The sequence below is a fragment of the Hypanus sabinus genome, chromosome 27 (assembly GCF_030144855.1).
Source record: "Hypanus sabinus isolate sHypSab1 chromosome 27, sHypSab1.hap1, whole genome shotgun sequence".
NCBI classification, from domain to species: Eukaryota; Metazoa; Chordata; class Chondrichthyes; order Myliobatiformes; family Dasyatidae; genus Hypanus; species Hypanus sabinus.
The window spans coordinates 16,458,706-16,530,794 of NC_082732.1; the positions used below are offsets into that span (position 1 = coordinate 16,458,706).

At 40.1% G+C, this 72,089-nt stretch overlaps 1 protein-coding gene across 3 annotated transcripts; it reads left to right on the forward strand.

Annotated features, from left to right (window-relative positions):
- Positions 1–1,963: 1,963 nt before the first annotated feature.
- cdc42 (cell division cycle 42) lies at positions 1,964–32,809 on the forward strand. 3 transcript variants are annotated; one of them, XM_059951800.1, is made up of 6 exons: positions 1,964–2,073; positions 23,237–23,396; positions 24,701–24,773; positions 25,663–25,772; positions 27,738–27,935; positions 31,809–32,809. In XM_059951800.1, the coding sequence occupies exons 2-6, from the start codon at positions 23,292–23,294 to the stop codon at positions 31,899–31,901; spliced, it is 579 nt and encodes a 192-aa protein (XP_059807783.1). In that variant the 5' UTR covers positions 1,964–2,073; positions 23,237–23,291; the 3' UTR covers positions 31,902–32,809. The 3 variants fall into 3 exon arrangements, with proteins under 3 accessions (XP_059807783.1, XP_059807784.1, XP_059807782.1); XM_059951801.1 differs by lacking the exons at positions 1,964–2,073; positions 31,809–32,809 and adding exons at positions 2,080–2,214; positions 30,109–30,455; XM_059951799.1 differs by lacking the exon at positions 1,964–2,073 and adding an exon at positions 2,081–2,214.
- Positions 32,810–72,089: the final 39,280 nt, after the last annotated feature.

Consider the following 72,089-nt stretch of genomic DNA (forward strand, 5'->3'; position numbering starts at 1 on the left):
CCTTGTTATTCGTATTTTGCGTGATTTAGTTTTGTCATTTACAGTAATTCTCACATCTTTCACTTTACTGCAGCTGCAAAACAACAAATTTCACGACATACGCAAGTGATAATAAACCTGAACTCTGATTTTGGAATGTCTCACAGGAGACATGGCAGTGTTATATAAATACATAGTTCTTTACATTAAACCAATTGCTCAGTTGACGATTGGACGTGGGCAACATCCCTTGCTTGTTCTCTTTGTTGTCTGTCTTTGGATCAATGTCAGCTGTCCTCAGCTATCAGCAAAGCAAATTTAACACTTAGGCTAATGTAAACATTTGTTTTAATACCCATGAACACATACCTCTCTCCATTTCTTTGGATAGTTGTTGGTCAATTGTGCATGGGAACATGAATAGTGACGAAGTTGCAAAGAAGCTCCAAGATAGTATGGACAGGCCAGGTAAGTTGGCAACAACACAACTCATAGAATATAGTGTGGAAAATGTTAAGATTCAAGATTTTTCATGCCATTTCTAGTACACATGTGTAAAGGAGAACAAATTAATTGTTACCCCAGATCCAATACTGCACAAAAAACACAGCAATATAAAAAACAATAAATATAAATTCATTGGTATTTATGTACCTAGACTGATGGTATGTCATAAAGTGACACTAGGCACAGAAACGCCTGTACATATGGTGACTCTTGTTGGGAAATGATAAAGTGGTGCTGGTGGGGGTTATGGGGGGGGGTTAGTGGGTGGAAGTGTTAATCAGACTTACTGCTTAGGGAACGTAACGGTTTTGAGCCTGGTGGTGCTGCTGTGTTTGCAATGTGGCCTCCTCCCTGTTGGGTCCATGATCAGGGTGGGTAGGATCCTTCATGCTACTGCTGACCTTTTTCTGGCACCTTTCTGTATTCATGTCCTTGATGGCAGGTAGGCTGGTGCAGGTGGTGCATTGGGCATCACTGGCACCAGCCCATTGTAGAACCTTACAGGCCGCTGCAGTGCAGTATCCATATCAAAACTGTTTGCCACTTTATTGGAAGGAAATAGAATCATTTCCTTCAAATATTTTGTCAACGTTGAGATGCACAAAGGGATCTTGATGGGTAGAATATGCAGGTGTAACAAGTATTTTCAGAGATAAACAGTAATTTGTCTTTATTTTAAGAGGATATACATGCAAGGTTGAATCTGTCTTACAACATTTTGATAGGTGTTCAGTATCAATCTCTTTAAGAAAGAAATGATGCATTTGCTATTCAGGGAGTTTGGCAAAAGTATGCCAAGATTTTTCCTGAAGGCATTTCTACTCTAAGAGGTGGGATTGAGCAGGATGAGCCCGTATTTCGGTAGTGACTAGATTGAAAGAATAAAATGCTTGTACGACTCAACAGGATAGATGATAGCAAGATGGTAGCTAGGGTTTACAGTCTTGAGAAAAGGAGGAGGTGATTGAGGAATAAAGAGACGAGGAATTTCTTTAACAACGGGTAAATATTTGGAATTCTCTATCATAGAGTTTTGTGGGGGGGGGGTCAGATATTTATCACATTGAAAGCAGATCGGGATACATTTCCGTATATTTTAGGAATCAGGGATATATATACAGAATAGGAAAATGATGCTCTGGAAGATTAGTATGATGTTATTGAACAGTGGAGTAGGTGCTTTACTCCTGGTTTTGCATTTTCTTGTGATGTGTGAAAAACTCTCATCACTAAAAAAAAAGGGGGCGGTTAATGCCTAGAATATACGGATTGTGTGCATTACCTTGGGTGTCATGCATGGTAGGTAATGACAAGTGCTTCACACAGGCCATTTCAGGGTCGGTGCCTCAAGGATGACATCAATCCCCGAGGCATGTTGCAGACACAGGAAGCAGCAATCCCAATGTCCGGGCCAGTTACCTACTCTATCAACTTTAGAATCGCAGCGTGATGACGCACAGCGACGTTCCGGTTGCCTTGAAGAGGCAGCGCGATGAGGTCATCGCGGCGTGCCCCTGCAGGGGTTTAAAGCAGCGCAGGAAACCCCGTGCAGTTGCCAACGCCCGGTGCAGTCGGTGTCTTGTTGGGGTAAGTGACAGGCTGGGGGTACGGGACTAGCGGTGGTTCCTATCGCCGTTGTGGGCCCCTCGTCCCGCTGTCTGAACTGTGGTATCGGGGATGGTGAGCTGAAGGCTCGGCTTAGGGGCATGAGGCGAGCGATGGAAGCAGGTAGGCGGCAGCGGCGCGGCTGCCACCGCGGCTCCACACAACGCCTGGGCCCTCGCTTCCTGGCCCCGCTGTGGTTTCGGTACACGCCGGGAGACGTTGGGCGTGGGCCGGCCGAAGCTCAGCTTGCCTCTCCGGGCCTCCCCCCCCCCTCCCCATTCTCAGTGTATTGAAGGAGGGATGGAGGTCGGTGCCTGGAGGTTCGGCGGCTCCTCTGCCCGGTTCCTGTCTTGTCACCCGGCTTGGGGACATTGCCTCGTCTGTCTCTTTACGCCCCCCCTCCCCAAACATAACGCTCCCTCCCGAACGGAGCCCGGATACGGCAGAGAGTTGACTGGGTGGGGCGGTGCGCTCTTTCGGCCTTATTGCGGCAGCGGAGATTCGGCAAACTGCTTTATATTCAGTGCAAAGGGGGAGGGGTGTGTTTGCTGCATTTTATTTATTCGCATCTCGCTAAATGCCGCAGTTTGTAGGCGTCTTCCTCCTTAATTCCAGCTGACACTAGCAACATCTCTAGTTGTGGACAATTTAACTGCATTTAAAGCCGCTGTCATTTTATAAAAGGGTTTCCTGTTTTAAGGTTGTTCTCGCATTACAAGGAATCGAAGAGGAAGTTAGAGCGATGCAACTGGGTGCTATTTTGTCATTTTGGGTTAAAGGGTTTGCAAACTGGAGTGCAATCATATTTGGATAGGGTTTTGAGCAAATCAGCGTTTTTGAGATGAAAATGGCAGGTCTTTGAGATTGAAGCCTTAGTTTTGTAAAATGGGTAGGATAATCAGAATTTCCACCGACTTTTGCAAGGTATATAAAAATACTGATTCTATTGTTGCAAGATTTCAGCAGGCCATTTTTTTTCAAAGGCTGGCATTTAAACACGTTTTTGCTAAGTTGTGATTCTAATTTTTAGTATGAAAGTCATCTTGATCAATTTAATATGGCAGTTTTCAAAGTGGAATCTGTGTCCACTTCCAGTATTGATGTATGATGAACAGTATCTACTTGATGGATTGTGTTTTTTCATCCCCCTTGTTGAATTCCTGCAGTAGGAAATGTAATTCAATGGAGTTTAGTTTTCCCAATTTACTGATTAAGAATCTTTAAGGATTGTATGACATTGTCAGGAAGGAATAAATCTGTCAATATTTGTACATAATCAGTGCTATTGAACTATCTTCATTCCTGTCTTTTGACAATGATTTGCATCATACAGGGCCCATGTTTTTGTTTGCTTTTGTGACCTATATGGGACTCATCTTGGATTTGGTAATGAGTTGTAGATATGGGTTGTATTGCAGTCACAGGAAGTTAGTAGAATGCTTTGCAAGTTAGTCTTGTTTAAGGGTTTCTGAAACTTAATTGGCTTAGTTTTAATGTCTTTAGTTTTTAAATTTTCATATGGAAGATCCAATTGGCGTCAGAATATCTTGCTTCCATTACATGAATTTCTAGGTGCTTTCACTTTGGGAAGTTAAGTACAGGAGGGATTTTTTTGTTTTGCTGGTTGTATAAACATCGGTCAAGTTTGGAAATTTTAAAATCTAATGGTAACACTTAGAATTAGAATTCTATTGAATTAGAATTCAATATTTTATTGCTTATGACGCGAATGTGGTCAATAATCTTTGAAGGGCATAAATTTTAAACACTGATGTTGAGACTCTAAAGAGGTGGACTTGCTTTTTCAGTGATTTGCCAATGTATTTTAGCTATCACTTAAATCCTCCTTGAAGTTGATCATTTGGTGTACTATATTCGGTTCAGGTTGCCTCATTACAGAAAGAGTGTTGAGGCTTTGGAGAGGGTGGGTGAGGTTAACTAGAAAGCTGCCTTTATTAGGGAATATTAGCTGTACGAAATTGGACACATTTTCTCTGGAGTGTTTGAGGCTGAGGGAAAGCCTGACAGGAGTTGAGAATCTTTTTCTCAATGTCAGGTAGTAGAAGTCGTGGATTTGAGGGTGACCAAGGGGGAAGGTTTTTTGAGTGGTAGATGCCTGGAACATGCTGCCAGGATAGTGATGGAAGCAATCATGACAGTGGCATTTTTAAGAGGCATGAATGTGAAGGGAATAGACCATAGATCCTGCGCAGATAAGTGAAATTTGTTTGTTGTCATAGTGCTGAAAATACCTGCTGCTGTACTGTGCTAAATTCCTGTATGTCCTATGTAATAACTTAATTGTTTTCTAAGGCTGAATATTAGGGGGAGTTGTTTAATTGGTTTGAACCTGCGTAAGGTCTTTAACCCCTCAGATAGTTCACTTCCCAAGAACAAGTTTGTTCAGTTCATAACTTCCCTTTAAAGTTATTAAGTTGTGGTGTACACTAAAGTGCTTTATTCAGTGTGCCTATTTTGAAGGTGAAGGCTTTGGCTTGTGAATCTTCAGGGCCAATAGAAGATGAGAACATTTATAATTGTTCTAGCTGGGTGAACAGTGCAATGTGCCCAATTGGTTCCAATGCATTTCATAAAATATGAAAGAAAAATGCAACATTGTTGCTTGTCCTTTCAAGTCTCAACTTCCTGTGAGGAAACTTTGCACTTGATGCTGTGGTTAGTAACTTTCAGTGTGACTAGTTATAAAGTTGCGTCAACAACGTTTCTTGGATCACTGGTTTTGGACCATAATACAAGTTCTGCACCACTCCTATTGTTGCAGTGTGTAGTTAATTTTTCAAACTGGTTTTCAGTTACTAACAGCAATACTGCTTAAAATTATAGGTAAATTCTGTTACCTTTCGGTAATATTCAAAAAAAAATCTTGTTTTACAGCTACTGCACTCTTCAAAGCAATGATTATGGCCAAGTTTGCCATGCAATATAAACTTTTTTCCAAGAGAAGGAATTGTCATATTTGTGACACTTGCTGAATACAACAGCCTGGTGATCTTGGACCACAACGAATATGACTGAGTTCCTCCAGCATTTTCTGTACACTGTTCTACTTTACTGGCATTTTCAAAATCTCTTGTGTTTATGACTAATTTGACTTAATGTAAAATTGCCTTTACCATTACATTTGGAATTTAAATCCATAGACTTTTGTCTAGTTGCCTTATGTGCACTGAGGCTGCAAGTTTGTCTAGATACAACCTTTTTTTATTCGTACTTTACACGTGACCTCATCACAGACAGTTTTGATATTGAGGCCTACAGTGTTAAGCAGATGTGAGTTTCATGAAATCTTTTTGCTCCATAAATGTTTTTATTGACTGCAGTGACCTTTCTCCCGCTCGTCCATCAGCTATTTTGCATTTGAGTGCTGTTTTTTTTGTCTGCCTTAGCAAATTTTGGTGCAACACTTTCATGAATGGGAAATTATGAAGTTTACAAGAAATGTGCAAAATTGGAATGAGAAATAATAACAGCAGGAGGCCATTGGGCTCCCTAACTGCTGCACCTCTCCATTAATTATTCATCTCTTGGGTTACTCTTCTGGACTAATTTTGTATTTTTAACATTTAGTCCAATTACTGAGGTGTATTATATGATTGCATTTAAGGAAAAAATCTAAATAGGGTGCACACCTTGAGTAAGTTTCATCTGGGCAGTTTACCAGGTCTTGTTAAATGGTTCTTTTTAAGGCTTGTACTATGATTAATCAATTTGTATGATCTTGCTTTGAATATGTACATGTGTCTGAAGGATTAATGTTTAAAATTATCACAGGCAATTGTTTAGGTTGGAGAGAATAGGAGTAGAAATTTGAAAGGAATTGACCTGGTTTCTGATATTTGTGCCACTTTCTTTGCGCACTAGTGGGAAAGTGCTGATCTAGCTTGCCTCAGCAATTGTGTGTCATTACCCACCAAAATGGAAGCCCTATCCCAATTGAAGAATGTAATTTCTGACTGCTCTCTGGGTGATTGTAAGCTGAAGAATTGCACTTGCTGTTAATTCTCCATGAAAAGGTACTGCATGAAATGGTTTTTTTCAGCCCAAAACCATAGATTTTGCACTAATCATGGGGCAAAGTTTTTTTTTAAAAAAAGCATTTTCCAACCCCCCTCAGATTCTACCACTCTATACGCTAAAAGTGGAAGGGATTTTGAGTGGTCATTGGGCAAATGCAAAAGCTCCATGGACGCAGCACCCCAGGTTGGGATGGGAGGCAGTGGTTCAGCTAGCTTTACTACATCTTTTTTTTTAGCCCATTGGATCCACACATCCTCTGGGCCTTGATTAATGTTTGAGGGGTGAAATTATAAAAACAGTAAAATACTCTGGCCATTGCAATTACCTGGGAAATCTGTTGGATCTGGTCTAGCCTCTGGCATTTTATTCACTGTCCCATAGGCACAGTGCTTCAAGTGCATGAAAATGTGGAAGTTTCTGGATCTGCCATTCTTTACAAGCAGAGTTCCACTCTTTATCAACCTGCTGGCTTAAATGTTATTGTACTGCATTTAAAAAAAAAATTCTCTCCTGGTTTTTGATCTATGTGAGTGAAATAGGCTGTACTCATTTTATTGGCCAGTTTATATTATTCCTTCAGCTACTGTCTGCATTCCAAAGAAAACTGTTCTGACCTAATCTGAATTTGGCTAAAATTTCCAGGCAGTACGCCGTTGTCCTCTCTTTACAGTGAAATCACATCATTCCTATAATGTGACCAGAACTGGACATTATTACTCTTGCTGTAGATGTGCAAGTACCTGGTGAAAGCTTCTGCTCTTGATATCTGATAATGCAGTCTGTGACTTCCTGTCTCGCCCTTTTCAGGTGACTTGGATGTTTAAATCCCCTATCTGTTCCTTCATACTTGTATCGTCTTCTATCTGTTCTGCTTATGAACTATTCTAACTGCGAAGGAATGGAATTGTCAACTGAGGCTAAGTGGCTATTAAAATATGCACGTGTGAATTATTTGGCCAATTGTTCTGCACTGGGAGTGCATTTGCAGCTCTAGTTTTGTTATACCAAACCCATCATGTTGGGTGAGGAAGCAGCAACAGTAGTTCTGTAGAGGGTGGTTCTGGATTGTATGTGTGAATGAAATGGGAAGATGAAATGTTGTTCATTGGGGGAACAAGTGTCACCATCAAATTAGCAGTTAATTCTAGTGTTAATACAGAGGACTGGAGTAAAGTTCAATTTTTGTTTTTTTGTTCAGCAAGTGAACTTGTACCAGATACTGGCTGGCAAGATAATATTGAAGCAATAAGTGGTTCACAATAAACATTTTTGTCAAATAAATGGGACTACCAAATGTGAAACCTCAGTGACTAATTCAGGAGATGATGGAAAGTGTAACAGATATTAAGAACATTAGAATTGGCTAGAAGGCGTGAAAGTGAAATCTAAGAGGAAATCTAAGATTATTAGATGTGAGATTGTAGGTGTTGGAATCTTTATCAAAAAATTGGCTGCTGGATGAAATTAGATCAGGCAGCATCTGTACAGGAAATGGACATTCAAGGTTTTGTTGAGTACCTTCATTTGCATTGAAAGAATAGAGGTAATGACCAGTCTAAAGTTAAGAGATAGGCAATGGCTGGAAATTGGTAGGTGTATCCACGTGAGGAATGATGAATTAGAACATAGAGGAGGGAATAGGGGAAATGATAACATGCTGGCTGATTAAATTTAGTAAAAGGGGTGGGGTGGACAAATGGGAGCATTGGAGGAGGGGCAGGGAGAGAGTGGACACATGGAGTAAGTGGAAGGGGGATGAAACTTGGGGGTTGGGTGTGTAGAGGTTTGTTCTGTACCTGGAATCACAGGCTTTCAGAGGAGGGCTCTGACCTTGGGGGTAAGTTGCAATGCTTTTTTAAAAGAAGTCACTATTTCTGATTTAATAAAGGTTATACTGCAGAACTGTTATTGGATTGCATGGGTGGGTTTTTTAAGGTGGGTTGACGATCACTATAGTACACCAGTAGTGAAAGCCTATGGCTTTCATGTACTGAATCATAATTGACCAGAGTCCCGCCATCTGTTCTGTGAATTGATAACCTGTATCTTGTTGTTTACTGTGTTGATATACATGTTACAGTGAGGCATTATGCTGATGTTCTTAGTATCATTTAAAAAAAAATAATTCAAGCCCTTTTACTGTGATTTTGTACTGAGTGAATTGTTACATGGAGATTAAAGTAAATTGCTGAATTACTAGGTTTAGGTGAAACTACGTGCTTAATTTTTGCATGCTTTTGTCATTGACTACTTTACCAGACATGGTTCCTTTATGTAAACAATCAAATATTTAATCAGTTTTGAGTAGATTAGAGAAATTAAGTATGCAAGTAGGAAGTTTTGCACTAACAACAATGAGTAATTGTGTTGGAGCATTTGTTATTGTCAGACGCAATGCACTTTGGAGGAAATTGCACTTTTGATGCAACTTAATAGATTGCAGCTATACATACTACTCCAAGGAATGCCATGTTTGGCTGTTCTAGTAAGGACATGCATTGTTTGAACTGCAATTTTTTTTAACCAAAGCTTTTAATAATTTGATACCCGTTGTTGCTTGTGGACACAATACATAACCAAATGTAGTTGTAGCTACAAATGCTAAAAGTGCCAAGTTTAAAGTAAATTTATTATCAAGTACATACAACAACATGTAGCCCTGATATTCATTTTTTGCAGGCATATTAAGTAAACCCAATAATGACTGTGCCAACTGGGCAAAGAGCCAGTGTGTAAAAGACAATAAACTGCAAATGCAAAGAATGAAGAAGTAACAATATTAAATAAATAAACAATAAATATTGAACATGAGATTGAAATAAGTCCTTGAAAGCGAGTTGATAGGTTTTGGGAATATTTCAACAGTGGGCAAGTGAAGTTATCCCCATTAATTCAAGAGCCTGATGGTTGAGGGGTAGTAACTGTTTCTGAACCTGGTGGTCTGAGTCCTGAGGCTCCTACCACCTTCCTGATGGCAGCAGTGAGAAGAGAGTACGGCCAGGTTAGTGGGTGTCCCTGATAACGGATGTTGCTCTCTTACAAGAATGCTATGTGTAGATATGCTCAATGGTGGCAAGAGCTTTACCCGTGATAGACTGGGCGGTGTTCACTACTTTTTGTAAGATTTTTCTGTTAAAGGTGTTTCTGTACCAGGCTGTGATGCATCCAATAAATGTACTATCCTCCACACTTCCATAGAGCTTATATCAAGGTGGCATGTCGAATCCTCAGGAAGTTCAGGTGCTGCCATGCTTTCTTCATAATTCCTGGGCCCAGGACAGGTCCTCTGGAATGATAACATTGAGGATTTTAAAGTTGCGGACCCTCTTCGCCACTGATTTTTCCAATGAGAACTGACTCATGGACCTCCTGGTTTCCTAATGAAGTCAAAAATCAGTTCCTTCATCTTATTGAGTGAGATGTTGTTGTGGCACCAGTCAGCGAGATTTTCAATCTCCTATGCTAATTCATCACCACCTTTGATTTGGCCTATGACAGTGGTGTCATCCATGCACTTGAATATGGTATTGGAGTTCTGCTTAGTGTAGAGCCTGGGGTTAAGCACATGGCCTTCTGGTGCACCTGTGCTATTGGAGATTGTGAAGATGATGATGTGGCCAATCCAAGCTGATAGGGATTTGCAAGTGAGGTGGTATTGAGGTCAACCTCTTGAAGCTTGTTGTTTAGTCTTGAGAGGTTGATGGTTTTGAACGCCAAGCTGTAGTCAATAAAGAGCATCCTGATGTATGTGTGTTTGCTGTCCAGATGCTCCAGGGTTGAGTGAAGAGCCAGTGAAATGCCATTTGCTGTTGTGGAGATGGGCAAATTCTTTTTGTGGGTTCACCCTCCCCCACACAAAAGATATTCATACATTGGCTTCACTGAAAGCACAGGATCATTGGGGGCTGGGGGAGTTTGTGATGGTTCCTCTGTCCTTCAAAACAAGCAAGTTAAGTCTTGCACAGCCTTTCTCAACCTTTTTGCCCTGGAGGAACCTGTAAAATAATTTTCAGGTCTCGGGGAGCTCCAATGTGTTTAAAAAAAAGTGTGTGTGTGTGTATATATATTTTATCAACAGCTCACAGTATGTTAGTGTGATCAGTAAGTTCCAAAAACAATTGTCAATGCTCTTGAGCAGAGAATGAATTTTTAGCCAACCTTTCTTGGGATGGGGGTGGAAACAGGTAGTCAAGCTTAGCTTACCTAGAAAATTTTCCCTTTCATAAATTTTAGAGAACTTTAGCAAACATAATAATTTTCTGTTAAGTAACTGGCTTAAGCCAAAATGGGATTTAATTTTTCTGAAGGTAGGCTTGGTAGATTTGCTTTGAATAAAGATTGTAAATTGATATAATTAACACTATTTACAACATGAAGATTTTATTGACATTGGCTTATGTTTTTTTTTGGGACAAAGTTATATAAATAAGAATATAACAAGATACATTTTTATTCAAGACCTTGGGAGGGGAAAACATTTACTAATTTACATGATCAGGCTCAAATATAGGCCTAGCTTATAAAACCTGTGCTTTTTTCTTTGCTGCATAAGTTCTCAATTCTGGGTCGAACTTGAGATGAGCTCTCACAGATTTCACCTTCAACTGAAATGAGACTATTTCTGTCCTTGCTCTTATGCTTGTTAAACAAGAAAAAGCTTGCTCACACATGAAGTTTAAAACTGCAGCATTGCTTTCCTATGAATGGCAGGATATTCTCACAGAAATCCACGACTTGTCCATGGGTAGGTCAGTAAATCTCATCTTGAGTGCACGCTCAGACTGCAGCTCAAAGTTTTCTCTCTTCTCTCAAAGGGAAGGTCTCAGGCTGAGCAGAAAATTTGGAGACGGGGTCCCCCATCCATTCATACACTTGTGTTGAAAGAGGAAAAATGCTATTCAATTTTGTACTGTATTTCTTCCAGCTGGTTTTCAATAAGATACAAGACTTTTTGATATCCTCCTTCACTCTCAACCCAAGCAGCAGTGGAAACATTTCAGGATTTCCTACAACGTGATTTCCCCCCCTCCCCCAAAGATTCAGTTTCTTTTAAATCCAAGAATCTTGTCACTTGAAGTCAAAACATTTTCTCCAGGGCCTTGCAGAGACTTGTTCAACTGGTTCATATGATGAAAGGGGAAGTTATGGGAGGTAATTTGGGAGGGTTAGACAAGTTGGCCCAAGTTGGGAGAGTCCATTTAACGTTCGGAAAACACACTGAATGCTCCTCATCAGCCTACCATCCTCCCCTCTGTGCAGTACAGCGCTTATCAATCATCAATGTCCTCCCCATCTCGTGTCAAAAACTGAGAATGGACTCGCCAAAAAAACACGGTCTTACTGTGCACTGCCATGCTGAGTTGAGAGTCCTCTAATGAGTTTGCTAATGGGGCTGTTCAGTTACTGCCCACCACTGCAAGCAGTAGCATTTCGAGTAGTGTGAAGGTATATCACAACCTTTTGCAGAACCCAATTTAAGAAACCCTGGTCTAGCAGTACTCGCTACATTTTGTTATTACATTTTTACTATTCAGTAGTTCAGATCAGTTGCTACAGATGAGCATCTCTATGTGTGTATGAAATTAACACAGTAAGCAAAAATGGAAGTTCAAATATTGCAGAAAACCAAAGATATTTAAAATAGCATTTGGATATTAGTTTCTGTATAACAAGCTTGGGCAACTTTCTACTTTGTAGCATTAGTTGGATGCTTAAGGTAACAGTAGTTCTTGACTGCATCTTTATTCTTCTAGATACTTTATAAAAACACAGCTTCAAGTAGTCATGTTGGTTATAAATTGCGTTCAACTCGTCTCTGGATTTTATTTCCTGGAGCTACAGATAATTTGCATAGATCTATTATAAGCTGGAAAAATTCCTTTTGGATGAGCATTTAATAGATCAGTGGGTTGAAATTTGTGTACAGCATTAATTCCTGTTGCTGCATTAAATATACAAGGTCATTTTCCTGATGGTCTGCCGGTTTTCATGGAGTTGATTTAGTAAAATATACCAAGAATTAAGAAATACCCCAATGTTTATCCTGACACTCTATTGGAATGTATTAAAACTACCAGGTAATTAAAATTTGGGTTTAATATTTTTTATTGAATAAACTGCCTTATTCTTTCTAACCAAATGACCTTAAGCAACATCAAAATTGACTTTCTCCATTTGTGCATCTAAATTGAAGTGATCAAGTAGACTTCAAGTTTTCCATCTTATTTAATGACACTGGAATTAATAAGAAGCTTACAATCAAATAAGACTGCAAATTACAAACTTGGGTCCCAATGATCCCATTAGAATACTGTTCAATACTGTGTGCAAAATATTAATGCCTACTATTCACCTTTGTAATAGTTTGAAGTGCTGCACAGTCAATGGCGTAGTGCTCTTTGAAACCCCAGGTTCTATATAGTCATCCTTTTTAAATATTAAAAAGTCAAGCACAACTTGTTCTAAAATGCATATCATGGTTTTTATTATCTTTAAAGCATGATAATATTATTAGACAGAGCCAAAGTAGTTAAGTATCTGGTTTAATGTAAATAGTGTTTGATATCTGTATCCCTGGCCAAGTACACAAAACCAAAAGATAGATCTCTTGTCTCTGCTATGGTGCACTCTGGCAAATATTTGTTGAAGCTGGTGATGCTAGTTGACAAGCTTCGGTGCAAACTAGTTAGGTTGCAAGGAATTGGATATCCCACTGTAAACATCAACTGAAAAAGGCACAAACATGAAACATGCTTTGCATACCATTCCTGTAAACATCCCATCCTGCCCAAAAGTAAATGTACAAACAGCTGTCTTGTGCAAATACTATGGGAAAAGGAAGCAAAATTCACTCAACACTGCAGCATGGAGGCACAATAAGATTAAAATCATCAGTAACTGCATCAGATACCTTCAATTCAGTGACAAAAGTACACCACTGACATAAAGTTTCAAGCATAATACTAAGAGCTAGTGTTAGTTGATAGGCAATAACCTGAAGGCATCTTAAGAGATGGCAAGGTACGACTGCTACTAGCTTCATATTACAGTCCCACCCACAAACTAGTACCGGTAGCATCTGTAGAGTTTCAAGTTTTCTCTACAATCTCTGTAGGATAGCAGCAATGGTAAAGTGCACTAACTTAATGAAAACATCCACTGTTAAAATGGGTCACTGCATTTGTACACTAAGAAAATGTGGAGTAAGAGGTGCAAGTTAAACAAGCAGAAATATTATGCAGCACACAATGGTGGAAGAACTCAGCCAGTCAGGCAGCATTGATGGAAATGAATGAACAGTCACTGTTTCAAACCGATACCCTTCTTCAGGACTGGAAAAAGAGGGGGCATAGCACCTGAATAAAAAGTGGATGGAGGGAAAGACTGATCGCTGTATGATAGGTAAAGCCAGGTGGGTGAGAAAAGTAAAGGATAGGAGAGGAAGGTGGACCAGAGGAGAAAGGAAAGGAGGAGCATCTAGGGAAAGTGAGAAGAGGTAAGGGGACAGTGGGGGATAGAAGAGGGAATGAAATTTCTTTTAAAGCGCAAGAAGAAATTGATTTTCATGCCATTGGCTTACTACCCTGACAGAATACAAGGTGTTGTTCTTCCACCGAGGGTGGCCTCATCGTGGCTCAAGAGGAGGCAATGGACTGACAATTCAGAATGGGAATTAAAATGTTCGGCCACCAGTAAGATCCACTTTTGACAGATGGAGCAGAGATGCTCGATAAGCGGTACCCTAATTGATAATGGGCCTCACCAACAAAGAGGCTGCATCAGGAGCAGCAGACATAATTGATGACCGCAGAATTGCAGGTGAAATGTTGTCTCACCTGGAAGCACTGTTTGAGGCCCTGAATGGAAGTGAAGGAGGTGGTGAATGGATAGTTCTAGCACTTTAACCACTTGCAGGGTTAAGTACTGAGAGGAATATTAGTAGGGAAGGACAAATGGACAGGGAATCATGGAGGGAGTGATAGCTGCAGAAAGTGGATGGGAGTTGGGGAGGTAAAAGACATGTTTGGTGGTAGGATCCCATTGAATATGGTGGAAGTTGTGGAGAATAATGTGTTGTATGTGGACGCTTTTGGGGTGGAGGCAAGGACAAGAAGAACTCCTTTGCTGTTAAGGGGGTGGAAAGATGTGGTGAGAAATGTTATGTAGTACTTAAATATGATCAAACTTGAAGTACCAATTTTCAGTACAAATGTAATCAGTCTAGAATTTACCAGGTGGTTCATCACCAATAATATCAGATATTGGCTGATTTATGTTCAACCAAATTCTGTATAGTTGAAGCAGCATATTTCAGTAGTGAACTAATTACTCACAATTCAGCCCCAAGGCCTTTAACTACTGTTTTTCTTGAATGCAAACATTCTAGTCTAAGAACAAGTAGAAATGCTGAAGCTCTGCATATATCATAGCACATTAATGATACTGCAAGTTATCTCATAAGGCAGCTTAAATGCAGCTCGTGCTAGTTTTAATAGCTATTGCTCAAATCATTTATAATTTTCAGATTGGGTGTTTTCATACTAATAACCTTTATTGTTGACAAACAAAGAGCATATACAAGGAACAGCTTGCTTGTACAGTGGCATGCAAAAGTTTGGGTACCCCGGTCAAAATTTGTTACTGTGAACAGTTAAGTGAGTAGAAGATGAACTGATCTCCAAAAGTCAAAGTTAAAGATGAAACTTTCTTTTCAACATTTTACGCAAGATTAGTGTATTATTTTTGCTTTGTACAATTTTAGAGTGGGGAGCAAAAAGGAACGCCAGGCAAAAGTTTGGGCGCCCCGCGAGTTTTGAGCTCTCGGATAACTTTTACCTTAATTAGCTTGTTAGGGCTATGGCTTGTTCAGTCATCGTTAGGAAACAAAGGCCAGGTGATGTAAAGTTCAAAGCTTTATAAATACCCTGTCTCTTCAAACCTTGTCCCAGCAATCAGAGCCATGGGCTTCTCGAGCAGCTGCCTAGCGCTCTGAAAATTAAAATAAATGATGCCCACAAAGCAGGAGAAGGCTACAAGAAGATAGCAAAGTGTTTTCAGATAGCCGTTTCCTCAGTTCCTAATGTAAGTAAGAAATGGCAGTTAACAGGAACAGTGGAGGTCAAGTTGAGGTCTGGAAGACCAAGAAAACTTTCTGAGAGAACTGCTCGTAGGATTGCTAGAAAGGCAAATCAAAACCCCTGTTTGACTGCAAAAGACCTTCAGGAAGATTTAGCAGACACTGGAGTGGTTGTGCACTGTTCTACTGTGTAGCGACACTTGCACAAATATGACCTTCATGGAAGAGGCATCAGAAGAAAACCTTTCCTGTGTCCTCACCACAACATACAGTGTTAGAAGTTTGCAAAGGAACATCTAAACAAGCCTGATGCATTTTGGAAACAAGTCCTGTGGACTGATGAAGTTAAAATAGAACTTTTTGGCCGCAATGAGCAAAGGTATGTTTAGAGAATAAAGGGTGCAGAATTTCATGAAAAGAACATCTCTCTAACTGTTAAGCACAAGGGTGGATCGATCATGCTTTGGGCTTGTGTTGCAGCTAGTGGCATGGGGAACATCTCACTGGTAGAGGGAAGAATGAATTCAATTAAATACCAGCAAATTCTGGAAGCAAACATCACACCGTCTGTTTTTTTTTAAAAAGCTGAAGATGAAAAGAGGATGGCTTCTGCAACAGGATAATGATCCTAACACACCTCAAAATCCACAATGGACTACCTTAAGAGGCACAAGCTGAAGGTTTTGCCATGGCCCTCACAGTTCCCTGACCTAAACATCGAAAATCTGTGGATAGACCTCAAAAGAACAGTGCATGCAGGGCAGTCCAAGAATCTCACAGAACTAGAAGCCTTTTGCAAGGAAGAATGGGTGAAAATCTCCCAAGCAAGAATTGAAAGACACTCAGCTGGCTACAGAAAGTGTTTACAAGCTGTGATACTTGCCAAAGGGCAGTGTTACTAAGTACTGAACATGCAGGGTGCCCAAACTTTTGCTTTGGGCCCTTTTCCTTTTTTGTCATTTTGAAACCGTAAAAGAGGGAAATAAAAGTAATCTTGCTTAAAATATTAAAGAATTGTCATCTTTATGCCTTTTGGAAATCAGGTCATCTTTTACTCGTTTACCTATTCACGTTAACAGAAGTTTTGACCAGGGTGCCCAAACTTTTGCATACCACTGTATAAGGCCTTCACAAGTGCTGCAAAATACTTCACTGAAGTGTTTGGTTTGATTTGATTTGATCACTGCGAGACTGGCCAAAAACTTTGGAGTCCAAATAAACCCAAAGCAAAAGGGAGAGAAATTTACTGGACTTGGTTCACACAGCTGTTGTTCCAACAGTTTAAAGAGAACTACACAGACTGGACCGGTTTGGAGGAACATATTTGTTTATAAAGATGAAACAAGTAAAGAGAGACAGCCAGTGCAGGGGCCTTGGAAGTATTTTCAAATCCAAGAACTATTTTAGGTTAAAACTTAAGCAATTTGCAGACCATGGGAGTAGACTACATTTCTGCAGCTAAGGCCCTTAAAATTTCAGCTCTTTAAACCAAATCAGCTTCAAAATTTAATACAAGTATACCCAGATTGGATAGTTTATTCTCAATTTCCAAGGATGGCATGGTAGTGTAGCAGTTAACCCAATGCTTTACAAGGCCAGCAATCATCAATTGGGGTTTGATTCCTGCCTCTGTGCATAAGCATGTTCTCCTCATGAATGCATGGGTTTCCTCTGGGTGCTCTGATTTCCCTTCCAACAGGTGAATGACCGACTGATTAGTAGGTTAACTGGTCATTCTATATTGTCCTGTGATTAGGCTATGTTAATTAGGTGGGTTGCTGGATGGTGTAGTTTGTTGAGCCGGAAGGCTTTATTCTGCACTGTACCTGCAAATAAAAATTAAAAATGATACCAGGTTACAAAGAGATTAAAGATTAGTAATGTCACATGTACATCAAAGCAGTGAAATGTGTTACTTCGCATCAGTGACCAGTCAAAATCTGGCCCGTATCATCATGCTTCCAGCACCAACATAGGATGACCACAATTTACTAGGCCTAACCTATGCACCTTGGAATGCAAGAAGCCCATGTGGTCACAAGGTACAAACTCCTTGCAGACAACAGTAGGAATTGAACCCCAAACAGTGACCAGTGACATTAAAGCATTGCGTTAACTGCTATACTACGAAATTCAAAAGAAGCTATCTAACAAGACCTATTAAATTTTGAAGCTGGGTTGATGCAATGTAACTGTACAGTTTGATTTTTACAGACAATCTTCAAGTTGCCGATGATTTTAAAAAAAAACAACAACCTTCACTGAGTGCAGGAGGGGTCATGATCAATAAGCAGCATTCTACAATTCCAAAAAGCGTCAGGGCATATATTTCAGTTCTGCATTCACCAGATATTGCAACCCAATTTCTACAGCAATTAGGATTCAGTGTTTATTAAACAGTTTTCAGCACTCTGAAATCTGTAGCTGAAAATAAAAGCACTAGAGTCGCAAGCTTGAGACGAGTTTTCAGATGCTACAATGTGGAGTAGTGGAAAAAGCTACACTGGAGAAACTCGACAGGTCAGGCAGCATCTGTGGAAGAGTTGAGTTGAGGCCCTTCATTTTCTAGACAAAGTAGTGAGGAAATAGTCAATATAAAACGTGGTGGAATAAAAGCTGGCAATAAGTGGATTCGGATGAGGAGGGGGTTGATCAGTGAGCTATTCCTTTTTTTTGCTCCCTTAAAATGCATTAACACTGCTTTATTGATAATGAGCTTCAAATCAACATGCGTGCAGCCAGTTAACGAAGGAACACAAAATAGGAGCAAGGCACTCAGTCCTTTAAGCTGTCCCTGCTGTTAAATATCATGGCCAATCTTCTACAACTTTAAGAATTTTTAATTTTTGTTCCAAATATCCCAGTGATTTAGCTTCCACAACTTTCTACAGTAGAGTATTCTAGAGATTCACTCTCGGACGCACCACCACATTTAAACAATTTCTTCCCACTCCCTTCCTTGAGGAATTCTACAAGTGGAAGAGTGAACATTTACCCTGCTGTGCCTCCTCAGTATCTTGCATTTCAATATGAATAATCTCAATTTAATGTAGAATATCCTTCATTTTTTCCATTTTGGCTATCATGCCTTCAGATTTAAAGTGAATAGCTTCACTCCTCATTACTGATGTTGGAGAGGGTTCAGAGAAGATTCAAGAGATTGATTCCAGGAACGAAAGGGTTATTGTATGAGGAATGTCTGGCAGATCTTGGGCTGTATTCCCTGAAGTTAAGGAGAGTAAGGGGTGATCTCATAAAATCATTCAGAATGTTAAAATGCCTGAACAGATTAGATATGGCAAAGTTGTTTCCCATGGTGGGGGACTCTAGCACAAAAAAGCATGACTTCAGGATTGAAGGACATCCTTTTAGAACTGAGATGGGGAGAAATTACTTTAGTCAGACGGTGGTAAATCTGTGGAATTTGTTGCCACGAGTGGCTGTGGAGGCCAAGTCATTGGGTTTATTTAAGGCAGAGATAGGTTCTTGATTAGCCAGGGCATTAAAGGGTATAGGTGAAAACGGGAGTGGGGATGACTGGAGGAATTGGATCAGCCCATGGTTGAATGGCAGAGTAGACTCGATGGGCCAAATGGCTTACTTCTGCTCCTATATCTTATGGTCTTATTACACTCCTTTGCCCATTCAATATTCTGTTAGTCCTAATATCCTCATCACCAAATGCACTTTAATTTTTTTTTGAGTCACTCATTAATGCAATGATGATTACTAGTTCAAACTTGAGACTGCTATTGGTGAATTCAAGAACTAAAAGTTTAGAACCAAACAATGGTAAACTATTAGGGTAACCTGGGTTAGTGTGCCGGCTTTAGGTGAGATTGGCAGTGGGAAGCAGGCCTGCAGAAGGCAGGATGTAGTTTAAAAGTAGCCTCTTGAGAAAGAGTAGCTGGAGATTTGGCTTGGAGAAAAAAGGGAGGTGAGCTGAGGAACAAGAAAAACGGTGCCTATTTGGGGAATGTGAGCAGTTTGAAGGATGGGAGAAGGGTGAAGTGTGAATGTCCATGGTCAGACATGTAGACAGAATCTACTAAAGACTGTAAGAGATAACAGAATGGACAAAATGGCTTATCAAGTTTGCTCCATTTGAATATTGATTTGTTTCTCCCTCAACCCTGCTGTTCTGCCTTCTCCCCATAATCTTTCACGTCCTTACTAGACAAGAATTTATCAACCTCTCTCTGCTTTAAAAATACCCAATGGCTTATCCTCCACAATCATCTGTGGCAATGAATTCTACAGATTCATTATCCTCCAGTTAAAGAAATTCCTGTTTAAAAGATGCTCTTTGGTTCTGGACTCCCATTAATAGAGACACCATCTCCACATCTAGGCCTGTCAATATTCAGTAGATTTCAATGCTATTTTCCCCCTCCCCATTCTTCAGAAGTCCCAACAAGTACAGGCCTAAAATCATCAAACACTGCTCATACATCAGGATCATTTTTGTAAACTTCCAATGCCAGTGCATCCAACTTTGGATAATGAGGACTCATAACTGCTCACAGTACTCCAAAAATGTGGTCTGATCAAAGCCTTAAAGCCTCAGCATTACATCCTCTTTATAATTCAACAGCAAAGCCTGATCTTCAGTTAGGTACTGCAATATTGGTCTAACAATTTTCTGTCAAGTTCTACTCTGTTCGAAGAACTTGCACTTTTCACACCTAGAAACAGGCTATGCTCAGACTGACGAGAGAGTGTCTGCAACTTAAACTTTAGTTCTGGAGTTTGAGTTTGGACATATTGATGCTTGAAGTGGGTGGGGGAAGAGGGATGGTGGAAAGTTTATCTAGATAGTAAATGGTACTTCTCAAAATGAAACACTGCAGTGACCTGTTGAACAAGTGACAAGGGATGTAATGGAAAATGGTATTGTTTGATGCTAGTTAAAGATCAGCTTGAGTGCTGGTAGTATGCTTGCCTAATTACTTTCCTAGGCTGGTGAGAACATTTCCAAGGGTGCTAGAATAACACTCTCAAATTGAGAGGTAACAAGTTAACTCTACTGTTAACAGAATGAGAGAAAAAGTAGAACCAGAGACCAGTCAGCTTGTCATTTGGCATCCTCAAACACCAACTAATTTGGAGTTGAAGCATACCTTTATAAGTTCACATCAACTGTGCAATCCCAACTTTTGCTACCTTACTTATCAGTGTTTTTTTTTGAACAAGCTTTTGGGAAAGGACACTAGGGAAATGGCATTGAACAGAGCTCATATGAATTTGTTAAAAGATCTTTTATTTCAAAGCTGGTGGTTGAAGATGTAGCCTGCCAGTAAATGAATTGTTCTGTATTTGGGTTTCTGGAAGCTCTAGTTTTTCCCATACACAAATAAGATTGTAATTTGCAGCTAAGGAATTACTGTCAAGTTTAAAGCAGAGAAAATGTGCAAAGGTTATTTTTGGATCAAAGCCCTGTGTAGTTGTCTTAACATCGGCTTTTAGCATGCAAACCAAGATCGTAATCAACAGGCATCAGTGCAGACTACTGAATTTCAAGATCTTGATGACCAAATTCCAGTTAAAGTACCAAAATGGAACTTGGTTCTTTGTTAGAGCTTTGGATTTGGTGTAGCTAATCCTCATCTGTATGCTTCGCTAATGTAGGCTCTACGGGTCAGTTTGGATCCAATTTAAGTGCTCAACTGAAAAAATGAACATTGTTTCAACTGCATACTTCTATACAACTGCAAATGTACACAAAGACATGTATTTGCATTGTTTCAAACCATCTAAACAATTGGATATGAGCTCGAATTGGTCTAAAATTGCAGATGTATGTACACTACCAATCAAGTCTACACAGATTTCCATTTGACACTGCATATTCTACTTGCCATCTGACCTCTTTTAATCCTAAAAATTTCTTTATCATTGGTGCCAGGATTTCTCTCCAAATAAAAAGAATTTCAGTCTCACCCAAGTTGCAAGATGGATATCTATTTTCACTAAAATCCTAAGTCATCACTAGGATCCAAGACAGAATTACAAAAATAATTTTACTACTAGCCTCAACAGTACTCTATTGATAGACCTTCAGTCCCTGAGGCATGCACTCTTATTAATATCATGAAGGAGGAGGTGCAAGAGCTTAAAGACCCACACAGTTGATTCTGGAACACATTTACCAGATTTTAGAATGGTTTATGAACATTGGAAGGCCTGTTGAAAGTGGATAACTTCTACAAATGTACTGTGGTGAGCATTCTGACAGACTGCATCACTGTCTGGTATGGGGAGGAGAGGCTACTGTGCAAGATTGAAAGAAGCTTCAGAAAGTTGTAAAACTAGGGTATTCTTTAGTAGCTAAGATACCTTCAAAGAGTGGTGCCTCAGAAAGGCGACATCCATTATTATGGACCTCTGTTACCCAGGACATGCCCTCTTCTCATTGCTGCGATCAGGAAGGCTGAAGGCACATTCAGTGATTTTGGGAACAGCTTCTTCTCCTCTGTCATCTGATTTCCAAATGGATATTGAACCCATAAACACTCCCTCACTTCATTATTTCTATTTTTGCACTACTATTTAACTATTTAATATGTGTGTATATTTAAATTCTACATTTATCATGTATTGCTTGGTACAGTTGCTGCTAAATTAACACATTTCGTGATACAAGCTGATTCTGATTTAGAGAGAGTATTGGTAGTATAAGGCACAGCTTCGGAGCAGATGAAGATTCCTTTAGAACAGAAATGTGGAATTTCTTTAGCCAGAGGATGGTGAATCTGGGATTCATTGCTGCAAACAGCTATAGAATCTTTGGGTTTATTTAAAGTGGAGTTTGATAAATTCTTGATTAGTAAGAGTGTCCCAAGGGTTGTTGGGAGAAAGCAGGAGAATGAGGTTGAGAGAATTAAATCAGCCAGGATCAAATGGTGGGGCAAACTTGATAGCCAAACAGCCATTCCTGCTTATCTTGTAGTTGGTAGATCAGCCAACATTGTTTAGAATACTGGAAGAGAATGTTGGAATTTGATTCTGAAGAATGGATCTGTCTTGATGCCTGTTTGAGAGGGTTCCATAACTTAATATTAAGTGATGGACCTATTCATTGCTATCTTTCCTGCACGTGGTATTGATCATCAGCCACTGTGAATATAAAAGTTGTTGTTCAACTAATTGTGGCATGACATCTGTATTGTGCTTCATTTCATGTGCTTGATATTTCCTTGATCTTTAATATTTGCTGATTGGTTGCTTACCTAGAGTTAGCGATATTGCACATAATCTTTTAAAATTCATAAACATTCATATAATCCAATTGTTTCAATTTCTGCAGCACTTTAATTTGACCTGCTTACTATTGGTATGGCTGAGTAGTTTCAAATGGCATATAGCATTTTGGTGGGCCACATTGCTTCACTAGAAACAGTTTTAAACCATCCTGCAAGTTTTTTGGGGGGAAAAAAAAGCTACTAGCTTTTGTAATGGTGATCTGAATTGCTTTTGGTTTGCAACTTGAGTGAATCTTGTCCATGCTGTTGGAAGAAAATTCCCAATGAGGATATACTTAGAGAATTTTCATGCTTTTGGAAGTAGCCTTTTATATAAGCGGAGACTGTTTCCTAGTATTAAGAAAAGTAGTCTCATCAAAACATACAACCTTCTTTTAAACTTAAAAGGTTTTACATAAAAGATGTGGGAAGGCTTGTTTTCCCTGGCTAAGTAGTAAAAGACATCAGCATTCTTTCTGAAAAAAGGTAGATAGGTAGAGTTTCTTCAGAGAGTGGGGACCTTTGCAGTTCTCTACCCCAGAAGGCTTTGGTGCTTCAACTTTTGTAGTGATCCAAAATCAATTGTTCTTTGGATGTTAAAGGGATAAATGGTGAGAAGAGACAAGTAGAAGGCAGCCTTTATCTTGTTGAATGGCAGAGCTTGAATGAATACTTTCAGTCCTTATTTTGTGTAGTTAATGATATCTTGCCAATATTACTACCTTTCTAAAGAATTTAATTTCAGACTGCATGGATTTGTTAGCTTTAATATATTCTCTCTTTTTTCCAGATACAGCAATATTTTCAATATAATAAAAGTGGAGACTTGAAAGTGACCTACAGCTATGCAGACTATTAAATGTGTTGTAGTTGGTGATGGTGCTGTTGGTAAAACATGTCTCTTAATCTCTTACACAACAAACAAATTTCCATCAGAATATGTTCCTACGGTAAGTATAATTAAATTGTAACTGATACGGTGTTAATCATCAAAATTTAATGCACAACAATTGGAGTCATAAATGACAACTGCTTGCACACCCAATATCAGTAGCAGGTGTGGCCTTGTAATAGGTAAACATCCCACTTGTCTCTTGTGTGGTATTTGCACTGCAGTTTTGTCTTATGGCATGCTAGGTTGGGAATTCGTCTAATAGATCATTTAAAATATTTTTGTTTGAAGGAGAGTTGATCTTCAAGACTGGTATTTCTGTGAATGTTTTATAGCTGCTGGAGTCTAGATGCTAGGTTTCCCTCTAATTGTCTAAATCATGCAAGCAAACTTAGCTGTTTAGTATTGTTTCATCTTAACAGATAACTAAAATTGGCACAAATGTTTATTAATGGATCAAATGTAACTTTTGTGTGTTAATTAATATCTGTAAGGGTTATGGCTGAGACTTAATTAAACATGCCTAGTTTGTATCACAGGGCAAAATAGCCATTTAGATAAATGTTGATCTTGAATAAATTGTACTGTAGTAGTTTATCCTGTTCATCTCTACCCTCTCCCTTCACCTTTTTAGAGGATGATATTTCAAGTACCATATCCCTAGGTATATTGTAGTATTTGGCAGTCATTGCCTTCAATTGTCTCAGCAATTTTTTTTTATTTGAATGTGAAAGCATTACATTGTCCTAAGGCAGTTAGTGCTCCGAGTACTAGTAAGGTACATTTTTACAGCTGAAGGCAATTGCTTATTTAAATTTGCAGTCCTATTACTTTCTACTGCTTTCCCCAATAAGATGGGAGCAAAGTAGTTGGTCTCGGCCAGGTGAGCAGGAACAACTGCTTTTTGTTCCTTTACATGAGAATGTGAGATAACCTTTTAAATGAAAATACTAAAGATTGTTTCATAGATTTATAAAACTGGTAGTGCTGTTGAAACTGGTGTTTGTGAATCAAGAGCAAGTCATTAGGACCTAAGGTGAGCTGGCATGCTGATTTTATTAAATTGTGATTACTTTAAAGGAGTCAATCATTCTAGTAATCTTGGCATTGGGATTGTGACTACATAGAATAATGACTTGGCAATTTTACCCTGCCTGAATATGTAGTAAGAGATTTCAGCATAAGTTTTGCTTTGTCCTCCATTTGGGAGGTACAACATGAATTGATTACTATTACAGAGCATTGCTCTTTGAAAGCAGATAATTCTATCTTGTACAATTTGATATAAATTTGACTTGTGTAAATTTTATTTATGGAGGAGTTGAAAAACAGGTAAATTGTGAACCTTGAACTGTTTTGCAGGTATTTGATAACTATGCTGTGACGGTTATGATTGGAGGTGAACCATATACCTTAGGACTGTTTGACACTGCAGGTAAGTAAGGTGGCCTCCTTTTCTTTTTTAAAGAATGGGGTCAAATTGTGTAGTGTTTCTTTAATTTTGATGTCCTTTGCAAAAAATAGTTTTGCATCCTTGGTTCATAAGAATGAAATGTGAAATCGCTTAACTTTAGCTAAGGCACTCCATTGGTTTCAGTTGACCTTGGATGTTGTGTCCTAGCTGTCTACATGACATGCTAGCCAGGGCATTATGATATGGAGAGCAAGCTGTTGCACATGTTGCAGGCTTCTCTCCACAGAGCTGATGAATCCAATGGAATGGCAGAAACCAGCACAGTTTGGCACCAGTGGCATCACAGGAATTGTCAGTCAATGTTGAACTCAACGTAGGATTGCCTTGGGGACTCCAGCTCTAGATATTTCCTCTGGGCTTACTCCACAAAGCTTCCCCATGAGTGGGTATAGCTGCAAGGCAGTGGAAATTTGAAATCAGTTTTCTTTCTCCTAGATGAGCAGCCAACCGCAGGTGACGAGCCCCAATGCCAGAAGCGACTAGTTTTAAAGTTAAAGTTGTTCCCCATCAAAGAATTACAAATGTTGTTGCCAAAAGTTACTCGGGCATATCTATGCTTTTGAAGAAAGAAGCTTGTAATATTTTCAAGTAGTAAATAGACCATGTTTGATAATGAACAAACTATTGCTACCATTTATAGTAATGGGTGATCTGCATTCCAGTATCTCCATGGTATTGAACTGTCAGTTCCCCTGGAACCAGGAAGATTGGTGAAAATCATTTAATTTTGTTGAGCGGCTAGACTGCAGTTAAATGATATTTGCACAGACACTGGGATTTGCTAACTTGGTTGAATGCAATGTCTGGGCATTTTCTCAGGTTTTGACTGGCAATCTAAATTTGTCTCCAGGTCAGGAAGATTATGACCGATTACGACCACTGAGTTATCCACAGACCGATGTTTTCCTCGTGTGCTTTTCTGTTGTGTCACCATCATCATTTGAAAACGTTAAAGAAAAGGTTTGTATACTTCACTCTTGATTTAAGTTTTACTTGGTGCAGTTCCATGCTGAAACTCAGATTTTCAGAAACTTGTCCTGTGTAGTTGCAAGAAATTAATTGGTCTTCTGCATTAATTATCAAAATGTACTCTAATATGCATCTGTCACAATAATAGACAAATATAATCTTCCTAAATTTGTAATACAAATAATTGCAATTTTCATGTTTTTATTGAACACGTTTAATCATTCACAGTCCAGATCAGAAAAAGTATGTGATCCCTTGTATTTAATAATTGGTAGAACCCTCTTTAGCATCAATAACCAGCACCAAATGTTTCCTGGAGCTGCTGATCAGACTTCACGATGATGAGGTATTTTAGACCATTCCTCTACAAGTGTTTCAGTTCATCAATATGTCTGGGATCCCCTGCATGAGCAGCCACCTTCAGCTCATGCCAAAGCATCTCAAATGGGTTAAGGTCTGGACTCTGACTGGGTCATTGCAAAATATGAATTTTCTGTTTAAATCATTCTTTTGTTTCACTTGTGATTTGGACCATTGTCTTGTTGCATCATGCAATTTCTACTAAGCACCAGGTACCTTGCTACCCTGACACTCTCCTGTAAAATGTCGATACAATTTTGTTGATTTCATTGTTCCCTCAATGATTGCAAGCTGTACCGGTCCTGAGGCAGCAAAGCAGCCCCAAACCATGCTGCTCCTTCCACCATGCTTCACAGTTGAGATGAGATTTTGGTGTTGCTGTGCAGTGTCTTTTTGCCTCCAAACATTGTGGTTTGCATTTCTGCCACAAAGTTCAATTTTTGTTTCGCCTGTCCACACAACATTCTCAGATGTGAAATATCCAGATGGTCTTTTGCAACATTAAGACATGCAGCAACGTTGTGTTTGTTTTTTCTTAAGAGCAGTGGTTTCCTCGGTGCCCTTCCATGAACACTATTCTTGTTCAGTGTTTTTATAGTGGACTCAAGAATAGGGACTTTAGCAAGTTCTAGAGATTTCTGCATGTCTTTTGCTGTTAACCTTGGGTTCCTTTTCACCTCCTTCAGCATTGCATGTTGTGCTCTTGGTGTCTTTAGAAATGCTTTTGTAGGTTTTCCAGCTTCAGGCGTCTCTACAATTCTTCTAAGGTCCTCTGAAAGTTATTTTGATCGAGGAATGGCGCACATAAGTGGATCTATCTTGAAGAGCAGGCTCTGTCAGTGACCTGACTTTGTGTGTCTTTTTTTTTAATATAGGGCAGGGCACAACCCATACCTCCAAACTTATTTCATTGATTGAAACGCCTTACTCCAAATAGCTTTTGTAAAAGGCATTACTCCAGAGGTTCACTTTTTTGGATCTAGACTGTGATTGTTTAAATGGTGTACTTGGTATTGATGAGAAGTACAATTGTTTTAGTTTAGGCATACTATATTGGTGATTTAGATGAAGATCAGACCACATTTTATGAGTAATTAATGCAGAAAACCAGGCAATTGCAAAGGGATCACTAACTACTACTTGCAGTTCTGTTCTTGGCAAATCTGCATAACATCTAAACTTTAATCTTGTCATAATCTCCAGAACAGTGATATCTGCAACTTGGAGTGCCATGTCCTTTTGGGACTTCAATTGAATTTCAACTGTGGTACATGAACCTTTAAAGTACTAATAGTCTTGCAGACATGGAAAGTCTGGACATTTCATAACATTGAATGCTACTACTAGATTGTAGTTGGTCCTTTGTATGGGTGTGACGTGGTCTTGCAAAATGTGGGTGAATGGTGTGCTCTGGATTACTGGTACATGGATAGTTTTTTTTCATGAATTGTTAGATCTTGGGTTTGTACACGAGGTGATTACAGTTAACTAATTCTAAAATGTGTACTCTGCCTTTATCAAAATGAACTCTGCTAATAGGTGTGTTATCTGAGTCATGCTGAAAATTGTTCACTTTTCCCCTGATTGTCAATATAGTGGGTACCTGAGATAACTCATCATTGTCCAAAGACTCCATTCTTGCTGGTTGGGACTCAAATTGATCTAAGGGATGATTCCTCGACCATTGAAAAACTCGCAAAGAACAAACAGAAGCCCATCATCCTGGATAATGCTGAAAAGTTGGCCAAGGACCTGAAAGCAGTGAAATATGTGGAGTGTTCTGCCTTGACACAAGTAAGTCTTCCAAATTGTCCCTCTGCTCTATAATTGCTTAATCAATAAAACCTCCCAAAAGAAGCATGATTTTAATGTACCTTTTGGGTAAAATGCCCACATCTGTATCTTTGTATAACAGATATTACAAGGCTCAACATAAGCAAACTATGTGCTATAAAGTCTTCAAAGCATCCTAGTTTTCAATTAGCAGTTATTTGCTTGCTGTTATACCCTGCTAGCACTTACCCTTGCTTTGCACTATTGCATTACTAATGAATTAAGCCTAGTTGCTCTATACACTTTATTTTCTTCCCTCTCTTCCTTCTCCTCCGCCGCCCCCCCCCCCCCCCCCCCCAAACTTGATGTCTATCTTTTGGTAGAAGTTGTATGAACACACCATAAGCTGGACAGGCAGATACTTTTGGGTGTTGAACTTTTGTCAGTGCTCAGTGGCTGTCATCTAAAATTACAAACATTAAAGTTGAGTATTTCAATTGTCGATATCACCTGAATAGTTTAATATCTAAAAGGTTGTGGAATACAAAATAAGATACCTGACCTAGACTTCAGTGAAATATCTGAACAATTGGCAATTGAATTTGGCCAGATTAGCCGTCTGAATTAACAAGTTTTCATTTTAAAATACGATATCCAAATTTCATTTTGGTGGTTGTAAAACTTGTGTCTTGAGCTCAGAAAAGGGGGGGAGGGGTCTGGGTACAATCAGGTATTTTTTCCCCAGTTAGACTTTTCAGAATGAGATTTGGATGAAGTCTTTGTTCTTTTCCATCCTGTAGTGCCAAACCATTCCTTCTGGACCTTGGAACAATTCCACAACTGGCCTGTTTTTTGGATCTCTACTTTGAAATGTTTTTCTAGGCAAGAAATAATTGATAAATGAGCATGACAGTTTCAGAGTGGGAGGAAGCAGGGAAAATGATGCACATCTTGGCTTTTATTTGAGGTGGTAGGGAAAGGCATTAAAGTTCAGCTGCAGAAAGTGACCCTTTGAAATGTTGGAGAATTCTTCAGCCTGTTGGTTCTCTATTGTTTAACTTTTATGCCTTGACATGGTTGCTAACTTAAAGATTTATTTTTGGAGTATGCATGGGGTTAATGCAGCTTTCCTGGCCCTGGTAAACTGTTGCAAAGAGAATAGATGCTGATTTTTCTCGTGGATGTGGAGACTGCATCAGTTGATAAGTTTGAAGAGTTGGTTAAGTTTTAAGCATTCAATTGTACTAGCAACCTGAGGCAGTTGAGTGAGTAAATGTAGCATTAAGTATTCAAACCAGGACTTGTATTGTTCACTGGCAAGTGTTGCCATGTCCTCTACAATCATTTTTTTCACTCTTCCCTTCTTTTCTGTATTTCAGTGTGGGAGAATCTGGACCTGATTCATGTTTATGCTTTGTAGACTTCTGGAAAAGAACCTCTAACTAGTTTAGCAGATACAGTTTTTGTCAATTTTGGTACATCTGGAACAAAGAAAAGTTTGAGTCTACATTGTAGAATCACCTTAGTTAGAAGATCCTTTTTAAATATGATACATTGGCTAGAGTAGTAAATCTAAATTTCAAAATTCCCAAATGAAATGCTATGTAATTATTGAACTTAATTTTTTGAACAAGTACCAAAGGCAGGTTCAAACTTCCAGCAACTAGACAGCCATGTTTCTGATAGCATCCTGTCAGCATGTACACACAATTCTTTTTAAAAAAAAATTGAGCTTTCTGATGTTGGCCTTCAGTACTAAGCTTTGCAAATCAGTGGGTGGGCAAACAGGGTTGATGGGTAGATTAGATTTAAAATTATTAATAAAACATTTTGGGAATATGAAGTATTCCCAAAATAATCCAAAACTACAAATGAACATAAGTCAATAGGATGCAAAACTTTAATGTCTTGCCCTTATACCTGAGTCACATTTCAATGCTAAGTTAGTTGGGATCCATGTAGGAAGTTACTTTCTGTAAGACTCTTCAGCAGTCATCTTTGTCCATTGAGGTGCATTGCCATTGTTGGCATCAGTCCTGATCTGCTTGTTTGTTCAGTTGTGCATGTTGGATATTTTAATCCCAGGTTAAATGGATGTTGTTAAAACTGTCTTTCTAACCCAAATCTCTCCTCTAACTTCATGCTATTTTTCCACTCCCACCCTTCTCTTTTCTCCCCATACCTTGTCTTGTAGAGAGGTCTGAAGAATGTTTTTGATGAGGCTATCCTAGCTGCTCTCGAGCCACCGGAAACTCAAAGGAAGCGGAAATGCTGTATATTTTAAGTGTCCCTGTTTTTCTGTATCCAGTTCAATAGAGATGCTGTTCAAATGAATCCTTTTAAATGGTTTCCTTTTCTCCATATGGATAAGTAAAAGTTGCTGGATGCCATTTTTGGACCTTTCCAAAGTTTTTAACTCTGTAATTGTGATGTACATCTAGGTATTGTACAGTTGCACCTTTTTGTGGGTGTTAATTTGGTTGAAATAAAATTGACTCAAATGTGTTTTGGTTCACCATAATGGAGAGCTGTGTAAATGGAGCTGATGGCATTCTGTGTGGGTCCTTGTCTTTACTTGCTTTATCCTTTGCAAATATGGCAAAGTAACAAAGGGGCACTTTCTGTGTAACTGTCACTGACAAAATTATTTCAACTGAATAGTGCCACTTAATGGTGACTTTGCAGTATTGCCCCCGCCTCTGCTATAACTTCCGTGCCAGCGTTGTAATGTCAGATCTTTAGTCCCATGGCAGTAGTTAAAGAATTCAATCCATTAGTAACTTCAAATGCCACCTTTCTCTCTTCCCCTCCCCTCCCACTTTTGTTTCAACTGCATAGTTTTCTCCTCTGCACCACCTTTTGCATTGTCAGTATTTCATTGCAAAATATTCTGAATTATAAATTTCAATGCTGCAGATCTGATTTGCTCAATTTGTGAAGTTGGCAAAATAACTAGAGGCAGATCTTTGAGTAATATTGCAACAGGAGTGCAGTGGTGTGCTTAAATAGTAAAACCTAGCTGCTACTAAATTAGGGTAAATGAGCTCTCTTTAGCTGCTGTATAAATTGAATCAACATAGTACTGATGTCTTTAACGTTAGGTGCTCTATATCTACTTATTCCTACATTGTCAAAAATTGTGAATGTTGTCTGTTCTAGATACTACAAGGAATCCAAACCACTGTCAATACCAGCTTTTAGATCTATATTCATGAAAACTGACAGTTGCAAACCATTTTAGCTGTAGATCCTTTTGGCTAGGATCAAGGATGTTAGTGGTAGTTGTATTGTGTAGTAAGTTTTATAGAGTTGTGTACAATAAAATCAGCATGTTAGTGCCAACATCCCAGATGCAAGTTTTAAAATTGTATTACTGTTTCATATGTGCAAGGGAAATGCATGTCTAACTCTAGTGCTGCCATTTGGGAAGTTAATGATGGCGAAGACCCTTCTGGCTTAGTTGATTAAGCAATTTCTTGCCAAAAGTGATTCCATAAACTTCCAGGACTGTTCATAATTGTTTCTTAGTAATTGTGGATGAGGCCTTTTTCCCCTAAAGCTTTTGCTGTACTTTTGGAGGTGCTACTGTTCCAGTCTTCTAAAGAGAATAGAAGAGCAGTCAGGGTTACTGTATTATTAGTAAAGGGAATGAGGAAAGGGTTCCTTCAGTCCCAGTTCACCTGTTTTGATTTATACACACTTGAATCTTTAAATTTTGCTATTAAAGGAACATAAATATATTAACAAATGTCATCAGGATAAACGTTTTTATAATTCAGTTTGAACTGCATCTTGGTATTTGTATCAACAAGATTTGCCCAGCTGTTTGTTTGGTTCTTGTATTTGTTTTGAATCTGTAACCATAAGACCCCACCTTTCTCTCCCACTTTTCAGAAAGGACTAAAGAATGTATTTGACGAAGCAATATTGGCAGCCCTGGAGCCACCAGAACCTAAGAAGAAACGGCGTCCCTGTTCACTGTTATGAGCAGTGTCTGCAGGCTGACATTGAAGCATTTGTTTTTTTAAAAAAAAAATTAAATCATCCTGCAATAACACCCTGCACACAACCAGGAGGGCGATGATGGGAGGAATAGAATAGCCAATGGTAAATTTGTCCCCCCTTCTAATGTAACATTTAAGTAGACATAATGAATTTCCTGTTCAATTTATTTTCCACTGGATATTTGTCCATAACTAGATTTTAATCTGCTGTTAAAATTCTTTGCCACAGGCACAAAACTTGCACAGTATTGCTTCTGTTTAATGAACTAATGGCTTTTTGTAAGATATTGCCACACTCCCAAATGCTACATCCATCAACCTAGCATCTCTGGTTCACATTGTATCACAATCTAAATTTAGTCTTGTCACGTGGCTTTAAGAATTGCAATTGGATCCCTTAATGGGGACTGTTTTTGGCTAAATTCTGATATTTGCCACTTGCAATAAGTTCTGTTACTGTTTTCCATTAGTAATCTAATTTTTAAAAGGCCTAAACTACATCAATGACACTTCAAGGAAGGGTATGAAAATGTAACAGATGCTGATGTTGGCACACGAAATTCTGAGCACCAGCTGGGTATTGGATCTGAAGGTGATGTTGGTCAATGATTGGGCTGTTAAGATGCTCATTATGGGTTTCAAGATGCTGATGATGGTTTATTGCACTTGGGAGTGATGTAGGAGATACTTATACACGTGCAGACTGGATTCCTGTGGGGAATGCTAAGGATCTCGTAGAGTTCAGTGTTAAAATCTGACCAAAATTTTGATTTACCATTTTTGAATTGTGTTTCATTATCCTGGTAACTTTGGTTTATAATGAGCTTTTATTTCATGTTGAGTTCTTTGTATATGCTTTTTCAAAATATTAAACTTGTACCTTTAATTGTCTTTCTTTATTGATGAATTGAGATTGATTGCCAGTTTGGTTTTTCTCACCCTTTCCTAAAACCAATCCTGTATCAGATTTGAAATTTAATGATATCGGCTTTTTCCCTGTATCTGCTGCGGCACTGGCTATGTGTAAATGAAATTACCAGCAAGATTTCTTACAGATCATCTTGCTTTCCTTACGTTTTTTTGTGTGAAATCTTAATGATCTTAATCCAGACATCAATCCCTAAATCTGAATAAATTGTACATTCTGTTCATTTTCGGGTAGCTCACAACTTGTACTGTATTTAACAATGCTACCGAAAGTGGCTCAAAGTTACTTGCTATTATTAAAAGAATATACTGAATGAAATTTGGGCAACAATAAAATGTTATGCAAAACTCCAGTAATTACTGTAATTAGCCCACTTGGTAAAATCTATTTAAGTAGTGATTGCACACAGCAGTTTGTAACTTCAGGAAAATTTGGATATGTTCATTTAGGACATCATGTGCATTGGTCTCTTCTATTGTAGCAATAATCATGCAATCTTCAAAGCAAAACCAGTGTGCCATGATGTGTGTATTTCTAGGATGGACTGCCTGGAGGAAAAAAGGTTGCATTTTAAAGCAGGTAAATATTCTGAATTGGTGAACTGGGGTTGCAAGAGACCCAAGAATAATGGTCAGCAAGCTGCAAGATGTGTAAACTGCATATGGAAAGTTGGAAGGCCTTTAACATTTCCAAGTTGCCTTGTGATGTATTTATTTATAAACTGTCCATTTATTAGCACAATATTCCATATAATGGTGTGCAAGTGGCAACTTTAAACAGATGGGAGTCAGTCACCACTTTTTATCCCTTTGCATTTGTTTTACAATATCAATTGATAATGACATTGTATGTATCTTCATTAGATTGATAAATTGTGGTGCATTCACTTGGATTTTAGTGTGGTGGTTGTGCTTGCATACTACACTTCGATCATGGACTCTCGCAGTTGTCAGGACCACAATGTGTCATTTGAATCTGTAACACTTACAAAATAGAAAAATATTGAAAGGCATGGTAATTTCACTCAAGCCTAACCTGACAGTTTCTGTAACTCTTGAGTAGCTCTAGTGAAATAGTTTGGAAATTCTAGCTTTAAGGTATCTGTACGAAACAAAGTTGTCATGAAGCATAGTGATTAATTCTAGTCTTAAAATGTAGCATGTAAGTATGTATTTTTCCTACTCAACATTAAAATGGTACATTTTAATTTTCTTCTGTCTTATTACTATGTTTTTGGTATTTTGCATCCATTCATTCAGATTTAATCAGACTCTTCGGTAGGTGTGTGGAGGATATTGCCTTCACTTCTTCTGCTGAGAATGTATAAATGAATAAAGTTGCCCGTATTATTAGAGTGCTGTTGAAGATGCTTCAGTGTCAACCGAGTGCATCCATTTGTTTTTCTAGCCTCACATTTTCTCCTCCCTTCCATGTCAAAATGATAGCTCAAGAAAAAAAATTCTTTGGAACTGCTGGCTTGGTTGAGCCAGAATCTTTGAAGAGTCGGTCTTTGAAAAATGTCCGGGTTGAGACCAGTTATCTGGATTTGTCTATTTAATATCTACTCCCCATTCTATAATATGACGGGTGGTAGGGGAAATGCAGTCATGGTCAATGTTAATGAATATCTGGATGGCTGGTGTCTACAGCATCTCGGATGTAATGGTAGTGGACATTTAACAGAATGAAGCTGCTGAGGTTCGTGACCAGAATAATCAATTATGCATTTCCCTCAATAGATGTAACCTGACTGGAGTTCTTCCAGCACTACTTGTTGCTGCAGATTAGTTTCAACAGTCTGTCTGCAATTTTTCCAATGTTGGGTATATGGTAGTTTTTCTGTACTGGTAGATCTATAATGTAGCTATATTACTTGTACTAATTAGACTAGAGATGCAGTATGTCTTCGGCACTGACTAGAATGTTGTCTACTCCCATAGACTTAAACCTCGACTCTCTTGATGTTGTGGAGTTAATTGATTTGGCTGTGGACTAGAAATTTGGGGCAAAGCAGTTGGATCATTGTAACACGCACAACATGCTGGAGGAACTCTGCAGGTCAGGCAGCATCCGTGGAAATGAAGTCAGTGTTTTGGGCTGACCTGCTGAGTTCCTCCAGCATGTTGTGCGTGTTGCTTTGACCCCAGCATCTGCAGAGTATTTTGTGTTTGAGATGGATCATTATGTTATCCAGGCTGAACATGATTGTGAAGATTTAATCTATAGCATTTATTTGCTGGGACCCGCCATCATTCTCAATGGGGAAAGTTCATGGAACTGGTTCCTTTTAAAATGTTCTCCACTACTATTTGCATCCTAGATGCTAAAACTGCAGCCACCTCAATGTTCATTAGCCCTTGCAATGACTGAGTTCAAATATTTTTCTTGAGCCATATTTACATGGTGAGTAGATGTCAAATTGATGAATCCAATTACATTAGGAGCCCAAAATTAGACCAGAACACTGGTATTTTGGCAAGCAGGGCACCATTTACTATAGAATCTGCATTTGAGGTAGCTACATTTATCTCAACGTTTTCTACCTTTTTAAAGAAAAATAATCTCCATTATTTGCTTTGGCCTTGTTTAAATCCTCAACCAGCTGTTGGCTCTTTCTGGGTTGATCCTTCCTCCCCACCCCATAGTACACAGCAGCAGAGTTAGGATTGAATCAGTGTTTGAAGCTAAGGCAGCAGTTCTACTTGGTTCTTCAATAAATATTTCTAAATCTTGTTTCTAGTCCTTGGGAACTGGAACAGTAGAGTCCACTAGTGAAATAAAGAGTACCATTTAATTACTTTTCTCCAGTTTATCGGTGGATAAATATGAAGTTCTATTTCCTCTCCCATAGTATTTTGTATTATTGCAAACAACAAGACTTCAGGATTTCCTCCAGTGAATCATATGCAGTATTGTGCCTAAGTGACATGTAGATATTGATAGATTTAACAGGAGGGTCTTCCCCCTTCCTTTCCAGTCCTGAGGAAGGATCGTGGTCCAGAACATCAACTGTTTTTTCATTTCCATAGATGCTGCCTGATCTGCTGAGTTCCTCCAGCATTTTGTCTTTTGCAGGAGGGTGACAGATTTAGACGCAAGTATTGTGCACAACCCCAGAAGGTTAGTTGAAATCAATACCATACTGCTTAAATTGATGTACAAATAGTTTCTTGCATCTGATTTATAAATGTCCTTTCCAACATGTAATTGGGCACAACTTTCCCTCAATACTGTCTATTGGGTCTGGCCGTAGCTCTAGCCTGCCCACAAGCCCTTAGTTACCTGGGTTCAATAAAGCCACAAAGACAGCTGGAAATTGTTTCCTCTGCTCCAGTCACAACCTGGTATGTTTCCAAGGGTTTAGTGTAAAATGCCTGATTGCAGGCATACTTGTTGCTGAGAAGTTAAAGGATTGACAAAGGTTCCAAACTGCTTACAGTTTGGCTTTTCTTTCCCTGGTGCAATGGAGGAAGTGATAAGCTACCAACTCCATTGGCAGGAGCAGCTTGCATTTCTTCCATTTTTTTTGAACCCTGATATGTAGAATTTCTGTGCTCTTTAACCTTGTACCTTGCACCCTATTTCCATTTTTGGTATGATATCCTTGCCACATTTGGCACACCACGGGTGCCAAGCCCCAATCATCAGTTCTTTAGAACTTACCAATGTGGCTAGCCTGATTGCTGTGATGCAGCTCAGTTTTCAGATGTGTGCAAAATAAAAGCATCCTGTTCAAACCATAAGCAGCTTGCAGGCAAGACTGCACATGCAGATCTCGAATTACGCTTGGAACTTTAACAAGTGCAACAAAGTTGATGCAAAGTGCAGCCAACCCTAGCCACGTCTAAACAAGTGCTAGGTCCCCAACATCAGGATGAACCAACAAGCCTGAATCTGCAACTTAGTCATGCATTAAATGTTCACTCTTAGAAGTGCTCTTGAAGCTATTTCATGTCATTTTGGGGAAAAATAAACTGGACTTATTTTAACAAAATATTTAAAAATGTAGCCTAAGTAATGTAGTGTAAGGATACTTAAGCTATAATTAAAACTGAGCATTTGGGCATATGGAAAATGCTAGAACCTCAGATGGTAACTTCCATCTCCAGTTGGATCCCACCACCAGGCACATCTTCTCCCTCCACTTTCCACAGGGATGGCTCTCTAAGACTCCCTTGTCTGCTCATCAGTTACTGCCAATCCCCTTTCAGGCACTTAACCCTGTAACTGTGCTAAGTGTTAGATACACCTCCCTCTCTTCCTCATCACCAAGCAGTCCTTTCAGGAGGCAGCACTTTGCATGTGTATCTATCAATGTCACTAATTGCATCCAGTACTCTCAGTATGTTCTTCTCTGCATTGGTGAAACCCGGGGTGGATCGGGGATGGCTACGTGCGGCACTTTTGCTACAGCCACCTCAGTGGCCAGCCATTCTAATTCCATTTCCTATTCCCACACTGACATGTCTGTCCACTGCCTTCTCTACTGCCACGTTGAGGATTGGTATGCAGATTGAAAGACCAACACCTCACATTCCATCTTGGCTATCTCCAGGCTGACAGCATCACCATATAGTTCTGTAACTTGCAGTAACCAATCCCCTCTTTCCACCTCTTGTTTTCTCTTATCCCATGGGTACCTTTATACCCTTGCTCTTTCCCCTCTGCCACCACATGACCAGCCATAATCACCTTTCTCCTTTTGGTTCCCCACCTTTTCTTTATTCTATAGTCATCTTCTGCTATTGGATTTCCACTTCCTACATCCCTTTGCCTTTTCCTCTCAGCTTCTCACTTTTTTTTCCTCTTGACCTAGATTCTCTTACCATCTGCCAGCTTTGTTTCTCCCACCTTTATTCTGGCTCCTGCCCTTTAACTTTTAGTCCTGATGAAAGCTTGGCTCAAAATGTTAGCTGTTCATTTCACTCCAGAATGAATGTACCTTATCAGAATTATATAGGAACCAGACAACCAGTGGATAATCAAAGAGATGCAGGAGAGTAAAAGTGGTTCCTCAGAATAATTTCTATGGTGGGTTTGTCTTCAGAAGATTAAGCAAAATTGGCCACGATTTGAGAAGAATGCAGGATTCTGGTGAAGAATTCTTACATGGCTTGATAGATAGGGGTTGTGCTGTCTTTACGATGAGAACGTTACAGGGGTTAATAATTTCCTTGGATGGAACTCAACGTTAGTTCTCATCACAAAGTGTAGGATGTTTCTGGGGAGAAAATTCTTCATCCAAAAAGTTTTATCTTTGAAATAATCTACTCTCTGGAGATTTTAAACAATAGTTGCTAGTAGATTCAAACTTGAGCCTTTTGGTTTATTCAGTGGGATAGAGGGATGTGCAATTAATGCATATCAAGAATGTGGCACTGAAGTGAAAAATAGGCTATAACTTTACTGAGTGATAACAGGAAAGGCTGGTGATCTACCCTGATTACATTGAGTTAACCTTTGTGGGGTATTTTTCTGTATATGGTATCAGTATAATTCCAGAGCAAGTTGCTGTATTAGCAGAAGGCAAAATGATGTACACCTTGGCACTTGGTGGCGAATTCAGCCTGGGCCTCTGATTGCAGCAGGCATTTGTAGTATCTTTGGAGTAATGTAAACTTGTGTATTTTAAAAAAAAACATGACTGTTGGTGTTCAGTAAACAGATTTAAAAACTGCAGAACAGCTTAGGCAGTGGTTAGGAGTAGAAAACTGCATGAATAACTGACATTTTTTTTAATTGCATGTGGGATAAGGTAGCCTTTCTACCCCATTGAAAATGGGTCAGATTCTTTGAAGAAGAGCATGGTGTTCTGGCTGATATTTCTTCCCAGTCATCTTGTATGGAGACAAGTTGTTTCATTTGTAACATTGTAACAGTAATAATAATTTGGAATAGCTTCAGTAGTTGTAAAGACTTTCTGGGGACCTTGCACATAATGCTTGGTTTTGGTCTCAAAGCTCTTGCCTATCCATTACCAACTCCAACTAGTATCCCCATAGCTCTCAAAAAAAAATACTAATCGCTTAATATCACGAAAAGGTTGGGAAAACACTTCTACATTGAGACTGATTTTTATAAAAGGAAATTGCTTTTGCATTTAACATGACACAGCATCAAGTTCAAATTGTACATCTGAAAGCAAGTTTTCTAGGAAAATGGTGTTAAGCAATAGTTTTTTTCCCATGACAAAGATAATGGAGGTATTAGAAGCTAACATTTTAATATATATTGCTGGTTCTTTAACTGGCTGCTGGCGGGATCAGATTTCCTCTTTAGCTATCTAAGCTAGTTATTCTCTTCTGTGCTCCTATCAAACTTGGTTTTAACCTCTTTTGCTTCAGACAGCATGTCCCCAGTGTCTCTTGTTTAATCTTATAGCAAAAGTTTTGCTATCTAGTTTTCATTTAACCAAAGCACTCAAAATGGCAAAACTGCTTTATCCTTCACTTTACTGAAAATTTCCAAATCCATCTGTATACATATTCACTATTCTTCTCTTCCCCCCTCCCCCCCCCCCATCTGACATGGCTTCATGGGGGGGTGTGGATAAAAATGGAAGTGTGCTTCTACGTGACCAGAAATTGGAGCTAAAACCAGTGAAAGGTGAAAATAAGAATACCCTGATGAAGGAGTTCAAATTGTACCCTGCTTTAAAAGCTCATGGCTTTAATGGAGTTTTTGCTGTTGCCGCTGTGGATATGAGCAAGGCTCTCACAATTAGCTATCTTCTTCAAAACTGAAAGTAGCCCTTGAACAAGGTTTCGTGCAAGTGGTTTATTTGAAATGTTCATAAATTGCAACAATTTTTAGATCTGTGCTATTCAAAGGTGAAAATTTATCATTTCCATTTCATGAAGATAAATAATGGGACCAGGAAGTTATTGGATGATCAGGTCTCTTGTTTCCAGCTTTGGTGATGATATCCAAAAGAATTTTGTGGCATGGGGGGGTGGGGGAGGTGGAAGGAAACAAAAATCTTGATCAAGTTCTTTTCATGTTAGAGCATGGTTTGTTCCTCAAACAAATCGACCATCAATGGTATTGTCCTCCAGAGTTATGTTTGCAGGTCCGGATGAGGAAACCCCAATAAGGTTGTAAGAAAAGTGAGGATTATCTTGCTGACCTTGGAAATGCCAATGTAACAGGCACCAAGTACTGGTAAAATACAGAAGTACCTTCCAAGGGCATTGTATATCTACTACTAGTGGAATAATAAACTTGATACCCGGATGGACAGGGAAATGTTCTTGTATTGGTTTTATCATGTTCGTTGTGCCATTAATGGATGTTGGTGCTATTAGTAAGTATTTGAGGGAAGGAATAAGAATCAATTTCTTGTTCTCTATGTAAACACCCTTTAGCATTGGACATTGTATTTGAGAAGGTTTCCATAATTGCCTCCCAATTGATGTAACTTGGTTGAAGAAATTATCCAAATAAGAAAAAGGTCCAGGGAAGGAATCCATTGGGAAGTTGCTGAACTATGTAGGTCTATTTATTTATTTTTAAATGCTATCAAAGATCAATTTAACATGTCTCTGGAATTCTGTAGGAAGTTGAAATTTGAGGAGGACTTGAAGTCATATTGTCCATTATATTGGAGAATACTTTACTCCTGAAGAAAAGTTTAAAGGTTTCAAATGAAACCAATTAGTGAAAAGTATGATGTTTTCAAGCACACTGAAGCCCAAGCTAACTCATTGAAGTTGGAGGAAAAAATTGGAAAAATCTGAATACAAACTCTGATGCTGAAGTCACTTAAGGTGTTTTGGGAGGGTTGTTTATCAGTTAATGTTATTTCTGAGCAAGCCATGGCATCAATTGAAGATTGTGGAACACAATGTCAAATTTAACCAGCCAAGCATATCCCAGGCAAATGCTGGATTTTTTTTTCTTTTACTGTTACTTAATGTTTTTTTATATATACTATTTGTAATTTAGTTTTCATTATGTATTGTAATGTGCTGCTGCAAAACAACAAATTTCATGACTTGTGTTAGTTTTATTAAACCTAATTCATCACATTGAGAATTTTAATTCTGTTCCACTGTAAAAGCGTATCGTTTACAGCAAATTTATGAAAAGGCAGCTTAGTCAGACATGAGAAAACTTGCTGTATTTCTCCATTATGTATCATATTCCATGTCAACATCAACTGCTCACATTGTTCATGTCTAGAAGCAAGGTGCAAACATTATCAAGCACTGTAATGTAGTAATAAGTGGAAAATTTATATAACTCTAGCAATAAGTTAATTGAAAGTTGATTTTAAGTTTCTGCAGTACCGACACCCTACTTTACTGACATTGTAGCTCATTTAGTACTGTATAATACTGTATTTCCTGTCCCTTCTATAGCCTTGGGTATTCATGATTAACTGGCAATGATTAAAACTCTATGGAATTCACTTTTACTGTGGATGTAATCCCTCATTCATTTTTCACTAAACTCTTTCTCCAGGATCTTCTCATTGTAGAACATAGAATAGTACAGTACAGGAATGAGTCCTTGCAACCACAACGTCTACTCCAAACAATCTCTTCTTCCTGTATGTGATCTACAGTTGCATGCAAAAGTTTGGGCACCCCTGGTCAAAATTTCTGTTACTGTGAATAGTTAAGTGAGTAGAAGATGAACTGATCTCCAGAAGTCATAAAGTTAAAGATGAACTATCCTTTTCAACATTTTAAGCAAGATTAGTGTATTTGTTTTGTACAGTTTTAGAGTGGGGGGGGGGGGGGAAGGAAAGGAGCACTATGCAAAAGTTCGGGCACCCCATAAGATTTGAGCTGTCGGATAACTTTTATCTTAATTAGCTTGTTGGGGCTATGGCTTGTTCACAGTCGTCATTAGGAAAGGCCAGGTGATTCAATTTCAAAGCTTTATGAATACCCTGACTCAAACCTTGTCCCAACAATCAGAGCCATGGGCTTCTCTAGCAGCTACCTAGCACTCTGAAAATTAAAATAAATGATGCCCACAAAGCAGGAGAAGGCTACAAGAAGATGGCAAAGTGTTTTCAGGTAGCAGTTTCCTCAGTTCCTAATATAATTAAGAACTGGCAGTTAATAGGAATGGTTGAGGTCTGGAAGACCAAGAAAACTTACAGAGAGGACTGTTCGCAGGATTGCTAGAAAGGCAAATCAAAACCCCTGTTTGACTGCAAAAGACCTTCAGGAAGATTTAGCAGACTCTGGAGTGGTGGTGCACTGTTCTACTACGTAGCGACACTTGCACAAATATGACCTTCATGGAAGAGTCATCAGAAGAAAACCTTTCCTGCATCCTCCCCACAACTTACAGCGTCAGAGGTTTGCAAAGGCCCATCTAAACAAGCCTGATGCATTTTTGAAACAAGTCCTGTGAACTTCTTGGCCTCAATGAACAAAGGTATGTTTGGAGGAAAAAAGGTGCAGAATTTCATGAAAAGAACACCTCTCTAACTGTTAAGTACAGGGGTGGATCAATCATGTTGCAGCCAGTGGCACGGGGAACATTTCACTGGTAGAGGGAAGAATGAATTCAATTAAATACCAGCAAGTTTTGGAAGCAAACATCACACCGTCTTTTTATAAAAAGCTGAAGATGAAAAGAGGATGGCTTCTGCAACGGTATAATGATCCTAAACACACCTCAAAATCCACAATGGACTACCTTAAGAGGCGCAAGCTGAAAGTTTTGTCATGGCTCTCACAGTCTCCTGACCTAAACATCATCGAAAATCTGTGGATAGACCTCAAAAGAGCAATGCATGCAGGACCGTCCAAGAATCTCACAGAACTAGAAGCCTTTTGCAAGGAAGAATGGGTGAAAATCTCCCAAACAAGAATTGAAAGACACTCAGCTGGCTACAGAAAGTGTTTACAAGCTGTGATACTTGCCCAAGGGGGGGGGGGGGGGTTATTACTAAGTACTGACTATGCAGGGTGCCTATACTTTTGCTTTGGGCCCTTTTCCTTTTTTGTCATTTTGAAACTGTAAAAGGGAAATAACAAAAGTAATCTTAAAATATTAAAGGAATGTCATCTTTAACTTTATGCCTTTTGGAAATCAGGTCATCTTTTACACACTTAGCTATTCACAACAACAGAAATGTTGACCAAACTTTTGCATGCCACTTCTGGTGTGAAGAAGCCTGAGGGTTATCTCATAGAGGTTTATAGAATCATGAATAGCATAGATACTAGAAGGTTTATAGTCTTCCCAGGGCAATGACATTCAAAACTTGAGGGCATGGGTTCAAGTTGAGGGGAAGGAGTTTAAAGGAAACCTAAGAGGCATGTTTCTGACTCAGAATGTGCATAACTGCAATAACTTGCCAGATGAGGTAGTAGAGTCCGGTTATAATAACATTGCTTTAAGAAAAAAGCCACTTGGACGGGTACATGGATAAGAAATGTTAGTGGGATATCAGCTAAATACTGACCAAAGGAGTAGCTCAGAAAGACAACTTGATCAACATGGATGAGGAGAGCCTGTTTCCATGTTGTATACTCCTGACTGAAATGTGCTATCGCCATCGATATGCTTACACATGTTGAGAAGGATATTTATGGAGAGATACAGGCCCACTGAGCTGCACCGCCCAGCTACCCATTGATTTAAACTTGGCCTAATCAAAGGATAATTTACAATAACCAATTAACCTACAAATGATGCAACTTTGGACCATGGGAGGAAACCAAAGCCTCAGAGGAATCCCATATGTGTACCTGGTAAGAATATGCAAATTTTCTTGGAGGTTGCCAGAATTGAACTGAACTTCTGACGTCCCCAGCTGTGATAGCATCTCACTAACTGCTATGCTAAGGGTATTTGAGGGTCAAGAAAACATCTGGCACCAAACGCAGTTTTCAACAACACAGCTGTTATCCCTGCCTCCTATATATTTCTGAGACGTGGGCAGTGGATACCTGAAGAAACGTCAATCATTCATGAGTTGGTGCGCAAAATGGAATGTGTTTATGGGGTGTGATTACTGGAAAGAAACATTCAAGGGTATTTGAGGGAAAAAAAGCATCACCCCCTATTTAAGTCTTCAGATCACAATTCTTACAAGTCATAATGGAGCATTAATGTGCAATCAGAATTGGGTGTATTATCATTGATGTTAATCATGAAGTTTGTTTTGTGGCAGTAGTACAAAGCAGGCATAACAAATTAGGGATCATATTGAGAATCTTGTGTCAGTGCATCAAGGGCCCGCAGAGCTTTAGTGACAGAAGGAGTGCATCACCTTGCAAACTACACACCTGTCTCTTCAGGAATCTCCCACTCCATCTGAGGAAGAATCTGGTTCTCATGTCAGCCTCGCTAGCTACTGCAGACTCCACAAAACTGGATCGGAAACAAGTCATCAGAGCAACTGCCTGAGGTGATTTGCATTGGAAACTAGTGTATCTAGTCCTCTATGTCTGCTTGGTGTCTTTTCATGCCATTGAAACTTCAGATTTTGTTGTCACTGGCCAGTTATGTCTGTCTACAGGATCCAGAGTTCAGGGACGTTGAAAGAAAGAACCTTTAACAACCTTGGCACCTCAAAATGTTTTGAAATTGTGACGTGGTGTCACTAGGCAGAATAGAGGCCAGTTAAAGTATCCCAGATTGAGATAAGTCAACACCGTTAGTTGTAGGCAAACTTTACTGAGAACGTCATAACATCAAGCCATGCAAAATGTAGATAATGCCGTTCACCATTTTTAATTGGTGAAAATGCATTGGACAAAGTATCCACTAGATGTCAGTAGATACTGGGGTATTGAACACACTCCCACACCAGTGATTTAGTGCTCTGACTCCTTGCTTGTGGTTTGGTGATCTAATTCAACTTTAGTTCCCTGAAGTGCTCTGGCCCCATCTCCTAAAAATTCATTAGTTGTTAATATGACTTGATACAGACAATGAGTTATTGTCTTATTTCTTTCATCCCATCATCCAATTATTTATAACGCTGTCACCTGTTACATTAACTTGGCTGCTCTACAGATTCAGTGATTCCACCCCCGCCCCTCACTACAGAAGATTAGAACTAAAAGATTAAAGTGTTTTTCTCTGCCGAACTAAAAATGGGACCCCACTTTATTGGCAGTTAATCTCCCATCAGTCTCAGATGCAGGATTCCATTTACCCTGCATCTTCTGCCTGGCTCAACCCATTCCAGTAAAATTAACATGAGTCATTAAACATAAGAATTAGTAAACTACCTTTCACAAATCCTACATTACTCAAAGCACTTAACACCTGTCACCAAAAGTACTAGTAGGTATAATGTGTGAAATCTTGTTCCATTTGGTGGAAAAAAATAAGGAATGTATTGGATCTTGTGCAAAAGGATAATAATGTCATTTCCATTTTTTGTTCAAGTAGCTTGTATTCAATTTTTTTTTGAATACTAGAGAAATTCAGTTGCATTCAAAACTTTCAACAGTTTTGACAGTTGGGTAAATCAAGTTGCCTCTCTGGTTCCCATTAAATTTTTCCCCTTTCATCCTTACTGTTCTATGTTGTATGAGTAAAATATACTATTTATGATCTTAAACACTTTAAGATCATCCCTTTAGTTTCTTCAATGAATAAACTCTCACCAGCTTAACCTCTTTCAATAATCCCAGTTCCAATAGTCCCAGCACCATCTTCATGCATTTCATCTGATTTTTTTCCTCCAGTTTAGTGGCATCTTTCCAACATATTTGTTTCTATCAACTACCAATATTCCTTTCTCTTCTTCCTTGAGTTTTTATGGCAGTTGGCATCCACACTGTTGCATTACTGCCATCTTCAGGATTTACTGTCCCTCATTGTCCATTCACTTGACTGCATTCCTCTTTCTCTGCGTCAACACCACTGTGTTGTTTATTGAGTGTGGGCCAATGACTAAAAAGACATTAAGAATTTTCTCACCTGGATGTATTCAGTCTCTCTCCCAACATTGGTATGTCATTTCTTCTTTCCCCATCTTCTCTACAATGCAACAAACATGTTTTCACACTACTTCATCTCTGAGCAGCCATTGACATGAACACTCTTTTGCTCTGTTTACAGATGCTGTCTAACTTGCAGAATGGCTGCAGCATTTTCTGTTTTTTATTTTGGGGTTCTGGCATCTGCAGTTTTTTGGTTGTTGCTTTTAATCATTGGCCGATCTATAAAGTGAAATGTTCACATTGTGGTTGCTGCACTAGATGAGGGGGGGATCTCATTGAAATCTGAATGCTGAAAACCCTGAGTTGAATGATTGTGGAGAAGATGTTTCCATTAGTGGGAGAGTTTAGAAGTTGAGGCATAGTCTCAGAATAAAGGGGTACACCTTTAGAACTGAGATATGGCAGAATTTATTCTGCCAGTGGGTTAAAATCTGGAATTTGGGCCATAGTTGGCTGTGGAGGTCAAGTCATAAGGTATATTTTAAGGCAGAAATTGAAAGGTTCTTGATTGTAAGGGCATTAGGGGTTGTGGGGAGAAGGCAGGAAAATAGGATAGAAAAAATATCAGCCATGATAGAATGGCGGATCAGACAGTGGGTTGAATGGCCGAATTATGCTCCTATATTTTATGGGTCTTGTATGTCAGGTAATAGTAAACTCTTCTGCTGAATGGATTGAGAAATTATTGCAACAGTTGTATGGAGAACAAGTTTACAAATTGTATGAATTTCAAATGTAGCGCACTTGTGCTTTGGTAAAATACTTATTGTTAACAAAAGCTAAACATGTTCTTAATAATATTGAAGATACCACCTGGAGATTTCCCTGCTGTTGGAAAAAATGCCACAGAGAATGATTAAACTTATGAAAAGATTGTGACTTGGCCTAGGCACAGCCCATTTGTAAGCTTAATTACATTTTCATGGCTTTCTTTCAAGGAAAGAGCAGTGTTCTGGTGTTCTCTATCTCTCATCCAAGACTTAATCAGACCAATTAACTGATCTTTTATGCATTTACTATTAATTGGACTTTGCTGCATTCCAAATGGCTGTCATGTTTATCTGCCAAACAATAACAGCTGCGGTTTGGAAAATACTGAGAATTTGCTACATATTTTTCTTCATCTTTTTCTTTCTTCTTTCCTGGTAGCTCTTCAATCTTGTATGATTTTAAAATCCAGGCATTGACTAATCTTGCATAAATCATGGTTCTTAATTTCTTGGGAGAGGGAGCATGGTCCTAGGAGAATCACTCCAACCCCATTTCTCTCCTCCAGAAAACAGTGTTACCTGCTGAGTTAAATGACCCCAAAACATTACCAGATATCCTCTGCCTTAAAGTGCATGTGCTTCAAGTATGATCTTAGGATACTGAATGTTTCAACCCTGGAGGGGGCTGACAGCCCAAACTACTGCAGTCACCATCCAGTATATGTGTGGGAATGCTATATTTTTTTCATTTGAATCAATGTGAAACAGTCAAGAGCAGAAATCTTGGTTGATTTATTCATTATAGTTTACTTAGTTTTCCTGTTCTAAATAAGATGCTGATCAGTAATGTACAGTATTGGTTGTTATGGTTTTTTGTACAAGCAGCACTTATTAGCATTCTCCAATTATGTGCTTACTGATACCCAGCTACATTTCATCCAGACCATTTAGCTCCAGATCTCAACACAGTTTTGACTAGTCCCAAGCGAAGGTGAGAGTGGCCTGGCAGAAATTGACAGAGGGCATTGCAGACACCAAAGAGACCTGGTAAAACCTGAGATCAAAGGGAAAATATGCTTGAGGTTGGAGATATACCTGACCCAAATGTAGGTGTTTGTTGGATTACAGACCTAACTGCTGGACTTTCTCAGAGGATTCTTCCAGGCCTAGCAATCCTTGGCTGTTTTATCAATTACCTCCATGGTAGGGTCAGATGTGAGAATGTTTGGTGGTTATTGGTCAATTTACAATTCACTTTGTATGCAGGTCCTAGACAACAGCTGCTGGGTCAGGTAAGTAACAAGTAACATTTACGCTACAAGTGTTAGCCAGTGATCTTCCATGAAAGGAAGTCTAACTACTCACCTTTGTTACATAATAGCAATAATGTCACCAAGTCCCCCACTTTCAACATCCTACCACTATCATTAGCCAGAACTCAAATGGACCAACTACACAAATACCATGCTGACGAGAGCAGGGCAGAGGGTCTGTACGTTTCTAACGCTCTGACTAGGCGCAAGTTGGGTATGTGATGGATTACTACCCTTTTACCTGAATGAGAGGAGCTTCAACACCACGCAGAAGATCGTCAGCCTGCCCATGATCTAAAGCGTGCACTGCTTTCTACAGTGTGTAGAGATTACAGAATGTATGGTGTTTAGTCCCAAATCCATGATTATCCACCACCAAGAATGACATACAGCAGATGCAAGTGAATACCACATCCTATGGCTTTCCTTCCAAATTGCACAAGATCATGACTTGGAAATACTTAGCTGTATCTTCATCATTTGGCCTGTAGGAATACCTTCACTTGAATGTTGAGATTGATATACCTTTGGGCATTGAGATAATCAAGAGATAATGTGATTGGAGCAGGTAAAAGACCTTATTGAATGGCATCTGTTTCTAATGTTACAAACTATAATAGTTCAAGAACCTGATTCACCACTACCTTTTCAAGCTGATAATGATGTGCCATAAATACTGGCCTTGCCAGTGAAACTCGTATTCCAAAAAAAAAAAATCGATTAAAAATACAGGTCATTAAGGCTTGATTCCACATTTAGCTATAGGCACCAGTAGTGGGGCGATTGGGGGGTTGAGGGACTGGAGCCAAGGCAGAGATTCACTGAAGTAATTCAACAGGACATTTGTTGAGCTTCATGGTGAGGCTGGGCTGAGGGTCAGCGTCATGCACCCCTCGCATATTGGCATTTCAGTCCCTGCTTCATACCCCACTGCTTGGCATTAATTAGCCTTTGCCACTTAAAGAAACTATTCCAAAGAAAAGTTTAAGAGACTTCAGAAATAAACACCCTTGAGCCTAACAACTCATTCCAACCATATCCTCCCAATGATCTCATCATGAAACACTTTTTAAACAAAGAAAAATAGGAAGAAAGTCGGCGTGAATTTAGTCTGACTGGACACTGCCATATTAAGCACTTAAGAATTTTTAGGAACAGGAAAAGATTCTGTGATTCACACTTAAATCCTTGTGGATAAATTACCCATCCCTTCCTGTTGCTTAGTTCCTTGTTTGTCTATAAACTCATCTAAAGTGAAGTTTGCAGTGTTGCCATTGATGATTTCCCCTTGATTTCATGGGTTGGTGAATGAGTATGACGTGTAACTGGAATTCTGATCTATTGCTCCCTTTATGTGCATCTTGAGCTCACTGACTAGTTTCTCATTGTTTCTTGAACCTATTAATATCCCAGACTCAGTATTTTAAAGTATCTATGACCTTTTGAGAGAAGTACTGCTCTGAATTCTCCACCAATTGCCTCAGTTAGTGCCTCCTAGTGTCTGAACCCTTTCACTCACTCACAGGTGGCCATGTTTTTGTTTTCTGCTAAGTGTCTGGTAGAGCCTGCTAGAATTTCAGTTTCTTTACCTGCAACTGCTGTACATATCATGAACATATCAATTTGGCAACTTCAATATTTACTCGTTTTCAAAGTAAAATTATAGAATCCTAATGGACTGTAGGACAACATTCAGGCCATCAAATTAAATTTATTATCTAAGTATGTATACCATATACACAATTCATTTCCTTGTAGGCACCTACAAGAAAGCAAAGAAATGCAACCGAATAAAGCCAAAGAGCAATAAATATCCAATGCATAAAAGAGGACAAATCATGCAAATAATAAAAGTGAACAAACAACTCTGAGATAATGAGTTGCAGAATCCCTGAAAATGAGTCCACAGGCTGCAGAGTCAGTTCAGCACTGAGGCGATGGCTGTAGGCCCACAATTGCTGAACCTGGTGGCATGCGACCCAGACCCCCTGTATCTTCCACCCGATGGTGGTAGGGAGAAGAGAGAGAAGTGGGTCCAACACAAGCAGATGAGACAGGCACTGATGGGGGATCTTGGCTGATGAGGCGTGGGGCTGAACACAGATTTGCTTTCTGCACTCAGGTCAAGCTTAAGCTTGTCAAAAAATCACATGGTTGCACTGCCCTGCTCATCCCCATAGTCCAGCAAATTATTTTTCCTTGAGTGTCTATCCAGTTTGCACTTGAAAACATGATTTAATCCTTCACATTTACTCTGAACTGAATCCGGTGTTGAATTCCTATCTGGCGCTCATGGTGCGGCCTCCTGTATGTCAGCGAATTGAGCACCGACACTCTGCCCACCAGCGGGATCTCCCTGTAGTCACCCATTTCAATTCCACTTCAATTCCCATTCCGACATGTGAATCCTGCTCTACTGCCACGATGAGGCCACACTAGGGTTGGAAGAGTATTGGTACAACTTGTCTTCCGCCTGAGTAGCCTCCAACCTGATGGCATGAACATCAATTTCTCGAACCTCTTATTATTTGGCCCTGCCCCCGTCACCATTTCTCATTCCCATTATCTTCCCTTGCCTTATCTCCCTACCTGCCCATCATCTCCCTCTGGTGCTCTTCCCCTTTCTTTCTCTTCCTTGGCCTACAATCCTCTTTTATCACAATCAGATTCCCCTTCCTCCAATCCTTTATTTCTTTCCCAAATCAAATTCCCAGCTCTTCACCCCATCTCACCTCCCGGTTTCATCTATCACCTGCTACCTTGTACCACTTCCTCTCTACCCCCAACTTTCTTATGCTGACTTATCCCGTTCCTTTCCAGTCCTGATGAAGGGTCTTGGGCTGAAATGTAGACTGCTTACTCTTTTCCGTAGATGCTGCCTGGCCTTCTGAGTTCCTCCAGCATTCTGTTGCCTTGGATCTCCAGTATCTGCAGATTTTCCCTTGTTTGCATTCCTGCTATTTGTGTTTTCTTCAAGAACCAATGTGAGGTTAGATCAATAAAATTCATCTAGAGATTCTAAAATTGCACAACCCCTACAACAGCATGTGATGAGTCACCAGTGTGATTAAATGCAAACGATTGCTGGAATTGATGATGTTACACATTGTGTAAGTGAACTGCTGGAGTCACTTTGAACAGAGATGCCTAAGATTTGGTCTGCCCACTCTCCCTCCTCCCCTGCTCTCTCTCCCGCCCCGCACTACAGCACAACCCCCTCACTACCCCACCATCACTCTGCCCTCTCTCCTTTGCAGTCTTAATGCTCTATAAAGTAGTCCTATGCACAGAGCCACACACTCGTGGCTCTGTGCATCACAGTGGCTGGTATAAGCTGTGGCCTCACAGTTCCAGTGACCAGGGTTTGATCCTGGCCTCTGGTGCTGTTTGTGTGAAGCTTGCATTTTCCTCCTGTGACTATTTGCATTTTGTCCCATAATCTCAAACGTGTGTTATAGCTGGCAGTCTAAATTGGCCCTAGTGTATAGCTGAGTTGTAGAGTCTGGGCAAGGGGATGAAAATAAAATGAACACAGTACAGGATTAGTGTAAAACTGATGTTTACTCATTGGTGCATGACACAAGTACAAGCTTCGTAAGACACCTTGCATTTGCGGTGCTGTATAAAATTTAACCCGTTGAATTGTTCCAATGATGATTCTGCTGTAGAACTGAGTACAAAAGGCTAAAATGAACTAGATTGAAATGTTCCACTGCACACCCAATTTCCCCTCCTCCTGTTCATGTCAAATACTCCTCAACCTTCACTAGTAAGAAGGTCAACATTTGGGTGAAGAGCTGGGGACCAGAGCAAACTTGAAACAGTGTACGAGTCCATGGATCAAGAAGAGGAGAGCAACCTCGGGCCAAAGATACATCAACATTGGCACCATTCCACCACCTTCATCTATTAAGTGTTTTCAATAAGCATGTACCACTATTTACTTTGGACTAAACTAAGAAATGATAAACAACTTTTTGTTATAGAGAAACTGGACTGAGTACAGACGAGCAGCATAAAATGCAATTTTTCTCTTGGTAATAAATATTTCAGGTATATATTTATGTGGATTCTTCTAAAGCTGTGTGTGCTATTTTCAGCGCATTTGTTGGTCAAGAAAAAACACCTTTTATCTTTCAACCTAAACTTGAAAGGATGAAGTTATTGCTTGATGTCTACTGAAAGTAATAAAAATGTCTCACTTGTTTGTTAAGAAAAGTTGTTATTGCTTATTTTGGCCCTAAAATCTAATAAATGGAGGAATTTATTAAGTGAAAATAGTACTTTTCCTGTCATGATGGCTCAGACTTTGAAGAGCTGATAGGAAACAGACTATCTTTTCTGGCATGTTAGCAAAGCCTAACATTTAGGCCAAGTCAGGCGAGCAATGCCTTTTGCAAGGTCTTTTCCTGTACTGAAAACAGAACTCCTTTGATATCTTCTTCATCAGCTTCAGCTAACAGGTAGAGTTTTTCATGCAGCTCATAACTTCTACACTTTGTTAGCTTACAAATGACATAAACTGAACAGAGGGAGACCATTTGTCCCACTGGACCTTTGCCAGCTTCTATAAGGATTCAATTGGACCCATTTCTCTAACCTTTTATTAAGCTTCTGCAAAATTTTGTTTATCCTTCTTGAATGTGAATGTTAAATTTGTGTGTGCTACCTCGTTAGGTTGTATGTTCCAGATCACATCACAGAGTGAGTCCCGTGTTTAGTAAGTACTAAATGGAGGAGATGCTGCCTTCATCTGTATCTCCTCCATTTCCCAAACATCTGAGCTCTTTCCATCTTCCCACTACCTTAATAGTCCTTATCTACCATCCTATCAACCTCCACATCAAGTACATTATATTCCACAACTTCTGCCATCTCCATAAACTTATCTTTATCTCTCCCCTCCCACTTATGTTATCCACAGGGATTGCTCCTTCCATGATTCCCTTGTCCATTCGTCCCTCCCCACTAATCTCCCTCCAGGCACTTATCCCTGCAAGCGGCCGAAGTGTTACACCTGCCCATGCACCACCTCCCTCACCTCCATTCAGGGCCCAAACAGTCCTTCCAGACGAGCCAACACTTCACCTGTGAATCAGCTGGTGTCATCCACTGTGTCCGGTGCTCCCGATGTGGGTCTTCTCCAAATTGGTGGGGCCCACCCATCATAAATTAGGCGTCTGCTTTGCTGAGCACCTCCACAACATCTACCACAAGCGGGACTTCCCAGTGGCCAAGCACTTTAATTCTGATTCAGATTCCCATTCCCGTTCCAATGTGTTTGTCCTTGGCCTGTTCTTGTGCCATGACGAGGTCACTCTCAGGGTGGAGGAGCAACACCTGATATTTTGTCTGGGTACCCTCCAACCTGGTGGCATAAATATAGATTTCTCCTTCTGGTAAATAAACTCACCCTTTCCCCCCACCATTTCTGAACTTTTACTCCTTCTCACTTGCCTATAACTTCCCCCTGGGTCCTCTCCTCCTCCTCTTTCTCCTATGGTTCATTCTCCTCTCCTATCAGATTATTTCTTCTCCTGCCCTTGACCTTTCCCACCTACCTGGCTTCACCTATCACATTCCAGCTGGGCTCTTACCCTCCCTTTTTTATTCTGGCATCTTTCTCCTTCCTTAGTTGTGAAGAAGGTCTTGGCCCTAAACTTTGACTGTTCATTCTTTTCATGGATACTGCCTTGCAATAATTCCTCCAGCATTTTGTGTGTATTGCTTTGGATTTCCAGCATTTGTTTATGTAAGTCTTCTGTCATTGGAAGAAGATTTTCCATTCTTTCTCTTTCATGACTTTGAATGTCCCCCAACCATGAGTATGCCGTGGAGAACTGCCTTGCTGCTCCACTTCCCCTTGTCAAAAGTCACAAGTGCTGTAGGTCTTGTTACTCCCTCTCCATTTTCTTCCCGTTCCACTCACCACTTCAGTGTTCCATTCCAGAGAGAAAGCTTCACCGTCACCTCAGTGATCTGGTCACTGCTCTCTTGCTGTTTGGTCTGGTCCATTCAGTGCTGTTCTGCCTCTTAATGTTTCCTCCCTGTTCCAGTCTGTTCACCACACCTATAATGGCCTGTTCCGTCTCATTGGAGCTGAATTGGCAAGCAACTGACCAGTAGCCATGCATTGTTAATTGTTTTAAAGTGATGGGTAAGCACTAATAGCGGAAACTCACATTTCCCTGCCATAGTCCTGTCTCAACTATGAAGCAACAATCATCAGTATTGTACCAACATTACAGTGATGTGTACCAATCAATTTTGAATGACTCATACCCCCTGTTGTGTTCCTCTGTAGTCATTAGTACAGTGCCAACGTTGTATAGATGTATGACAACCCATATTCAATCCTGATCTACTGTAATACTGTAGATTTAGACAGTACTGTTTCTTGGCATTATATTTTGACACAGTAGGCATCAAGACTATGTTCTAAAGTGACCTTTTTCTACCCAACTATTGCTTTGTCCCCAGTGCTATACAGAGACAGACCTGCACCCTGCAGCGCTGAAATTGTTTCAGAACAATCTTTTCCCCCATCCTCCAATACTCTACCCCGGATTCAATGACAAGCCTTTTATCCAGTTATATCAAGAAGCTGTACTTAACATAGTGTACTACAGCAACAGGCCAGTACCCACCAATACTGTACCGCAGTGGATCAGTGCACCCTGTATTGTTTTCCCATTTTTATATAGTAGACAGTAATGTCCCTCTGTGTTATAACAGAGACAAATTGGACCAACAATGGTCCAGGCAGTTTCTATACAGTGACTGACCTTTTACCCACAATGGCACTAGACATATTTAGTGATAGAACTGCACCCATAAATGCTGTACTCCAGTGTCATACAGTGACAGAGTCTTTGTAATTGCATCTGTATGTTGGATCCATGAAAACTCTTCATCAATGTTGACACCCAAGAACTCGAAACTGCTCACCCTCCATGAGGACTGGTATGTGTTCCCTCGACTTCCCCTTCTGCATGACACGGTACCTGCTTTGTTTTTTCTTCCTTTGCTTTGTCCTCAGTTATCACCTCCCATTTACTCCTCCTCCAAGATCAGCCACAGTGACCAAGATGTCACTGGCACTCATTTGGTACCACTGTTGAACGTATTGCGGTATCTCTTGGGCTCCATTCCCTTTGTTCTCACCACCCTTGCTCCATGACTGCAACTTAAAAGCAGATTTGTGGTCTAAATTAGCTTAGTTCTGATGTAAACTCATTGACCTCAAATTCAAAAGTTTGAAGTGCATCTGTTATCAAAGTATGTAACATCATACAACCTTGAGATCCTTTTCCTAACAAGCAGCCACAAAACAAAGAAACCCAAAAGAACACATTAAAAAAATCTGAAACACCCAATGTGCAGAGAGGAAAAAAAAACAAATCAAAAACAGCCCAGGCAAGCAATAAACACAATTAAATGGCGTTCTCAACTGGTCCGCAAAGAGAATCTGTCCACAGAACCTTAATTCAGCGCAGAGTAGAGCACTGAGCTGAACCAGCCCATCCCTTGCCTCAGGCCCCGACCTTTACAATCTGTCCTGATCTTAAGTCGATCAAACATTGGGTCTTTCTTACTCTTGCTCTCGGTGGCAGACCTACTGCCTCACCTCGCTTCAGTTCTGCCTCATCAAATTCCAAAAGGAAGTTGTAGGCGATTGTTTGAGATGATCATTTACCAGCAGAAGAGGGATTAATAATGTATTTAGTTTTCTTTGTTTCAGTGCCCAGCAGGCAGAAGTCACTGAGATTCACCGGCACCATCTTAAACCGGAACTTGAAGCAGAACTCTATTCCTCTCTCCAGAGGTGCTGCCGACCTCGCTGAATATGTTCAGCGTTTTTTTATATTTTATTTTGGGTAACAGAGGATTGGCATATTTTTAACTTGGAATGCTAACTTCAGGATTGAATCCTTTGTACAACTGATAGGTTTCCCAGTCGTGGATCAGGTGATACTGCCTTTGCTTCAGGATTTGGCATAAAGTCCAAATCACAGCACCTTCCTGGGTCCAGATGTAAAGAAAATCTGTTGCCTAATAGGCATTCCCCTGTTCATTTCCAAATCCCTTTTTAAGTATCCATTTCCGTTCTATGAAGGATGCTTGTGATACATCTAATCAGTGAACCTCAGGTTCAAGTAGGTAACTTAGCCTTTCTTTAAATGGTGCTTACTGGTCTGTGTAGACTTGATTGGCTGAATAGCCTGCTTCCATGCACTATCACTCTTAAAGTCTAATTGTAAGTGCAATCACTTTGCTATTTTGAGCTTATCACATATTTTAACATATAATCATTAGTATTACTGAGTGTATATTCTGGTACATGTCTTTATAAAGGTCTGTCACATGGTACCTTGAGGAATTATGCTATGAAGCTCTTGTTCTCATTTCTATCCTCTAATTCTCTTCCAGAACCTTCCATCTATCACAACAATTCTCTGTTTAGTTACACCTACTTTGGTCATGTTGTCTGTCATTGTTTTTCCTCATCAGACAGGCTCATAAAGCTTTATGTTCTCGAAGGAGATGAATGAGAATGGACCTTCTAGATGAGTATGGAAGTTCAAAGTTTATTATCAAAGTACACACAGTATATGTCACCATATACAACCACCAAATTCATTTTCTTGTGGGCATACTCAGTAAATCCATAATAATAATAACCATAACAGAATCAATGAGAGATCGTGCCAGCTTGGGTGTTTAACCAGTGTGGAAAAGACAACAAACAACACAAATACAAATAGAAGCAAATAGCAATAATAATAAATAAATAAATATGCAGTACATATCTAGACCATGAAATGAAGAGACCTTGAAAGTGAGTCCATAGGTTGAAGAACATTTCAACGATGCGGTGAAGTTACTATCTTTGGTTCAAGAGCCTGGTGCTTGAGGGATAATAACTATTCCCGAACCTGGTGGTGTGATTCTTGAGGCTCCTGTACCACCTCCCTGATGGCAACAGCAAGAAGAAAGCATGTCCTTGGTGGTGCGGTCCCCTGAAGATGGATGCTGCTTTCCTGCAACAACGGTTCATATAGATGTGTTCAATGGAGGGGAGGGCTTTGCCCGTGATATACTGGGCTGAATCCACTAGGTTTTGTAGGATATTCCGGTGAAGAGCATTGGTGTTTCCATACAAGGCTGTGATGTAGCTGGACAATATGCTCCCCACTACACATCTTTTGAAGTTTGTTAAAGTTTTAGATGTCATGCCAAACCCTTGCAAACCTCTAAGGAAGTAGAGGCACTGCAATGCTTTCTTTGTAATTGCATTTATGTGCTGGGCCCAGGACAGGTCCTCTGAAATAATAACACGGAGGAATTTAAAGTTGTGTTCCTCTCCACCTCCGATGCTCCAATGAGGATGGCTCATGGAGTTCTGGTTTCTTCCTCCTGAAGTCGATAATCTGATCCTTGGTCTTGCTAACATTGAAGAAGAGGTTCTTGCTATTGCACCACCCAGCCAGATTTTCAGTCCCCCTCCTATATGCTGATTCGTTACCACTCTTGATCTGGTCTCCGACAATGGTGTCATTAGCAAACTCGAATATGGCATCAGAGCTGTGCTTAGCCACACACTTAAGTATCAAGCGAGTCAAGCAGGGTGCTAAGCACCCAGTCATTTGGTGCACCTGCACCGATGGAGGTTGCGTAGGAGATGTTGTTGCCAATCCCAACTGACTGGGGTCTGCAAGAGAGGAAATCAAAGATCCAATTGCACACTAGGCACTGTTTCAGTACACCTACTGGTGGGATAGATGGCACACATACCAATCGGTGGAAGGGAAGTTGTGACCAAGACGAGGAAACACTGCTGCCCTGTCATGCCAGCAGTCGTTCTTCAGATAGATGGAGCCAAGGAGAGTGGTTGTGGGGGATAAAGAGAAAGAAGGAGGTAATCATCAAATCTGTTAACGTCTTTGTTCTTTCCCTTGAATTTGAGATGATTTCATCCTGGTGTTCTCACCTCAGTTCACTCTGCCTTCTACTCTTTTAAACTCTGCTATTGTCCTTCAGTGGACTGGCTCTTCACTGATTGTTTTGTTAACAGAAATAGAGCAATAGCTTGGAGATCCGAGCCTGCAAATAAAGTGCTGGAGGAAGTCAGCAGATAAGGCAGTATCTGTGAAGGGAAATGGTCAGTTACCATTTAGGGTCATTTAATGGCTACTGTAAGAGCTGACACAGTTTTATTTTAACAGCTTATTCAAAAAATAGAATTGCTGACAGTGCAAAACCCTTCCTATGCTGACCTCTCTGAGAATGGTGCTTGTGCTTCGATTTGTGTGCTTGTAGCCGGAGCAGAAATCAAGCTGGCAAGCTTCTGACTCAGAATGGAATGCCCACCATAAATGTTAAACTAAGTGGCCTGTACAGGACATCCCTGGGAGAGGAACAGGTTCCTTCAGCTGATTTTGTACATGGAATACATGGAAGTCACTGGATATGGTAACCGTTCGTCCAGTATTGTGATGGATGACATCAAAACCATATAAGACTGATAATAAAGACAAGCTACTGAAAGCAGAGAGAAAGAGAGAGAGAAAGGAAATTCATTCTACTGGTGTTAGGAACAAATATATGTATGTACATTGGATGTCTGAATTTAATATTTTGTGTGCTTTTTCACACGGGCATCCATAAACTGGGAATTTGTAACTAGCAGACAATGTTTTGTTATTTAGCATATCTGTTCTCATTTTAAACATCTGTTGTCACCAAAGCCTCCCTTACCTCCCCTGTAGCCAGGGGATTGAAAAATAATGGCAATTTCCTCTTTGCTTCGTGATATATTTGATCTGGTCCCTCTTCCCTCCCACACTCTCATGAGCCGTTCAACAATCGGCCCTTTAGAACTCCGTGAAGTTCCACTTTTGTTCATTTCAATATTTCACAATTTTCCCCTTTAACCACAACATTACCAACATCCTCTCTTTGGTGAAGGCAGCCAAAAAATGTTCATTAAGATCCTTACTCACATCCTCTGTCTCCACACATTGTCCCTAACTGGCCCTCCTCTCCCCTTGCATATCCTCCTGTTTTTTCTCATCTTTCTTTATTTACAAAATGTCTGGATTTTCGCTGATTTTGCGTACCACTGCATTTTTTTCATAACTGTTCCACTTTCCCTCCCTGAAAAGTTCTAAAACATTTATTGAAACAACAGACCTATCCTGCATTTTAAGCACATGGCACATACAGTAGAATGATGTTTCAAAAAACTTTTGGAGCTTCCAATCCTAATTCCAAGTATGATCTAAATAAACAATACAAATCCCACATTATCTGGATTGGATATTTCTAGAATTTTTTTCAAGTACTGACCTTATGAATTTTGGGCTCTTGAAAATGTTAGCTTTTATGAAACATTCCTAGAATAATCAATATACTTAAAAGAGATTGATCCTGTTTATGCATTTCCCTATTTCAACTTCATCACTAAAATCAGTTAAAATGAAACAAGTAAAAATGTTCTAATTAACTGGCAGGTATGATAATCATTGACAGGGAGTATTCACTCTAAGAATTGCCTTTTTCTTGTACTTTTGTTTCTGTACCACTATTGTCTCTTGTCAGCTTTCCACTGGTGGCAGTAATGCAAATCCAGTAAACAGATGCCAAATGCTATACCTCCTAGGCTAGGGATGGTGAACCCTTTTGAGGATGGGTGCCCAAATTGGTGATAATCTACAAAATCATCCTTAGGCATGCCGTGGTAATTTTGGGCAGAGATTATTGTTAATTAAAGAATAATTTGGAACCTTAGGGAAAAATGATGAGTCCTGTTGCTTATTCATCTGTTTTCATTGTTTTGCTCTTAGTAAAAGATAACAGAGAATGATTGAGATAAATGGAGCATTTTAGAAAACGTGCGCAAAAATGATTAATAGTAATCTTTTAAAAAGACATTTGAAAAATAAAATTATTTCTAAACAGTATTGTTATTATACCTCATATATAACATAAGAAATGTGAACATGAACTTTGGTGCATATTCATAAAAGATAAAGGAATGGAAGATAAACGCCCGTTACTCTTAGTGAGACTTTTGTTCCTGCACTGACGATGACAAGTATTTTGTTTTATATATCTGATTGTATTTGGTTACTTTGACAGCGATGCACTGAGCTCTGATTTCATCAGTCGGTTTACTCCTACTGTCCAAATACTGATGTGTACAGCAGCTCTGCAAATATTTCAAAATGTACCATCCAACATCACATGTTCTCGCAACCATCTGGCTGGCGCAAGGCCGGCATGGGACGTTTCCTGTGAAGACATTTCACCGTACTCTGGTTCTAAAAAATAATTTCTTGGTTCATTTAGCAGTATTAGTAATCTTTATGTATCTTTTTATTATGGGTGGGGTTTAAAGCATTGCGAGGAGGCACTGCTTGCCAACAAAATCTTTGCATGTGCCACCCTGGGCACACATGCCATAGCTTCTAAGACCTAGGCATTGAAGAAGATGCCATTTTTCCTCATCCAATCATGTGCCAGCTTAACATCATAGGAACAAATACGATTACAGTACCAAAGGAGGGCATTCAGACCATCACAGATGTGCCAGTTAAGAACAAACCCACCTTACAGCAATTGGTCTTTGGCCCTGTAGGTCATGCCTCTTGAGTATACATGCAAGTTCCATTTCATAAGTTATGAGGGTTCTGCATCTATCAGCCTATCTGTGAGTTCTGGACCCACCACCTTCTAGATCAGAGGTTCCCAGCCATTGTTCTTTTCACGGAGACTTACCGTTATATTTTTCTCACAAATTTTTGACTGCCCAGCAAAGGGAAACATGCTATTCCTGTGTTCTTGATTTTGGTCGCTTATAATTTTATATACCTCAGTTTGGTCTCCCCCTTAGCCTCCTGTGTCCAAAAGAAAGCAAATCTGGTTTATCCAGTCCTTCCTCGTGGTTAAATTTCTCCAGTGCTGGCAACGTCCCTTCTGTGACCTGACTAGTGTAGCTATAACCTTCCTGTAATGCAGTGACTAGAACTGTCCAAGGGACTCTAGTTAATGCTGTATGCATTCATATCATAATTATTACATGCACAAAATATGGTCTTTTATTTCCTCCACACTAGTCAGTTACAGTGCTTATAAAAAGTATTCACCCTCCTTAGAAGTTTCCATGTTTGATTATTTTACAACATTGAATCACAATGAATTTGTCTTTTTTGACATAGATCAACAGAAAAAAATTCTTTCATGTCAAAGTGAAAACAGATCTCTAAGAGGTGATCTAAATTAATTCCATTTATAAAATGCAAAATAATTGATAGCGTAAGCATCTACCCCCCCCCCTTTAATATGACACACAAAAATCATCACTGGTGCAGCATTTGGTTTTAGAAGTAACATAATTAGTTAAATGGAGATCTGTTTTTGGAGACCTGTGTGAAGTCAAGGTGTTTCAACTGATAGCATTAAAAATGCACCTGTATCTGGAAGGTCCAACTGCAGGTCAGTCAGTATCCTGGCAAAAACTACACCATGAAGACAAAAGAACACTCCAAGCAACTCTGCGAAAAGGTTATTGAAAAGCACAAGTCAGGAGATGGATACAAGAAAATTTCCAAATTGCTAAATATCCCTTGTTCCCAGGTAAATCAAACATCAAGAAGTGGGAAGAATATGGCACAGCTGTAAGTCTTCCTGGAGCAGGCTGCCTTCAAAAACTGAGTGAGCGTGCAAGAAGGGAACTGGTGAGGGAGCCCACCAAGAGACATATGACAGCTTTGGAGGAGTTGTAAGCTTCAGTGGCTGAAATGGGAGAGACCACACATACAACAACTGTTGCCCAGGTGTTTTACCAGTTGCATCCTTATGGGAGAGTGGCAAAGAGAAAGCCCCTGTTAAATAAAACTCACATGAAATCTCAGCTAGAGTTTGTCAGAAAGCACGTGGGAGACTTTGAAGTCATCTGGAAGAAGTTTCTATGGTCTGATGAAACCAAAATTGAGATCTTTGGCCATCAGACTAAACCCTATGTTTGGCGTAAGCAACCGTGACACACGGTGGTGACTGCATCGAGCTGCGGGGATGCTTCACTGCAGCAGGCTCTGGAAGGCCTGTGAAAGTAAAGAGTAAAATGAATGCAGCAAAATACAGGGAAATCCTGGAGGAAAACCTGATGCAGTCTGCAAGAGAACTGCGATTTGGGAGAAGATTTGTTTTCCAGTAAGACAATGATCCCAAGCATAAAGCCAAAGCTACATGGGAATGGCTTAAGAATGACAAAGGTAATGTCCTGGAGTGACCAAGTCAGAGTCCAGAACTCAATCCAATTGAAAATTTGTGGCTGAACTTGAAAAGGGCTATTCTCTCATGATCCCCATGCAATATGACAGACCTTGAGCAGTCTTGTAAAGAAAAATGGGGAAAAATTGCAATGTCCAGATGTGCAAAGCTGATAGAGACCTATCCACACAGACTTAAGGCTGTAATTGCTGCCAAAGGTGCATCTACTAAATACTGACTTGAAGGGGGTGAATACATATACACTCAATTATTTAGTGTTTTATATTTGTAATTAATTTAGATCACTTTGTAGAGATCTGTTTTCATTTTGACACTGAAGAGTCTTTTCTGTTGATCTGTGTTAAAAAAAAGCCAAATTAAGTCCACTGTGATGCAGTGATGTAAGACAATAAAACATGAAAACTTCAAAGGGGGAGGGTGAATACCTTTATAGGCACTATACTATTTCCTTCATCTGTTGCACCTCCCAAAGCTTTATCTCTCTCTGTAAATCCCAGTTTGCCACTTTCCTGCTCAGTTGACAAACCCATCTGCATCTTTCTCCAGTCTAACTCTTTGCTCTTCATTCTCAATAATTCAGTTTCTATCATCTTTATCATCGCATTCAAATTATACATACTAAAAGAAAAGCAAGGAAGTGTGATGAGAGCTCTGTGCAACCCCACTAGTAATAGCCTACTTGTCACTTGTCAATCAATACCCTTTGTTTCCTGCCACCAAACCAGTTTTGGATCCAATCTGTCACCCTGCCTTGGACCTCATGGGTTTTGACTTTTTTGACTAGTTTTTCATTTGGACTTTATTAAACCCTTCCTAAAATCTACGTGGATTCCACTTAATGCACTGCACTCATTAATATTATATTTACTTTTGGGAAAAAAACAAATCAAGTTAGTTAGACAAGACCTCCTTTAACAAATCAATTCTGATTGTCTCCATTGAATCGTTCTAATGAAGGTTTATACCATCCTTTTGAATTTGCTTTTCACCATAGATTAAGTCATTAGCCTGAAATTTCTGGTCTCCGTTTTAAATAACAATACAAACAGTAGATGTCCTTAATTTCTCTGGCACCATTTGTGTAGCTGGGAAGGAATGGAAAATTAGAGTAAATGCCTTTCCAATGTCATTGAACGGCCTAGGATAAATTTCAACTTGACCCAGTGATTTATCCACTTTCAAAATTGCTAAACCCCACTCAAATTTCCTCTCTCAGTGATAATTCTGTCTAGTATTTCACACTCACCATCCCCAAACACAATATCAGAATCATCTACTTCTTTTGTGAAGATAGCTGCAAAATGCCCGGATCCACATCATTTATCTCACCAAATGAACTGTTTGGTCCCTTTCAGATCCTACTCCTTCCTTTATTATCCATTTCCTCCTCATATGCTCACAAACATCTTTGGAATTCTTTACATTTTTCTTGCCAATGCTTCTCTTCATTTTCTCTTTGTTTTTTTAAGCTTTCCTTTCAAATTCACTCTTTTGCTTCCTAAGCTTCTATTGGCTTTCTGCTGGTCTATCCTCCCTTTGCTTTTAGTTATGTTAGTCTCTTTCTACCTGTAGCAGTTCCAACCCTTTTCTTGGTGGGGACATCTTTACCTTAGCTCCCTTAAACCTTCTTGAATGCCTCCCATTGCTATTTCCGTTGAATCACTTCTTAGCAAAATTGGTCTTGCCCTAATTTAGAACCTTTAGCCCTAATTTATTTATTGTAATTTTCCATAATTATGTTACATCTAACTGAATGATTATCATAATCAGGATTAATATCCCTGGCATCCACACCGGACGCTGAAAAGAGTTGTCCTAGCTTTGAACCCTGCTGGCTCCTTGAAAGCTTTCCATCTCTGTTGCGTTGAGCATTGAGTTAGCAACTCGGCCTCATAAAAAACAGACAAATTGCTAAAGAAATGGCAAGGTTGCTGCCCGATGCATCACAAAGTACAGAAAGAAGCAAAGTTAAATTAAATAAGGAGTACAAAAACAGAATAAAATGTAGTGATGTGGTGTTCATGGGTTCAATGTCTATTCAGAAATCTGATTCCAAAAGGGAAGAAGCTGTTCCTGAATCATTAAGTGTGTTCCTTCAAGCTCCTGTACCTCCTCCGTCATGGTAGCAATGAGTAGAGGGCATGTCCTGGGTGATGGGAGTCTTTAACATGCTGCCTTTTTGAGGTATTTCTCCTTGAAGATATCCTGGATGCTTGGCAAGCTATTGCCCATGATGGAGCTGACTGAGTTCTTATTACCACCCAGTGCCCCCCTCCCCCATACTAGACTGTGATGCAACTGATTAGAATATTTTTCACAATACCTCTGCAGAAATTTCCGATGTATTGTGGGAAATCTGAATGAAATACAGCTGTTGTCATGCCTTCTTTATAACTGCATTGATATATTGGGCCCAGGATAGATCCTCAGAGATGTTGACACCTAAGAAATTATAATTCTACTTTTGATCCCTCTATGAGGACAGGTGTGTGTTCCCATCTTACCCTTTCTGAAGTTCATAATCAAATTTTTGGTTTTACTGACATTGAATACAAGGTTGTTGCTGTGACACCACTCAACTAACTGATATATCTCACTCCTGTTCACCACCTCGTCACCATCTGAAATTCCGCCAACAATAGTTGTGCTGTCAGAAAATTTGTAGATGACATTTGAGCTATAAAAACTCCTCTTCCAATGATATTCCTACCAAGTGTCCAGTATCATGCTTAAAGCCAAATCCAGCATTGTCATTTCTTCTTGTTGACCTGGCTACATATTGGCTAAAAATCTTGTCCAGAATGCAAGTTAGGGGTTCTGTACTGTCTACAACATTGGTATTATTATTAAGGTGAACAAAAATCTCTCTATTACTTCACTAGTCTTTTTGCATTTGACAAAAATTTGTGATTCCTGCTCCTTAGACATTTTGGTGATGTAACATACATTTCACCATTTTTCAGTCTCTTTAGTTCAATTCATATAGATAATTTTGATGATCTTTCATCATATCCATTCTAATTGATGTGTTTGTCTTCTTTTAACCAATTTTACCATCTCATTTATATATTGTGTCCGGTGCTCCTTTTATGGCCTCTTCTATATTGGTGAGACCCAACATGAATTGTGACACCCGACATGAATTGGTGGACCGCTTCATCGAGCACCTCCACTCCATCCGCCACAAGCAGATCCAGTGGCCAAACTTTTAATTCCTATTCCCATTCCCATTCCAACATGTTGGTCCATGGTCTCCTCTTGTGCCAAGATGAGGCCACCCTCAGGGTGGAGTAGCAACACGTTACATTCCGCCTGGGCGCTTTCCAACCTTCCGCTATATAAATGTGTCCTTCTGACTTCTTATTCTATTCCCCACTCTGAACTTTTACCTCTTCTCGCCTGCCTATCACTTCCTCTTTGGTCCCCTCCTCCTTCCCTTTCTCCTATGGTCTATTCCACTCACCTATCATATTCCTCCTTCTCCAGCATTTGACCTTTCCCACCCACCTGGCATCACCTATCATCTTTTAGCTATCCTCTTTCCCCCCCACCTCTTTATTCTGGTGTTTTCCTTCTTCCTTCTCAGCCCTGAAGAAGGGTTTCTGCCGAAACGTCAAAGGCTTATTCATTTCTGTTGATGCTGCCTCAGACTTTCTGCAGACTTCCTCATGTCTATCCTTTATTTATTGCCTTAACCTATCAATAATAAGGAACATTAAGATGCCATTTCTATATTTCAGATTTCCTTATGACATTATGACATTAGCCTGTCCAGGTCAATGCTGGCCCTGAGAAATTCCCTCAATCCCATTCACACAATCATTTTACTGCAGCTTATTCTCTCTCACATTCCCATTAACTTCATTCTGCTGTACAAAGGGGTAGCTTTTAGTCACCAATTTACCTACCAACTAACACATCTTTGAATATATGGAGGTAAATCTGGGTATCACAAGGAGAAGATGGAAACTTCCTTCATCTTTGAAGCAGATTTTGATATTACCTCAAAAGTCATGCCACCAGTCTATCTGCATCTTCACTACATGTCCCTTGTGTCATAAACCCTTTGCAGTTAGCTACACTGTATATGCTCAACCTTCTCTGATTCTCACTACCAACCATGTTTTACTGGGCCATAAGATGCAGGGGCAGAATTCGGCCACTCAGCCCATTGAGTCTGCTCCTCCATTTCCCTCACAGCCCCAGTCCCCTGTCGTCTCCCCATATCCCTTAATGTCCTGACTAGTCAAAAATCTATCAACCTCTTCTTTCAATATACCCAATGACTTCGCCTCCACAGCTGCCTGTGGCAATGAATTCCACAGATTTGCCACCCTCTGGCTAAAGACATTCTTCCTCATCTCCATTCTGAATGGATATCCCTCTATTCTGAGGCTGCGTTCTCAGCTCTTAGACTCCCCCACCATAGGAAACATCCTCTCCACATCCACTGTATCAAGACCTGTCAACATCAGATAGGTTTCAATGAGATCCCACCCCCCCCCCTTCATTCATTTGAATTACAGTGGGTACAGGCCCAGAGCTATCAAATGCTCCTCATATGATAAGCCTTTCAATTCTGGAATCAGAAGTGTAGAGTGATACATAGGGTACATTAAGTTAGTTAGTTAATTATTGCCCATTACACCACTGGCATTTAGGGCAGCAATAAAGGCCCTCCTCTTTGTCTGTCCTTGGCCACCTTCTCTGTGGTGTCCCAGGTGTGGTTCAGGCCTGGTGCCAAGTTGTCTTTGGACTCCTGCATTTCCTCTGCCCTTCAGGGGTCCAATGGCATGCTGTCTTGGTGATGGAGTTGGCCTGACTTCTCATCACGTGGCCAATCCATCTACAACGTTGCCTCATGATGATTGTGGCCATGTGCTCTTGACGATACTGAAGAAGTAGGCTGTGATTATTTGTAGAATGTAAATTGGCCCTTTGGCCCACAGAATCTGCACCGACTACCGAGGCTAGAGCTGCAAGATGGCGCTGTAGTCACACTTGCAAGCTGCTCCCTCTCAAAATGCTGGAGGAACTCAGCAGGCCAGGCAGCATCTAATGAAAAGAGTACAGTCGACGTTTTGGCCTGAAACATCAGTCAGGTTTCCAGCATCTGCAGATTTTCTTTTGTTTGAGCTGCTCCTCCTATTACGTCTATTGTAATCAACTTTCTCTTTTAGATCTATATTCTCCATCTCTTAGAATAATTCTGGAGCTGTTGTCTTTTATTCTGCGTTGTTATTGTTGAACCTTGTTTCACCACAGTCCACAGATCTCACCACAGATCTGAACGAACAGTATGCAAGACAAGCTTTCCACTGTATCTCAGTCCATGCGACAATAATAAACCAGTTCCAATTCCATTTCCAAAGCGCCCAGTCGGAGCAGTCCCACAGAAATCCCAGTTTATTCTCCTGACATTTTCCTGTAACTTCCTCAGATCCTACCCCACAGCCACGCCAAGTGCAATTAACCAACTTGCACATGTTTGGGATGTGGGAGGAAAGCGGTGTAAACTAAGGGAAATCCGTGCAGACTCCACACGGACAACACCCGAGGTTGGGATCGAACCCAGGTCACAGGAGCCATGAGGCAGAAGCACTACTTGCCGTGCCTCAATGCTGTCCGCGATATAGAGTCTGTCTCTGCTTCTCTGGCAGCTCTGCTGACTGAGAACGGCCAGTTCAGCACTGGCTTACCTGGAAGCACCAGTGTCATCACCACAGCCCGGGCACTGGTGTGTTTACCTCCCCAGCTAACGCGAATGCTTTTAACTTTCAAAGCACTTTACCAGCTCTGGACCAGAACGGGACAGGGTCAGAGGTCAGCGAGTTCAAGATTTTACGTTCTGCTTGTTTAAGTATAATTTTAGCAGTCACCTCGTGCCAGATGTCAAACCACAGGAAAGAAAACATTGCTGGAGCCCTGAGACACGTGTGGTCTAAATTAGTAACCGCACTGTGAGGCTGTGGTACTGCGCTCTGGATAAAATTTCCCTGTAACTGCACTTTGCCATTCTCCATTCTGCGGCCGTTAACAGAGCATCTCTTTCTGTGCTGGGTCTGGGAGATGTCGAGTGTGTTTGCAAACGCACGCCGGCCCTGAGCACGCTCTTAAGCAGAAACGGCCTCTTTTGTTATTCTTGGCAACTAACGTTGGACATTTCAACACATGCTACGGTTGTGTTTGGAATAAAAGGGCATGGATTTAGCTCAGCCCAGGCTGAAGCTGCTTCCAAGCAACTCCCTGACAGAAATCTGAACTCTGGTTACAGAAGCTTCTGTAATGTAACCTGATTTAACTTAGTATGTGCGTCTTCTATAAGCCACCATTTGCAGCGAACCTTTTGGATGGACGAGCTGCAGCATGTAAACAGATTGTCTAGTTTTAGCTCCAAAATGATTGCAGTGTGGCAGGTTGGCTGTACCTCTGCTCCTGGGATTTGCTGGTTGAGGTGGAAGGACCCATTACCTTCTGCCCTTCGTGTCTGGGCAGGAGCTAGACCTTGGGGAAGCCTCCCAGACCATGGCCACCTCTTCACTTATGCACTGGGGATTGAGTCATAGTCTAGTATGGAACCACCAATGCCCAAGAACGGAAAACCCACAAAAAGTAGTCAATACAGCTCAGTCCGGCACAGGAAAATGCTCTCCCCACCGTTGAGCACATTGACAAGGGGCACCGTCACAAGAAAGCAGCCAGGACCCCCACCATGCAGGCCGTGGTCTCTTCTCACTGCCTCCACTGGGAAGAAGGTACAGGAGCCTGAGTCCCGCCCGACTAGGTTCAGTAAAGGCTCCAGAATCAGCATGGATAACTTCACTCACCTCAACACTGAACTGATTCCACACTCATGTTCTTAGTGTTATTCATTTATCTATTTATTTATTCTTTGTATTTTTGCATTTGCAGAGTTTATTTTCTTTTGCAGATTGGTTTTGGCGGTCTGTGTATAGTTTTTCATTAATTCTTTGTATTTCTTTGTTCTACTGTGAATGCCTGCAAGAAAATGAATCTTAGGGTAGTATATGGTGACAGACACATACTTCAATAATAAATAATACATTTGAACTTTGAGCTTTAAACTTTGAACTGTCATTGTTGGGTACCAGTCAGTGTTCTCACATTGAAGAAAACACAGGCAGCTAAAATTGTGCTTGATAAGGCATATTAAAGATGACTAAAGTTAAATCGGTCACTGATGGGAATTGATTATAATTGTATTTTCATATGGTTTATAATCAGGACGCTCCTAATCAATTATAATATCTTAATATATATTAGCAGGCTGTAACATCATTACAGTGAGCTGTTGGCCTCCCCTCTCACTGTGGCAGGAGTGATGTCATTCTCTCCCTTGTTAGTGAGAAAGAGGGCCTGTTGAGATGTCAAAGTGTTGGGATGGACTGTGGTTTTTGGGGGTTTGTTATTGCATGGTGGGTGGTGGAGGTGCTGGAACGAGTTGGGGAGGTGGAGGGTCGATGCTTTGCTGCCGCTTGCGTGCGGGAGCAGGGAGTGGGCTTAGGGGCTCTAATGTTTTTCCGTCATTCATTCTTCGATGTTTCTCTCTGTTTTGTGGATGTTTGTGAAGAGTAAGGATTTCAGGTTGTACACTGTATACATTTTCTGACATTAAATTGTACCATTGAACACAGGTAGTGAGTGTAAATGGTGAACAGTGTATAACGTTGTAGTTGCCCACGAGAGAGGTAAAGATCAGTTAACACCCATCAGAACAAAGGAAATCCTGACTCATGTCCAAACATTGCTTGCGAGGCTCAGGGAAAATCATTCATGGCAGCAAAGCTGGTAGCTGCTTCAGGAAGAAGAACCCAAGGCCTGTTTGTTTAGAGGAAGGAGAGGGTAAAGGTCACTTCCACTGGGCAGCAATAGGTGATTTGAGAATTCCCCTTCCCTGAGGCAGGTATTGCTAATTTGGTGTCACGTCTGGCCTTTGCATCCAACATTTACTCCCTTGGACACTTTCCTCATTACCTTTAGGAGCACGCAGATACTCGGACAGCTCTGCTCACCCAGGCCACTTCCAGAGGAAGTGTGAAATTGGGAGAATCTCCAAGACAAAACCTATGAACAAAAGATTTTTTGCAGCTATTTATCATCCAGCAGTGGTGCTGCACAGATTCAGAATAACGTTTTTTTTTGTTGCAATTTATGCACTTGGCTCATCAGAATAACAATGCTTCATTTGCAAGCTTTTTAAAATGTATCTACTTGCATGCATATTTGCTTTTACCTACAGATAAGCCATAGTGTTATACCACAATGCAAACAGGCCCTTTGACCTACTTTATCCTTGCCAACTTGTGTACCATTCTGAGCTAGTATTATTTGCTGACATTTGGCACACGCCTTCCCCCCAAACCTTAAATGTCCATTTCAGATCCACTGATAAATGTAGACGTATTCAAGCCCATCAGGACTTCTTGTGTCACTGCTCTTGAAGCATCCTCTGATCCATGCTTGTTGTCACATCTTGGCTTATGCTCTTGACCTCCCGTTGTACCAGAATCAACCTATTCTTACTCAAAGTTGTACTTGTTCCCAGTTCCACCACAGTGTTTCACACATTCAACAAGCCTTCTTTCCTTCTTGTTGAGTCAGTAGACTGCAGATATTAAAGTAATAGCTCTTGAATCCTTCAGACTGTTCTTCCCTTCAATTTCCTCCAGTCTCATCTCTCTCCCAGTATCACCCCTTCTTCTTTTTTCACCCCGCATTCTGATCCTGCATGATCAGCGAAAACCTCAGCTCTGCCCCCCACCCCCCCCCCCGCACCCAGACAGTATCAGTAGATTCTGAGCCTTTTGGTGATGAACTCTTACACCACCTTTGCCTTGGTGCCCATTCTTTTGGCCAGGCTTTTCTCCCACCTTCAGAATTCCCAAACCACCTGGACCTCTCCATTTCCCCCCATCCCATCTCTGGATTTTTTTTTTTCATTATTATACAGTGAAATGACCTGATTGTCTTTTTCACTGACCTGGGTCACTCGAACCCTGAACTTGGGACCACTCTGGCCACTGAAGACCAGCCCGGCATTGTCAGCAACTTACTGGAACGAGCAGTGCTGTTGTTGTTTGGAAACAGGACTTCTACCTTGCTGAGCCTTAACCCTATCATGCTGGCACCTCTTCCCCTGTCATCTTCTGGCCTCTGAGCCCTTCACCAAATGCTAGCCCATTCTTCCAGACTGTCACAAATCTCATTCCCTTCACAGTCTTCATCCTCATAGACCCCTAACCCCACAGAGTCCACTTCTACTCCCAAGATCCATAAGACTGTTCAGGTAGACATCATTTGATCCTATACCATTTCCATAGAACCCATACTTCCCTACCTTAACTCTATTCCTTGTCCAGGGGTAAAGTCTTTTCCATTTAACATCTTTGATACCTCCAATACCCTCAGCCACTTTGACAGTTTTCAGTTCCCAAGTGACTCAACGTGATATCTAATACCTCAACATTTCCCACCTGATGGTCCGAATGACTCTGCTTCTTCCTTGAGCGATGACCTGACATGTCCCCTTCTTCCACCACCCTCCTTTGTCTAGCTGAACACATTCTCACTTTGAATAACATTTCCTTTAACTCCACCCAACCTCCTCCAAACATAGCTGATGCAGTGGGAACCCACACTGATCTCAACCTATGTCTGGCTCCCTCAGAGATACATCAAATCCTCCTTATTTCAATTTCAGCTCAGTCTGCTCTTTTCATCATCAGGAAGCTAAGATCCTTTAATGCGTGAAGCAGGACGTTGGAGATCATCTACTGGGCTGTTGTGAGTGCAGTCTTCTATGCTGCACTATGTTGGGGAAGCACCTTCGGTGATGGTGATACAAGAAGACTAAATAATCTCAACAAAAAGGCTGGATCCGTCCTTGGCTACAACCCGGACTCTTTTGAGTCAGTGGTGGAGTGGAAGTCACTAAACAAACTGTTAACCATAATAGACAATCTATTTCATCCCCTTCAT

Bases quoted from the DNA above. Each gene is read 5' to 3' on its own strand.
- cdc42 (XM_059951800.1), top strand. From the start codon at position 23,292: ATGCAGACTATTAAATGTGTTGTAGTTGGTGATGGTGCTGTTGGTAAA. The intron at 23,397-24,700 runs GTAAGTATAATT...ACTGTTTTGCAG, and splicing joins CATCAGAATATGTTCCTACG to GTATTTGATAACTATGCTGT. The intron at 25,773-27,737 runs GTTTGTATACTT...TTGTCAATATAG, and splicing joins TTGAAAACGTTAAAGAAAAG to TGGGTACCTGAGATAACTCA.